The sequence below is a fragment of the Martes martes genome (assembly GCF_963455335.1).
Source record: "Martes martes genome assembly, chromosome: 17".
In the NCBI taxonomy this organism is placed as follows: domain Eukaryota; kingdom Metazoa; phylum Chordata; class Mammalia; order Carnivora; family Mustelidae; genus Martes; species Martes martes.
Genome location: NC_137905.1, coordinates 47,277,028 through 47,347,212, shown reverse-complemented (window position 1 = coordinate 47,347,212; position 70,185 = coordinate 47,277,028). Strand labels below are relative to the sequence as shown.

At 50.8% G+C, this 70,185-nt stretch overlaps 3 protein-coding genes across 5 annotated transcripts; 2 read left to right on the top strand and 1 right to left on the bottom strand.

The window, feature by feature from the left end:
* Nucleotides 1–43,176: 43,176 nt before the first annotated feature.
* LYPD4 (LY6/PLAUR domain containing 4) lies at nt 43,177–44,818 on the bottom strand (the record flags this gene model as incomplete). 2 transcript variants are annotated; one of them, XM_080829100.1, is made up of 4 exons in its annotated part: nt 43,177–43,379; nt 43,611–43,930; nt 44,404–44,557; nt 44,752–44,818. In XM_080829100.1, the coding sequence occupies 4 exons, from the start codon at nt 44,816–44,818 to the stop codon at nt 43,177–43,179; spliced, it is 744 nt and encodes a 247-aa protein (XP_080685226.1). The 2 variants fall into 2 exon arrangements, with proteins under 2 accessions (XP_080685226.1, XP_080685227.1); XM_080829101.1 differs by lacking the exon at nt 44,404–44,557 and having other exon boundaries at nt 43,611–43,937; nt 44,713–44,818.
* On the top strand, nt 43,841–54,060 carry DMRTC2 (DMRT like family C2; the record flags this gene model as incomplete). Of its 2 annotated transcripts, XM_080829096.1 has the most annotated exons (9): nt 43,841–43,866; nt 50,408–50,638; nt 50,725–50,882; nt 51,170–51,246; nt 51,505–51,688; nt 51,834–51,960; nt 52,687–52,747; nt 52,904–53,078; nt 53,948–54,060. In XM_080829096.1, the coding sequence occupies 9 exons, from the start codon at nt 43,841–43,843 to the stop codon at nt 54,058–54,060; spliced, it is 1,152 nt and encodes a 383-aa protein (XP_080685222.1). The 2 variants fall into 2 exon arrangements, with proteins under 2 accessions (XP_080685222.1, XP_080685223.1); XM_080829097.1 differs by lacking the exon at nt 43,841–43,866 and having other exon boundaries at nt 50,427–50,638; nt 51,508–51,688.
* Nucleotides 54,061–58,145: 4,085 nt separating this feature from the next.
* On the top strand, nt 58,146–66,863 carry RPS19 (ribosomal protein S19). Its single transcript, XM_080827740.1, has 6 exons — nt 58,146–58,581; nt 59,057–59,127; nt 59,409–59,509; nt 65,152–65,335; nt 65,850–65,904; nt 66,801–66,863. The coding sequence occupies exons 2-6, from the start codon at nt 59,057–59,059 to the stop codon at nt 66,825–66,827; spliced, it is 438 nt and encodes a 145-aa protein (XP_080683866.1). The 5' UTR covers nt 58,146–58,581; the 3' UTR covers nt 66,828–66,863.
* Nucleotides 66,864–70,185: the final 3,322 nt, after the last annotated feature.

The window sequence follows — 70,185 nt, the reverse complement described above, 5'->3', positions numbered from 1 at the left end:
CACCTTCCTACACTCTGCATCTGTGGCTTTTGAAGTTTCTTACATCTCTGAATTTGTACACATTTAAAATTTCATGTGTACTTCAAAATAATGTACTTAGAATGGAGAGAAACACCGTGATAACCTCACTCTATGGGGATGGTTTCTGCAGAAGAGTCTCAATGCAATTAACAGTAAATGTTTTCCTGCTGTTTAAGAACCTATTGAAGGGTACCTGGGTGGCTCAGTGGGTTAAAGCAAATGGAACACCACACCGAGATGCCACTTCACAATCAGCGGACTGGCTAAAATATTAAGAGGACTTTCCAAACTAAGTGTCGAGGATGGGGGGCAACTGGAAATCTCCCACATTGCTAGGAGAAAATAAACTTACAGCTACTTTGGAAAACTGTAGCGTGTTCTTCCAGACATTAAAGGTGTGCCTCCTCAGCGATCCCGTCACTGCACTCGTGGGTGGGACTCTATCCCAGAGAAATGAAAGCTCCAGCCACTTCAAAGACTCGTGCACAAAAGTTGCTGGCGGGTGTGCTTGTAATAGCCCAGAGTTGGAAACCACAAATGAGGGAATAAATTAAAGCACAACTTTCTGAATCCTTCCAATGTAAGGATAAAAAAGAAAAGGGATACAAAAGGGATAAACTAAGATATAAAAGGGGGGAAAATGAGGATACTTGCAATAAAATGCAGTTGTGGGGGTTTTTTAATATAATTTTTTATTTTTTGTTAACATATAATGTATTATTAGCCCCAGGGGTACAGGTCTGTGAATCGCCAGGTTTACACACTTCACAGCACTCACCATAGCACATACCTTCCCCAATGTCCATAACCCAACCACCCTCTCCCTACCCCCCTCCCCACGGCCACCCTCAGTTTGTTTTGTGAGATTAAGAGTCTCTTATGGTTTGTCTCCCTCCCGATCGCATCTTGATTCATTAATCTTTTCCTACCCTCCAAACCTCCCACGTTGCCTCTCAACTCCTTCATATCAGGGAGATCATATGATAATTGTCTTTCTCTGATTGCCTTATTTTGCTAAACATAATACCCTCTAGTTCCATCCACATGGTCGCAAATGGCAAGATTTCATTTCTTTCGATGGCTGCATAGTATTCCATTGTAGATATACACCACATCTTCTTTATCCATTCAGCTGTTGATGGACATCTAGGTCCTTTCCATAGTTTGGCTATTGTGGACATTGCTGCTACAACATTCGGGTGCACGTGCCCCTTTGGATCACTACATTTGTATCTTTAGGGTAAATACCCAGTAGTGCAATTGCTGGGTCGTAGGGTGGCTCTATTTTCAACTTTTTGAGGAAGCTCCATGCTGTTTTCCAGAGTGGTTGCACCAGCTTGCATTCAGTTGTGGGTTATTTTAAAAACCACACTGAGTATAAAAGTTGACCCCGGCCCCAAATCGTAGTCTACGGTTCAAATTTTCAAACTTCTAAAAAATGCACGCTAATCAAGAATAGCAAAAGCAAATGTAAGGTTTCATGGAAACATGGGGAAGGAGCGTCAGAGGGGGCGGAATGAAGAATAAAGAAGATGTGAGGAGACTTTGAGAGGAAGGGAATACTCAGAATCTTCATGTAGGAATGACTTCTCCGCATGCCCGTGGAAAAATGTATTCAATTCTACACTTTCAATATGTTGAACTTCTGTATGTCAACTACAATTCAATAAAGGGGTTAAAAATTCTATGTCCATATATGAAACATTACTTAATGTACAAATTTTTAAAAATAATTGGATAGGGGCTCCTACATGGCTCAGCTGTTAAGCGTCTGCCTTCAGCTCAGGTCATGATCCCAGGGTCCTGGGATCGAGCCCGAATCGGGCTCCCTGCTCAGCAGGAAGCCTGCTTCTCCCTCTCCCACTCCCCCTGCTGTGTTCCCTCTCTCGCTGTGTCTCTCTCTGTCTAATAAACAAATAAAATATTTAAAAAATAATAATAATCTGACAGCAGGACTTCTTCTTCCACATTTCCTGCACAGGCCACCAGAGGGCGGTAGAGCTGCGCCGCAGCCTGGAGCCTTCCTCAGCCCAGCCACAGCCCAGCAGGCTCTGAGCCTCCCCGGCCTCACTCACTCACAGTCCTCCTGGCTCCTCGGGCTCCCCGCACTGGACCCCGCCAGCCCCTCAGCCAGCCAGGCATCTGCCCGCTGAGACTGGTCCCTCTGTGGACAGCTCGTCCCTCCACACTCTGTCTTTCAAGGGGCGAAGGGGCGAAGGTCCACTCATGCTTCCAGTCTCAGCCAAAAGGTCACTTTCTCAGGAGTGCTCCATGGGACCCCCATCAGCTAAGACCCCCTGACATGCTCCAGACGCACCAGATACTTTCCCTTCCTGGCCTTTCTCTTGATTATAATTGACTCCTCAATGCCATGACTTTCTAGTGCCGCTGGCCCTGGTATAGGGTAAACCCCACGAGTCCAGGGCCCACATCTATCCTGTTCTCTGTGGAGTTCCCCAGATCCAGCCCAGGGCCTGACACATCACAGATGCCCAGTAAATACTCATTGAGGGCATGAGGGAGAGCACACAATGTCCCCCCATGTGAACCTGGGGTCAGAGCCTCTTCCCTGCAGACTGAGGCCACTGGCATCAGTATGGGAGGAGGCCAGCACCTGCCCAAAGCTGCCCCTGTAAGCTGTCGGGCCTTTACTCCTCCTAGATTCAGGAGGGAGGACAGGGGCCTCCTGCAGTTAGAGGTCGGACCCCCATTCATTCCCACAACACGGACACCCCCTCCCATCTGGCTCTTGTGAATGACTTCTCCCCTTGGAAGACCTGGGTGGGCAGCCTGTGTCCTTCCTCTTCTCTCAGAGATCTGACCTCGCACAAATTCTGGATCACAAACCCAGGGGAGTTCAGAGCCCCACCCTGACCTCCAAAGACATCAGGAGGCGACTCCTCATCCTAAGGGCCCCTGGTCTGTGCGGACACCTGCTATGTCTCCCCGAAGATGTCTCAGTAGCCCAAGGTGTCCTGGGGAACGAGGGGGAAATTCCCAGGTAGGTGAGACAGGAGAACCCAGCATCTGCTTGTGTTTCCCCAGGGCTGAGTCTCTGGGTAGGGCCACCCCAGCTCCTGGTTCCTGTGGGGAGACCCAGAGCAGAGGAGAGACAGGGACACAGATGGCTCCCCTCCCTGTTGTGATGGGGAGACAGGACATTGTGGGATCCAGCCCCCAGGCTGGCCCCTTTCCCAAAGGCTCAAGAGACCCCCTACGAGGTCATTCCTTGAAATCATGAGGACAGAAAGCTCCTGCTGAGGGAGCAAATCCCTCTGGGTGGAGAATTCTCCTAACATAAGACCAGGAATCTTCTAGACTGTACCTGTCTTCTCCCAGGGCTCATGCAGCCCTAGGATGGAGTCAGGCAGTTTAGGACCCACAGGGACCAGGACCCAGTCCCTCACCTCTGCCCAGGGCTCAGGGACCCTCATCCTTTGGAGCCTGGTCACCATCCCAGATGCTTCCCCCAGACTCGCCTCCAGGGGACGACATAGGGACACGCTGGCAACACAGAGGACATTAAACACTGAAGCTGGCTTTGGCTGAGGAGGGTCTCTGACCCTGGAAGCAAAGTCCGGGCTGGTGACACCCAGGGATGGACCGGGGGTCCCTCCCATGTCATCACCCGGCCTGCCCCTTTCTCACCCCCAGAGTCATCTCTGGGACCTTGCTGCCAGGAGTCAGTCCAACCTCCCCAGAGCCCGTGAGAGCACTGGGGAGACCGGTGCCCAGCTGGCCTTCCCTGTCACAAACAGAAATCATCCCCGGGATCTGGGGACCCTGGGGCTCTGTGTGTGGTGCCCACAGACTCAAGGCCAGGACACAACAGGGGAGTGGGGAGAAGGGCCATCCTCTAAGGGAACCTGGTCCCCCTAGTCTTGCTATTCAGAGTGTGCTCCCCGGGCCAGGACGGTCAGCATCACCTGGGAGCTTGGTAGAGGCAGACGCTGGGGTCCACTCCACACCCGCTGAGTCAGACTCTGCATTTTCACAGGATCTGCAAAGCCTCCGGGGCACAGGAGGGGCAGAGGCGGCCCCACCCCCACATCATGGGGTCTCAGCCTGGCTGGGCATCTGCTGAAGCAGCATTTCTAGGTGTCCCCTGGGCATTCACAGTCTTGATCCGGTTCCACAGGTGGTTCCAGCGCACAGTGGGGCTGACATCCCAGGGACAGGAGTTCCTGAGGCAGCCCCCAGGCTCCTGCTCCGAAGGGGAAAGCCACAAGGGGAGGAGAGAGGGCTGTGGGGGCACTGACCCTGTACCTTAACCCCAAGCTGTGTGGGTCACTAGACCCCAATGCCACAAGCTTGTGCTTGTCCCAACAAGGGCATTTGCGCGCTTTCCCATATGCTGGGAAATCACAGCTGAAGAGGGAGAGGCCTCAGCCGTTCCCAGGGAACCGAAATGTAGACAGAAATGAAAGGGGTCGGGGCCAAGAAAGTCAGGAGGGAGGGGAGGAGGATGGAAGGGAGGAAGGGCGGGGACCTGTCAGAGACCCCGCCCCCGGCCCACGTGACTCCGCCCAGTGCTCCTCTGCTCAGGGGCCCCTCAGAGCCCAAGGAGGAAGGGCCGCCAAGGTGACAAGTCAGGACAGCAGTGCTCCTCCTGAGCGTTTCTAGAGCAGAAGCTCTTCTCACAGAGGGAAGGACAGAGCGGGCAGCAGGCACCATGGAGCCCTCCTCGGCCCCTCCCCGAGGAAGACTGGTCCCCTGGCAGGACCTCCTGCTGGCAGGTGAGAGGGACAGTTCCCTGGGAGGAAGTGGGAAGATGGGAGAAAAAGGAAGGCTGGGGTCTCACAGGGAAAACAGGGCTCTGAGAGGGGACAGAGAAGCAGGGCAGGACTGGGGGAGCCGCTCAGCGACAGGACTGTCTCATGACCTAGGAGTGGTGAGTCAAGGGCTGTTTCCCAAGTTACTCATCACTGAGGACTGAATTGGGAAAACTGACGATAACACCAACTAGGGACCCTAATCATTGCCCCTTCCGACCAACCTGAGATCTTGACAAGGGCCAGACTTGGAGGGCCCTGGGGACACTTTCATTCAGGCCCAGTATTTGCCAGCTGCCCTACCACTGGGGTACAGCACAGATCAGACGAGTCCCTGCCCTCCCCGTGCTCACTTCTGTGGGGACGAAGACAGACACCCAGAGACGTCTAGAATGTGAGGTCAGGCATGACAAGCATCATGAAGGGAACAGAACAGGGAAAGGTCAGGACGTGGAGACAGAGGGTCGTCAGAGGAGGCGGTCAGGGCAGGCGTCTCCCGAGGACCCCTGAGCATGAGCAGGTATCTGAGGACAGTGAGGGAGTGAGCGACAGACATGGGAGGAAGTTGTTCCAAACAGAGGGAGTAAGTTCAGAGGTGAAGCAGTGTGGCCATGCCACTGACCTTGACCAGCAGAGACACACACAGGCACACAGATACCCGTGCACACTCACACACATACAACCCAAGCCTGGGCGATGAGGACCTACTCCGTCTGCATAGCCCCAGCTTTCCCTCCAACACCTAGGTCCGGACACTGATCCGTCGGCTCCCTTCCCTCCTAGTCTCGCTCTTAACCTTCTGGAACCCGCCCACCACTGCCCAAGTCACTGTGGAGTCCGTGCCGCCCAGTGCTATCGAAGGGAAGGACGTCCGTCTGCAAGTCCATAATCTGCCTGGGGATACTGCAAGCCTAGACTGGTTCAAAGGGACCACAAGAGAGGAGAACCGTCGTATTGTATCATATATAGTAGATACACAACAAACTCTCCCAGGACCTGCACACAGCGGCAGAGAGACAGTGTACCCCAATGGATCCCTGCTGTTCCGGAACATCACCGTGAGGGACACAGGAGACTACACCCTACATATCATAAGTAGAAATTTTGAAGTGGCACGTGTAACTGGACAGCTCCGCGTATTCCGTGAGTAATTCCCTCTCACCTCTGGTGCTGGGTGGGGTGAATTCTTCTTCACACAGGGTGACAGGCCGGGACTGGGCCTCCATCCCTCTCTGCATTACGTCCCGTGTTGGGGGAGGGTTCCAGCATTTAGTGCAGGACACACAGTGGAGACGAACTTCCTAAGATTGGAATTCCTTTCCTGGAATCCAGACCCTGGGATCATCTGAGAAGGAACCTGCAGGGGCCAGTCAGGGCCAAGCTTGGGGGGTTCCCTGATATTCTCACCAGAGCTCAGCCCAGACCACTATCTCAGGGCTCCTGACTTAGTGACCCTGGGGCATCTGTGCCAGGATGGGGTTGGGGCTCCTGGACAGAGCTGACTGGGAGCAACAATTTCCCTGCTGCCCGAGGTGGTCACCAGCCAGTGTTCAGTCTCAAGAGCCACATCTGGGGAGGGGCCGAACCTGGTCCTTCACCTGAGATTCAGCATGGACAGCACAGACCTAAAAAGTCCCCAGTTCATTAGCCATCTGCTCTGGGGGGCTTGAGGGAGGAACAGGGAGGAACAGAGCAAAGAGAGGCTCCAGGCCACCCCTCATCCTCTAAGAATCAGGCCCAGAAAACCTCTTGCGGAGCAAAGTAGTAACAGCTGCCCCTTGATTGGCCAGTCGCTATAGCCCAAATTTGGGTCAGGTATTTGGGGTAATTTAAATGTTTTATTAATTACTTAATTAATTAATTTATTTATTTGACAGACAGAGATCACAAGTAGGCAGAGAGGAAGGCAGAGAGAGAGGGGGAAGCAGGCTCCCCGCTGAGCAGAGAGCCTGATGCGGGGCTCAATCCCAGGACCTCGAGATCATGACCCGAGCCGAAGGCAGAGGCTCAACCCACTGAGCCACCGAGGCGCCCCTATTTGGGGTCATTTAAAAGATAATTCACAAGCCTAGCAAGTACAGGTCATTTATCATTATTCCTGGTGCATTAAGAGGAAACCAAGGCACAGGGAGACACAGTCACTGAATCAGGGTCACACAGACTGAGGAGCAGCAGATCAGAGTGACAAAGGTTCTATGTGCAGACACAGCCCCGTCCTCTCCTCCTTCAGAGGGAGGGATGCTGGTGTGGGTGATGAGAGCAAACAGAGGCTCCCTCCGTGTTTGTGTTTGGTCTGGAACCCAACACCCTTTGTCAGCAAGCAGAGGCAGAATGAGCTGGCCGCCCCTCAGATGCCTGAGCCTCACCTCCCTGTGCTGGACTTGGGATCTGATTGTTTCCTGGTGTGTTCCTGGCCCTCCGACTGGGGTGTCCAGGGAAAGGATTGGCCTTCTGCTCCCCACTCTGCCCCTGAAACCAGCCCAGGGTCCACATGTAGGAAACTCAGTTGCTTTTGTTTGGGAAGGAAGGAGGGAAGGGTGTGGGTGTCTCTCCCGACGAGGGCAGGGAGCCTCTTGGCCAGACCTCCTAGGATCCTGTACTCAGGGCGCCTCTCTGAAGAAATGATGGGTCGTTCCTTTACTCACCACCCCTGCCTCCTGCTCATTCCCTCGATCTCTGCTGGTCATTGGTCTCGGCTCTTGCTCATGATACCGAGGTTGCTGGCCACATGAGCTAGAGGTTCCTGGTGCTGATACCACAGTGATGTCTGGGTGGAGCAGACACATGACGAAGGACCAGAGGGAACCTGAGGGTCACAGGGCAAGGGACAGCCCTCTCCTTACAGATCATCACCTGAACAGAGACACTCATCCTTCTGCAGACAGCAGGGCCATCCTCTGGGGCCCCTTCACAGAGCTCACCGGGGCCCTCGGACTGGCTGGCATCTCAGAGGAAGGACTGTGGCTCCATGCCCCAGGGGCCCATTCTCATCAGCCACCTCCTGTGTTTCCCCACAGAGCCCTTGGCCCAGCCCACTCTCCGTGCCAGCAACACGGCAGTCAAAGAAGACGACTCTGTGGTCCTGACCTGCTCCACAAATAACACTGGGGTCTCTATCGGGTGGCTCTTCAATGGCCAGAGTCTAAAGCTCACGGAGAGGATGACACTGTCCCAGGACAACAGCACCCTCACCATCCGCCCTGTCAGGAAGGAGGATGCCGGGAATTACCAGTGTGAGGTCTCCAACCCAGGCGATTCCAGGAAAAGTGACCCTGTCAGGCTGGGTGTGAGCTGTGAGTGACCCTCGAACTCCCCCTCTTCCTCCCTGTATATTTCATGGCAGGCGGTGTGAAATGGGTGGAGGCCTGCGGGAGGTGGGAGCCTCCTTCAGGGCCTCTAGGGCAATGTGGATAAAATTCCCCAGAAATCGATGAATCTTGTTAGCATCTTGGTTCTGATTTGTACCAGTTGTTGGAACTGGGGCAAGACGTTCAACCTCCTGAACCTCATTTTCCTCTTCTCTAAAACTGGAAAGAGCAGCTGGATCCCAGGGAAGTTGTGAGAGTAGTTAGTATGAGTTCATGAGATGAAATCCTGAGACACGGTCACACTCAGATTCGGGACTCAGTCGAATTTAGCAACTATTGTCCTTTGGTTATTAACATTTTTGTTGCCAGCTGTAATGTCTCGGGGAACTGGGATTGAGTGTTGTCTGATGACCTTCCAGCTCTCTGACCTTCACTGATTTACTGATTACAGTACTCACTTCAAACACTCAGTTGTTCACTAGTGAAGCCCTTTACACACTGAGTTACTCATTGTGCACAGTGGGCGTGACACTTGGCCCCTCATGGGCAGGGAAGCAGCAGATGGGATCAACATAAATATTTCCCTCGTGCCTGGCACAGAGCAGACCTCGAAAGCAGTCAGCTGATGTTATTCTCCTTAATCAGTGTTGAGTGGACAGGTAAGGGCCTCCCTCTAAGACCATCAGTGAGGATGGAACAGAAGACACGGGGAAGAGGCATGACATGAGAGGAAAATGAACAGGATTCTGGCCTTGGCCCCCATGGGTGGGGACAAAATGTGAAAATTAAAGCAAGTCCAGAGTTCACTGTGAGGAACAGAAATGATGCAGCAGCCAAGGGGATGGGGACACTGGTGACAACACACATGCCACCCAGACCTCAGTGGCCTTTCCTTCCTCCCGAAGCATGCCCTTCCCACATGGCCACTCCTGGTTTCCCCATATTTGACTTCGGACTCATATCCCTCCTTTTTTCTTTTTATTTCAGATGGAGGAAACACCGCATGCCTCCCTGTGGGGTCCATCATTGTCACTGCAATCGGGGTCCTGGTCGGACTGGCACTATAGTTCCCTCCTGGAGTGTCTCCTGCTCCACACAGTTTTCTCAGAGTTCCACAGAATTTTCAAGACAGATCATCTCAAAATCATACAAATTCATCCATAGAATAGAGAGGGACTATTGCTCCAACTCATTCTGAGGTTAGAAGAACCTTTAAATTGAAACAGGAACAACAACAAAAGTACAAAAAGATGAAAATATCAGGACAATCATACTCATGAACAGAGAGGCAAAAATACTAACAAGGTATTCTCAAACCAAATCCAACTGTATATAGAATAAGGGGCACCTGGGTGGCTCAGTGGGTTAAAGCCTCTGCCTTCGGCTCAGGTCGTGATCTCAGGGTCCTGGGATCGAGCCCCGCACCGGGCTCTCTGCTCAGCAGGGAGCCTGCTTCCTCCTCTCTCTCTCTCTGCCTGCCTCTCTGCCTACTTGTGATCTCTGTCTGCCAAATAAATAAATAAAATCTTTAAAAAAAAAAAAAAAAGACAGTACACTGTGACTGAATTCCAGTTGTCCCAGCAAAGCAATGGTGATTCAACATTAGAAAGTTATAAATGGGGGCACCTGGGTGACTCAGTGGGTTAGGCAGCTGGCCCTTGATTGTGGCTCAGGTCATGATCTCAGGGTCCTGGGACTGATCCCCATGTCGGCCCTGTGCTCAGCAGGGAGTCTGCTTGAGGATTTCTCTCCCTCTCCCACTGCCCCTCGCCTCTCTCAAATAAATAAATAAATCTTTAACAAAAAGACATTTATAAATGGAAGAGAACAACAACTTCTAGGGTGCCAGCAATGTTCTGTTGCCTGATCTAGCTGCTAGGTACATGGGTGTGTTCAATTTTTGAAGATTCAGTAAGCAAAACTGTTCATACTGTAACAGTCCTCTTACCCCCTCATTTTTTTCCATGATACAGACTCTGCGAAAAGACCAGAGCAGACCTGTTGTCTTGTAGAACACCCACATTCTGACTTTGTTTCCTTATGGTGTCATTTCAGTTACTTCTCCAAACCCTGTATTTCCTACAAATTGGAAAATGAATCTCAAAGCTTAAATAGATTTCAGGTTATATTTCTTGAGGGAAGAATCCTTCCTGCACTTTATATGCATCATATCAAGAGGAACATCCTAGTTAGTTGTCTAGATCTCATGCCAGTGTAACTATTTTAGTGACATAAAAGTGAATCAGTGGGCAAGTTTTTTAGGTTTTTATTTCAGTTCCAGTTAGCTGGGACACCTGGGCGGCTCAGTCGGTTGCCAGTCTGCTTACTGGTCCGTTGGGTCGTGATCTCAGGGACACGGGATTGAGCCCCTCGAGGGGCTTTGCTTAAGGGGGAATCTGCTGGAGATCCTCTCCCTCTGGCCCCCCCCTTCCCTTGCTCTCAAAAAAATAAATCTTTTTTTTTTTAAAGATTTTATTTATTTATTTGACAGACAGATCACAAGTAGGCAGAGAGGCAGGCAGAGAGAGAGAAGGGAGGAAGCAGGCTCCCTGCTGAGCAGAGAGCCCCATGCGGGGCTTGATCCCAGGACCCTGGGATCATGACCTGAGCCGAAGGCAGAGGCTTTAACCCACTGAGCCACCCAGGTGCCCCAAAAAAATAAATCTTTAAAATTTAAAAAATGAAACAGGGGTGCTGAGTGGCTCATTCAGTTAAGTGTCTACTTTGGTTCAGGTCATGATCCCAGGATCCTGAGATCCAGCCTCCTGTCGAGCTCCGCAGGGAGTCTGCTTCTCCCTCTGCCTCTCTCCACCCCCTGCTTGTCCTCCCTCTCCCTTTCTCTCTCAAATCAACAATAAAATCCTTAAAAATAAAATAAAATAAATTCCAGTTAGTTGACATACAGTGTACTGTTAGTTTTAGGTGTGTTGGGTCCCCCAGAAAATGGATACCCCAATAATGGGTCCGTGACTAAAGGAGCGAGACTGACACAAAGCAAAAGTCAAGCAAAGTTTTATTTAGTGCCAAGCATCAGGAATCAAACCGACCATCAAACAGACTGGCCAGGGCCTCCCCTTACAGAGAGGATGACCCCTCCCTGCTTTCCAGACTAACTTCTATAGAGCAAAGGCCATGTGGTTGGGCCTGGCCACACACAGGTGGCCAAGGAAATTGTAACACAGAGAGAAAGCTGTACAGTCATGCTACGTGACCAACTGAATTGCAATTTACCCTAGTAGACATTTGATTTAGCCTATCACACCTTGGTTAGGGTTGGTGCCAAAAGGCTCCCAAAGAGCGGGGGTGGGGGGGGCCCATACTCCTTGGTAACTAGGAGACAGTTTGCGCCCTCACTTATTGAATACCTCCACGTGGCCTGACACACCCTTGTACTTGGACTTTGTTACCTGGGACTGGTTTTGGGGGTGGGAGGCAAAGTCAATTTAAGTTTTACAACATAATGGCAGTTCAACCGGGGTAAGGCTGCTCTGGCTGAATAGGTCCTTACATTCTCCCCTTTTCTTTGGAGATTAGTCAAATCTTTGACTTTTCAGCCAGTTCTATGTCCCTTTTAACGGCTGCCAGACTGTTTTAATGACTCCAGTGTGATTTACCCAAAAACAGCATTTCTCTCTTAGAGCTACGCAGAGCCCCCTCTTTTTAGAAATAGTACATCAAGCCCTAATTGTCTATTTCCCACCTATATTTTAACTATAGGAGCAACAATGAACTCAATGAACTTAGAGTTTGAGTCTTAGCTTCGGTCCATGATCGGCGGGGTCCACTGGCAGCGGGATCCACCTCTGGGGGGCGTCCTCATCCTTGGCTCGTTTGACTTTCACCGCCGTGGGGGTGGTCGGGATGACAGTAAATGGTCCCTTCCAGCGAGGCTCCAAGCCTCCCACTTGGCGGCAGCGCATCCAAACCAAAACCCTGGATTGGCAAGGATGTGGCTCCTTCCAAGACAGACTGCAATGCGTGCAGTGACTGGAGTACAGACTGATCAGTCATTTCTGCTAGGACAACCTCTTGTAGCCAAGGGCAGAGCAGGGGGGTGTCTCTTGAACATTATCTCAAATGGGGTCACCTTGTTTAAGCAGGGTGTACATCACGCCCTAAGGAGGCCGAAAGGAAGGAGATCCACCCATCCATCGCCAGCCTCCAGAATTAGCTCTGCCAAGGTCTCTTTGAGAGTCTGGTTCATTCTCTCTCCTTGCCCAGAGCTCTGGGGCCGGTAGGCACAATGTAGTTTCCAATTAGTGCCCATGGCCTTGGCCAATGCCTGTTAGACTGAACTCACAAATGCAGGGCCGTTGTCTGACCCAATCACGAGAGGTAACCCAAACCTCTAGTAGCTTTTTAGCTACCACTCCTGCCATCTCATGTTTGGCAGAAAAAAAAGCCTCTACCCAGCCTACCATCGGTATAGATGTTCTCGGTCTTACCCTTGGCCATCTGTAGTGCCTTGGTGAGTGCGACGAGCTCCGCTTTTTGCGCTGAAGTTCCGTGTGGCAGGGCTGTCATCCAGAGTTCCTGCTTAGGAGAAACCACCCCAGCCCCCACATACCTCTTTCCATCGACCATGTAGCTACTCCCGTCTGTGAACAGAGTCATATCTCCGCATCTGGGAGGGGAGGGTCTCTAAGATCCGGCCTCATTCCTGTGACCTGGGTTAGGACCTCCCCGCAGTCATGTGGGTGGTCAGTACTCACTGGCAGCAACGTGGCTGGATTTAGCACCGCCAGTGCCGGAAAGTCACTTTTGGTTCCTTGAGGAGGAGGGCCTGATACCCCATCACTCAGGCGTTTGTCATCCACTGGTCTGGTGGAGTCCGGAGAAGGCCCTCGATAGTGTGGGTGGTGGTCAGATGAGATTTTGAGGGGCGCCTAGGTGGCTCAGTGGGTTAAGCCTCTGCCTTCAGCTCAGGTCACGATCTCAGGGTCCTGGGATCGAGCCCCGCATCGGGCTCTCTGCTCAGCAGGGAGCCTGCTTCCCTCCCTCTCTCTGCTTGCCTCTCTGCCTACTTGTGACCTCTCTGTCAAATAAATAAAATCTTTAAAAAAAAAAAAAAAAAGAGATTTTGACCCAAAGTCAGTTTGCTTGCATCCTTGACCAATTATGGTCAGCAATTATGCGGAGGCAAGGGGGGGAGCCCAGCCACTCCTGGAACTAATTTTTTGTTAAGATAGGTTACTGGCCTTTGCCAAGGCCCCAGAGTCTGAGTCAAACCTCCCTTAGTATAGGCTACTGGCCTTTGCCAAGGCCCCAGAGTCTGAGTCAAACCTCCCTTAGTCAGTTCGTAGAGAGATTGCGCCATCTCCGTGAACTGCTGTATCCACAGCCTACAGTAGTCCACCGTCCCAAGAAACTCCCTCTTGGAGATCAAAGCCTAAATAAGTGGCATGGCTCTGACAAAGCTGTGCTTTCATTGCTGACACCTGATACCCTTTTCCTGCAGAGTCTGTTAAGACAGGTCTCTGTGGAGGCCAAGAAAAATAAGGCTGTACCCACCTCGAGTCTAACCCTGACACAAGTACAGCCATCTTGGCAAAGCAAAAGCTGGCACCTTGCACCCCCTCTCCACCGGCTGCCCTCCCCTCGGTAGTATGTGTGACATTCCTCAGCCACCCCTGGCTGCCCTAAAAGAAGAACAAATAGTTAACTTGCAGAGATCACAATCCTGCAAGACAGGAGTCTCCCTTGGTTTACCAATGTCCTAGTGATTTACAACAAGGAAGCTATCTTCTCAATAGCACGATTTCCAGAGGCAAATAACTCAGTTCCTCAAGCCCTAAATGAAGTTAAATTTCTTCTAAACCCAAATCTCACTAACAAGGACACTTGATAGGAGAAATGTGAAACTTTATCTCTAAAACCTCTAAGAGAGTGTCAGCAATCATTCCCAAGTGCATGACCCACTGATATACATCTAAAGGGTCTCACAAGAAGATTTTTATTATTGGTAATGAATAACCTTTTCCCCAGACAACAGCGAGCCCCTCAAGGTCCTGGAGACCTTGCTTCCAAAATTCCTTAAGAGACTTACATCATCCATAACCCCCTCTGTCCTCACCCACCGCTGAGTCCACCCCTACTCTGCCTTTCAAAACTCTGACTGTAATCTGGTTCAGGGTCCAAGTCCCTACTCTGCTGCGTCGGGTATACTTGGGCCCAAGCTTAAGCTTGCCAAATAAACCCTAATGTGATTGCATTGGTACTTGGCTCCTTGGTTCTCTCTCGGATGTGAAAACTCGGGCACATTTGGAGGTTCCACCAAGATCTGGGAGACTCCCAGGACCCCAACCTGGACGGTCTTGCACTGGCTGGTAAGTGCACTCGTCATCTATTTGCACGCATACTTTGAGAGCTCCAATCTGCATTTTTTTTTTTTTTTTAGGAATTCCAACTCGTATTTGGGTACACATTGGCTCAAGCGGACTCGTGGCGGGCCGTCCCCTGCCGTTTCAGGGGGAGTGAGAGTCCCCCTAAGCAGTCACCAGGGGGTTCGTGGTCCCTCGCCATTTCAGGGGGTTTGAGTCCCCCTAAGCGGTCACCAGGGGGTTCGTGGTCCCCCAAGGCAGCCAGGGGGTTGGAGTCCCCCTAGGCCGTCAGGCGTCTTGTTTTTGTGGTCAGTTGTGCTGTTTGTTAAATGTATGGGAATTTTGTCTGTTGTTCTGTTTATTAAGTTTATGGGGATTTTTGGACAAGATCCTCATCTGTAAGGAGAGCCAGCTGCCGTTGCGGTCAGATTCTCCCTAAACTTCCTTTCAGTTTTGTCTTCGTGGCCGTGCCGGATCATTTGTCTGTGTGAGTGTGTTCTTGTCAATTGTTGTAAGTGTATGTGCCTTGTTGTAGACTGAAGGCGTGATGGGACAGACACATACTACCCCTCTGTCCCTGATGATTGACCACTTCTCGGACATCAGGGAAAGAGCTCATAACCTGAGTGCAGACATACGAAAGGGAAAGTTTCGGACTTTCTGCATGTCTGACCCAGAAACTTGATGCCCTCTCTCTGTTCCTGCTCTTATATAAAGTTGTCTCTCTTGGGCACAGGACGGTCACCTAAGTCACCAGGATGGCTGCCAATCTTAAGACTCCCGTGTGGTTTCCTCCTGACTGATCTAACGTGATCCCCTCCACATCCCTGGTCTAGCCACTTCTGGTTGCGGGACCTCCACAGGGAGCCGGCCGAAACCAGGACCCAATTGAATTAAAATGCAACCGGGAACCATTTCCTAGGGAAGTTGGCTGTAAGGACCACATGTGTTGGAATGTCGCATAGACCATGATGGATTTCAGTCTTTACTGTTTCTTGTCAGTGTCTTCTACTAACTACTTAAAGCTGTACCTTCATTGCTCAAACCTAGGCCTTCATTGCTCTATACCAGGACCCCGATCTAAGGGCCTTTTGCAGAATAAGCCTTCTAGTAAACCCAGGTTGCTGGGCCATCCCTAGCAAAGGGGACTCTGACTTTATCTCCCTATGTTCCTCCTGATAGATGTGGGGGCTTCTCCCTCACTCATTTCCCATGTTAATGACTATAACTGGAGCCAACTGTGGTTGGTCTAACTCGAGACAGAGACTTTAAGGAATATTCCCAAGCAGCTGCTGAAACTACCTTTGTTTCGGGGACATTCCTTGCCCTCTCTGGCCCGATGTGGACTGCCTACCCCCTCCCCCTTGCTGGCGGGAAAGCATGGTGTCTGCTCCTCTGTTGAAGCTGATGAGCTCTAAACCGGGAATCCTTTCTCTGCCTCCTGGCAGCACTTTGTTTCTTCTGTCTCCCCCTTCTCGTGTTTCTGCACCAACGTGTGTGCAGCCTGCATGTCTAGCCTCTAGACCATGCACCACGGCTCCTTCTCTCCTCACTGTCAAGGAGCAAGAAGAGCATGTCCTGGACCTAACACACCCCCCACTCCAGATCCTCCCACCCGTGTCTCAGGTAAACATTCAAAGTGGAGTGGGCCCAGGTGGGACATAAATCAGTATTTGAACTAAGTTAAGTTTATTGGTTTAATTAAGATAGACATGTCTTTTAAGCTATTAGCAGTAAATGTGAAACTTCAGTCAAGGTTCGCTTAAGATCAAATAAGCTCATTATTTATGTTAAAATCTGTTAAAATCTGTGTTAAAATCTGTTAAAATCTGTTAGCAAAGAGATGACTAAACTGATGGTTACTTATCGGTCTCAAAGTGTTAACGGGTAATTGCTGAGATAGCTTTCAAAGTCTTTGGTAACCTGAAAGTTTAAAGTTTTGCTTGGATGACAAATGGAATTAAATTTGTTGCACATCTAGATCTTTCAAATAAGATAAAATGCTAAGTCATTGATTACTGAACATAGGTTTGTGCTTTTGACTTCTTACAGCAAAGAAACTAAGAATATTTAAATCTGTTGGTAAACATGGTTTGTTCTTAACAAATTCATAAATTGGCATCTCAAGAATTCTGTTATAACCATTCACAATTGGTTAATAGCTGTTAATTGGTTAATAACTAAAGGTGTTTCTAAAAGTACAAAATTCTGCTAACTCTAAGACTGATGGAAATAAGGGAAACAACTCTGTGGAAAAGTAGATGATATGTAAGAAAGATTTAAGGAATGGAAATGCATTTTGTTAAAGATAAAAGGTAATTTTGTCCTAAATGAGATGGTTGTTTGGAAGGAAATGACTTGGGACAAAACCTGATTGCAAAGGAAAGTTGTAGAAGGTTTGTGAAGGGAAATCTTCAGAAAAGGAATTTTAGGTCTGGTCATGACGGACTAAGATTGAAATGAATGGGTTTTAAAGGTACATTGGTATAAGACTGAAATTCTCTCTGTTCAAAAGGACAAACTTTTCTTAGATTAATTGATCTGCTGTTAAGAAAATGTAAATGGTTTTCTCTTTGCCTGCCCAGAAACCCAGTTTCTATGTTTTGTTTTATCAGGTGTTTAACATCCCTAATTATATTTAGGCATGTGCTTTAAAACTTTGTAAGACTTTTAGCAAATGTTGACAAGATTTAAGTTGTGAATCTCTCTAACTCAGGCTTTTCCTTGGTATGCTAAGTTACTCATGAAGTACTGCTGAACCAATGATAAACCTTGGGTTACATTTGGGAAAATGTTATAACTACTAGAGATTCTATGCATTTCCTAAAGTTTTAATGTTTTGAGAGATCATCACTTGATATTGTAATTATGGAAATGTTATGTGTCACAGAAATAACCTGATTTCCTTGCCAGCTAAATTGTAAATTCTCATCTCACCAGCTCATTACCATATCTATTCTGAGTTTTTGTCATTTGTAATTGTTTAATTCTCTTGTAAGATGAATTCCGCCTTAAAGGATTTTCATATGGGAAGAATTTCAGGACAAATACAGGTCTTTGATATGTTAAAATCCTGGAAACTGAAATGGGTCTTAATGTTTTGTCTTGTTTTAGACACTGCTGCTTCTCTAATGTTGGCTCTTCCAGACTAAGGAAGCTTTTTTTCTTAAAATGTCTGTGACTTACAGAAAGGTAAAATTACTTATTTGCAAACAAATCAAGGCATTCAACTTTTCTCTCTCTCTGAACCCTCTGAAACCAAAAGGTCTCAGTAAGTATTCTTTCTTCCGTGGCAATCAGTCATTTGCATAAATTCATTAAGAATCTGTTCTCCTTGTAACAGGACACTACTGGAAACATGGGTTACTTTAGCAAGGCTTTGACTGGGATGTCATATTTGAAAGGACTCAGATATGACCAGACAGTTTAAAGGAACGAAAGTTGACTTTATGAAACCTGGAGCCGTAAAGCCCTTTGGAACTGTTGGCCTGATACCTTGCTTACAGAGTTCCCAGCAGCCTCGCCAGGTGAGTAAAAAATGTCACTCCCTGGCAAGGGCAGGACCTCAGGAAGAAGAATTTGCCCAAGTCGACAGGTATAGCAGGCATGTCTGATGGATGGCAACCACGTGGCTTGGCTTCTGGCCCGGAGAGGCTACTAAAAGTTCAACCTAGAGATTCCTTATAAGAAGTTCCAGCAAAGCAGATTCTAAAAGATCTATACGATCACACTCACTGTTCTTGCTGAGCTTATGTAAATAATTAGGCCAAGTTTGTTACAACTGGACTTGTTTTTCAAGTGAATTAGTCCTGATTTGGCTATCTCTGGAGACGAGGGTTATTTTAGAGGGAAAAATTATGTTTTAATAACATGACTTTATGGGTGTTAAATTCTAAATTTGATTGTTATTAAATGTTTGTTTACCTAAAACTAAACAGCTTAAGGCAAACGTCAGAGAAGTTGCACGATAACGCGTGTAAACGATCTTGCCTTTGCCAGTCAGTCAGCCCTAGACAAACAGCCTTACTGAGTGCCCCAGCATTGGCCATCCCAGACGTTCCCAAGCCCTTCCACTTGTATGCAGATGCAAAGGCAGGGGTGACTGAAAGAGTTTTGGCTCAGACTCTGAGGCCTTGGCAAAGGCCAATAACCTATCTTAGTAAGAAACTAGATCCAGTAGCGGCTGGGTTCCCCCTTGCCTCTGCATAATTGCTGCCATGGCCCTCCTGGTCAAGGATGCAGGTATGTTTACAGAAATGGACTAAATTAGACTATAAAGGGGATTGGGCTAAGACTAGAACGGGAAAGTTAATTCTCCCTCGAAGCCTAGAAGAAATTAGTAAGCCAAATACATTCATTTGGGGACACGCAAGCTTAAAGAGCTTATGGGCAAGCAGTTCCAGATTTCTAAATTAGGGCGTATGGCTCAAGATGTGGTTGATAGATGTGCTCAATGTCAGGTGGTAAATGCGGGAGGAACTAGAATGGGAAGAGGGAAAAGAAAGAGGTAAGGAACCAGGAATTTATTGGGAAATAGATTTTACAGAGATAAAACTGGGAAAATATGGGCACAAGTATATGTTAGTTTTCGTAGATACCTTTTCAGGCTGGGTAAAGGCTTTTTCTGCTCAACATGAGACGGCAGGAGTGGTAACCAAAAAGCTACTAGAGGTTTGGGTACCCTCTTGCGATCGGGTCAGACAATGGCCCTGCATTTGTGAGTTCAGTCTCACAGGCATTGGCCAAAGCCATAAGCACTAATTGGAAACTGCATTGTGCCTACCGGCCCCAGAGCTCGGGGCAAATAGAAAGAATGAATCAGACCCTTGAAGAGACCTTGACAAAGTTAATTCTGGAGACTGGTGGTGGGTGGGTAGATCTCCTTCCCTTCGCCCTCCTCAGGGCATGATGTACACCCTACTTAAATAAAGCGACCCCATTTAAAATAATGTTTGGGAGACCCCCCGCTTCTCTGCCCTCGATTACAAGAGGTTGCTCTAGCAGAAATGACTGATCAGTCCATACTCCAGTCACTGCAGGCATTACAGTCTGTCCAGCCCACACAGGGATCCTAACTGCGCACACAGAGACGGAGACAGAGCTGGAACCACTTCCTTAGCAACCCGGGGACTCGGTTTATGCACTGCTGCCACGTGGAAACTTGGAGCCTCACTGGCAGATTCTTTCAAATCCTCCAGTTTTCTGAAGTTTCCTCCTTATCTCTGGGGCTGACTGATTGGCAAAGGCAAGACCGTCTACACGAGTTATCGTGCAACTTCTCTGACGTTTACCTCAAGTTACCTAGCTTAGGTAAACAAATATTTAAAGACAACCAAATCTAGAATTTAACATCCATAAAGGTGTGTTATTCAAACTAATTTTTCTCTCTAAGATAACTCTCATTTCCAGAGATAGCCAAATCAGGACTAATTCACTTGAAAAAAAGTCCAGTTTTAACAAACTTGGCCTAATTATTTACATAAGCTCAGCAAGAACAGTGAGTGTGATCGTATAGATCTTTTAGAATCTGCTTTGCTGGAACTTCTTATAAGGAATCTCTAGGTTGAACTTTTAGTAGCCTCTCCGGGCCAGAAGCCAAGCCACGTAGTTGCCATCAGACATGCCTGTAATACCTGTCGACTTGGGCTAATTCTTCTTCCTGAGGTCCTGCCCTTGCCAGGGAGTGACATTCTTTACTCACCTGGTGAGGCTGCTGGGAACTCTGTAAGCAAGGTATCAGGCCAATAGTTCCAAAGGGCTTTACGGCTCCAGGTTTTATAAAGTCAACCTTAGTTCCTTTAAGCTGTCTGGTTGTATCTGAGTCTTTTCAAATATGACATCCCAGTCAAAGCCTTGCTAAAGTAACCCATGTTTCCAGTAGTGTCCTGTCACAAGGAGAACAGATTCTTATAGAACGTATGCAAATGACTGATAGCCAAGAAAGAAGGAATACTCACTGAGACCTTTTGGTTTCAGAGGGTTCAGATAGAGAGAAAAGCTGAATGCCTTGATTCGTTTACAAATGAGCACTTTTACATCTCTATAAGTTACAGATAACTTAAGAAAAAGTTTCCCTAGTCTAGAGGAGCAAACATTACAGAACCAGTCATGTTTAAAATAAGACAAAACATTAAGGGACACATTACAATTTCCTTCAGTTCATCTAGTCCCATGTTACTAATTCTGGTTGAGTCCGAATGTAGCCCTTACTTCTGTAAATTCTTACCCACTTCAGTTCCCAGGATTTTAACATATCAAAGACCTATATTTGACCTGAACGTCTCCCATATGAATTTCCTTTAGGGCGGTTACCCAAATGTAACGCAAGGTTTATCCTTGGTTTAGCAGTACTCCCTGAGTAACTTAGCATATCTAGGAAAAGCCTTATGAGTCAAAAGACCTCATTTACAACTCTGGGCAGGTAAAGAGAAAACCATTTACATTTCTTTAACAAATCAATTAACCTAAGAAAACTTTACCCTTTTAAACAGAGAGAAAACCAGCTTTTCTATACCAGTGTCTTCCCCCCACCCCAATATACTGAGTTTTCTGGGTTTCCCTCCCATCGTAAATGATGTCACAGACAGAGGGAGGAGGATCTTTCAGATGCTGTCCTGCCTGCGACCCTCGCGGGAACTTAGGAGCGTCTTAGCTAAGGTCTGCCCGTATAGACCCCGGACCCGGCTACTCCGTGGAGTAGATGACCGTTATGCCATATGACGCCCCGTGAGACTCGGGGTGCAGCCCACTCAGACTCCGTAGCCGAAGCGGTGAAGCCATACAGACACATTCACACAGTCAGGCACTCTTCAGATTCCAACAGGTTGGACACCCTCCCCTTTGGGTATCCCTGGCTAATGGGAGGCGATCAGTCTCCCCTTCCATTCTTTATGAATGGATCTAGCTCAGACAGTGGTCCCGGGGCTGTTACAACAGAATTCAGTTAAGCACAAAAGATGTTTACCAACAGATTTCAAAAGCACAAACTTAGTTCCAGCAACTAGCGACCAGCGCTCTGGCATTTTATCCCATTTGGTTTAAAGTTTCAGGTTAGCAAAGACTTTGAGAGCTACGTTAACAATTACCCATTAAAATTTTGACACAGACAATTAACAATCAGTTGAGTCATCTCTTTGCTAAGAGATTAACAGATTTTAACAAATAACACGAGCTTATGTGACCTGAAGTAAAAACTCTGAAGTCTCACATTTACTACTGATAACTCAAAAGACATGTTAATCCTAATGAACCCAACAAACTTAACTTAGTTCAAATATTGATTTACATTCCACCCGGGCCCACTCTGCTTTGAATGTTTACCTGAGACCCGCGTGGGAAGATCCGGAGTGGGGGGTGTTGGGTCCAGGGGGCTCTCTTCTTGTTTCCCGACAGTGAAGAACAGAACAAAGTTCCACCAGAAGGCAGAGAAAGGGTTCCTAGTTCTAGAGCTCATCAGCTCCAAGACAGGAGCAGACGCCCTGCTTTCCCGCCAGCGAGGGGGAGGGGCTAGGCAGTCCCTGTCGGGCCAGAGAAGGCAAGGAATGTCCCCTAAACAAAGGTAGTTTTGGCAGCTGCCTGGGAATATTCCTTAAAGTCTCTGTCCCGAGTTAGACCAACCCCAGTTGGCTCCAGTTATAGCCCTAAACACACGAAACGAGTGAGGGAGAATCCCCACATCTATTAGGAGGAACGGAGAGACGAAAGTCAGAGTCCCCTTACTCTGCTTGCCCCATTCCTTCAAACACAACAAACACCACAACAGACTACAAAGAGACAAGACAAAGACAACTGCAAACCCAGCGGCCCTTACCCGGAGCCGGCCATGGGTGGGGGTTTTTTCGGCCCCTACAGACGCTCGCCAGCAGGGATTTCTCAGTCCCCTAGAGACACTCGCCAAGACAAACCATAGAACAGAACCAGACCCAGCGGCCCTCACCCAAAGGCTGCCGCTGGTGGGGGTTTTCCCGGCCCCCTACATATGGGGGTTACGCGGCCCCCTACAGACCCAGATGACCGCCTAGGGGGCGCTCGGACCCCTAGACGATCTACCAGAAGAGGGATGGGGCATCCCCGCATCCACTCCAGCCCTGGGGAGCATGGCTGCGTCCAGCTTCACCCCGGTGGGCCATACCTGGAGCTCCGCAACCAGACAGACAGATTCAGACCCAGAAATTCCGATGCTGGCTCAGTTCTCGTCGTTTCATCCGGGACGAGCCCCCAATGTTGGGTCTCCCCAAAAATGGGTACCCCAATAATGGGTCCGTGATTAAAGGAGCGAGACTGATACAAAGCAAAAGTCAAGCAAAGTTTTATTTAGTGCCAAGCATCAGGAATCAAACCGGTCAAAAAGACCGGTCGGGGCCGCCCTTTACAGAGAGGACGACCCTTCCCTGCTTTCCAGACTAACTTCTATAGAGCAAAGGCCATGTGGTTGGGCCTGGCCACACACAGGTGGCCAATGAAATTGTAACACAGACAGAAAGCTGCACAGTCATGCTACGTGACCAATTGAATTACAACTTACCCTAGTAGACATTTGATTTAGCCTATCGCACCTTGGTTAGGGTTGGTGCCAAAAGGTTCCCAAAGGCGGGGGGGGGGGGGCATACTCCTTGGTAACTAGGAGACAGTATGCGCCCTCACTGATTGAATAACTCCACTTGGCCTGACCCACCCTTGTACTTGGACTTTGTTCCCTGGGACTGGTTTCTGGGACTTGTTTTTAAGTAACTTCCGCAGTGGGGGGAGGTCAAAGTCAATTTAAGTTTTACAACAAAATGGCAGTTCAACCGGGGTGGGGCTGCTCTGGCTGAATAGGCCCTTACATTGGGGAATACAGAAAATATTCCCATTTCCAATGGTGTCAGAAACAACGAAATGCTTTGCTCTGGCGGGGCCCTGAGGGGTGGAAGCAGGCCCCTGGGGAGGCAGGGAATAGTCCAGTCTGTTGTGACAGAGGCAAGAAGAGAAGCAAAGACAAAGACACCAGGGATTCAGGGTCTACTCGTGCGAAGCAAGACAAGGGTCCCTATTTTCCACCACCAAGAAAGCAGAGTCTGTGGTTTTGGATCACTGCCCAAAGATGCACTTGCTGGTATCTTGGCATTTGGCTTTGGAAAGGCTTCATACGTAGGAGAATGGCAGAGGAAATTCCATTCCTTGGACGATCTGCTCTTTTTGGGTCCAGGGAATCGCAGCAACTGCTGCTTATGTGTCAACAAGGCAAAATAAAGGATCCACTAAATGAAAGGGACATTCACAGCCTTCACCTTCCTACACTCTGCATCTGTGGCTTTTGAAGTTTCTTACATCTCTGAATTTGTACACATTTAAAATTTCACGTGTACTTTAAAAGAATATACTTAGAGCGGAGAGAAACAGTGTGATAACCTCACTCTATGGGGATGGTTTCTGAGGAAGAGTCTCAATGCAATTGAACAGTAAATGTTTTCCTGCTGTTTAAGAACCTATTGAAGGGTGCCTGGGTGGCTCAGTGGGTTAAAGCAAACGGCTGAACACCACACCGAGATGCCACTTCACATACAGCGGACTGGCTAAAATATTAAGAGGACTTTCCAAACTAAGTGTTGAGGACGGGGGGCAACTGGAAATCTCCCACATTGCTAGGAGAAAATAAACTTACAGCTACTTTGTGCTGCTTCCGGTCGGAAACGGAAGAATTAGGCACAAACAAGTCAGCTGCAAGAGACTGGGAGCAGGGGACAACAGTCGAAAAGACGGCTGCCCCGAGCAACTCCAGAGTCCCACTTTTATTAGATAGAAACAATAGCCAACAGGAGAACCGATGAAGGTCAAACATCAGTCACAGGTCTCGTGGACAAGCAAGAAGGAGGATAAAGTTTATAGTTAACCAAGCACATTCAAAGGACTCATCTAACAACAGGCACTTCTGGGAAGATAGAGGAGCTATAATGGAAAAGGGAATTAGGCGGTATTTCGTCCCACCCTGAGCTGACCGGGCGTTCCCGGGTGCTCGGCTTCCCTGAAGCAGGCGGCGTTCCGCCCTGAGCGAGCCAGGCATTCCCAGCTGCCCAGCTTCACGGTCGTATACCGTCCTTCCCCGCAAAGACCTGTTGCCAGTTTATGTTTTTCTTTAGGCCATATCCAAATGTGCTTGGTAACTAGAAAAATCCTCCAGGGGCTATAGTTTAAGTAACACATTGTTCCGAGGGGCAGTAGCAACTTTGGAAAACTGTAGCGTGTTCTTCCAGACATTAAAGGTGTGCCTCCTCAGCGATCCCGTCACTGCACTCATGGGTGGGACTCTATCCCAGAGAAATGAAAGCTCCAGCCACTTCAAAGACTCGTGCACAAAAGTTGCTGGCGGGTGTGCTTGTAATAGCCCAGAGTTGGAAACCATAAATGAGGGAATAAATGAAAGCACAACTTTCTGAATCCTTCCAATGTAGGGATAAAAAAGAAAAGGGATACAAAAGGGATAAACTAAGATATAAAAGGGGGGAAAATGAGGATACTTGCAATAAAATGCAGTTGTGGGGGTTTTTTAATATAATTTTTTATTTTTTGTTAACATATAATGTATTACTAGCCCCAGGGGTACAGGTCTGTGAATCGCCAGGTTACACACTTCACAGCACTCACCATAGTGATGAAGTTCTAGAACCTGGGTGAGGTTCGGTGGGCTGCGGTCCGGAGCCGATGACCAAGAAAGAATTCTTGAGACATCTTTGGTGCAAAATGGTGGTTTATTAAAGCACGGGGACAGGACCCGTGGGCAGGAAGAGCTGCTGCCCCGGGTTGTGAGGGATGGCAGGTTATGTACCCTGCGGTTGGGGGAAGGTGAGGGCAAGGGAGGTTTGAACGGAGCTTTCATATGCTAATGGAGCGGAGCTTTCATATGCTAAAGGAGGCCTCCAAGGCGCAGGGATACCAGAGGCTTGATCAATGTTGTCTTTTGGCGAGCCATTAACATCAAGAGGGTTGGGAGATTCCTGGTGAAATGTCATAATCCTGCTATCAAGCGTCTTTGTTAGTGAGATTTAGGTACAGAAAAACTTAACTTCCTTCTACCCCAGCCTCCTTCTGTTTTGTTTATGGAGGGGAGGGTGATATTAAGGCTTGAGGAACTGAGTCATTTGCCTCTGGAAATTGTGCTATTGATAATGTAACTTCTTTGTTTATAGATCTCTAGGACATTTGTAAACCAAGGGAGACTCCTGTCTTGCAGGATTGTGAGTTAACTATTTGTTTTGGCAGTCAGGGGTACCTGAGGAATGCCACATACATCACCGAGGGGAGCGAACGGAGAGGGGGTGCAAGGTGCCAGCTTTTGCTTTGTCCTCAGCCAGCCTCCCGCTCCCTCATCAATAGCACATACCTTCCCCAATGTCCATAACCCAACCACCCTCTCCCTACCCCCCCTCTCCCCCGGCCACCCTCAGTTTGTTTTGTGAGATTAAGAGTCTCTTATGGTTTGTCTCCCTCCCGATCCCATCTTGATTCATTAATCTTTTCCTACCTCCCAAACCTCCCACGTTGCCTCTCAACTCCCTCATATCAGGGAGATCATATGATACTTGTCTTTCTCTGATTGCCTTATTTTGCTAAACATAATACCCTCTAGTTCCATCCACATGGTCGCAAATGGCAAGATTTCATTTCTTTCGATGGCTGCATAGTATTCCATTGTAGATATACACCACATCTTCTTTATCCATTCAGCTGTTGATGGACATCTAGGTCCTTTCCATAGTTTGGCTATTGTGGACATTGCTGCTACAACATTCGGGTGCACGTGCCCCTTTGGATCACTACATTTGTATCTTTAGGGTAAATACCCAGTAGTGCAATTGCTGGGTCGTAGGGTGGCTCTATTTTCAACTTTTTGAGGAAGCTCCATGCTGTTTTCCAGAGTGGTTGCACCAGCTTGCATTCAGTTGTGGGTTATTTTAAAAACCACACTGAGTATAAAAGTTGACCCCGGCCCCAAATCGTAGTCTACGGTTCAAATTTTCAAACTTCTAAAAAATGCACGCTAATCGAGAATAGCAAAAGCAAATGTAAGGTTTCATGGGAACATGGGGAAGGAGCGTCAGAGGGGGCGGAATGAAGAATAAAGAGGATGTGAGGAGACTTTGAGAGGAAGGGAGTTACTCTGAATCTTCATGTAGGAATGACTTCTCCGCATGCCCGTGGAAAAATGTATTCAATTCTACACTTTCAATATGTTGAACTTCCCTATGTCAACTACAATTCAATAAAGGGGTTAAAAATTCTATGTCCATATATGAAACATTACTTAATGTACAAATTTTTAAAAATCACTGGATAGGGGCGCCTACATGGCTCAGCTGTTAAGCGTCTGCCTTCAGCTCAGGTCATGATCCCAGGGTCCTGGGATCGAACCCGAATCGGGCTCTCTGCTCAGCGGGAAGTCTGCTTCTCCCTCTCCCATTCCCCCTGCTGTGTTCCCTCTCTCGCTGTGTCTCTCTCTGTCTAATAAACAAATAAAATATTTAAAAAATAATAATAATCTGATAGCAGGACTTCTTCTTCCACATTTCCTGCACAGGCCACCAGAGCACGGTAGAGCTGCGCCGCAGCCTACAGCCTTCCTCAGCCCGCCCACAGCCCAGCAGGGTCTGACCCTTCCCAGCCTCACTAACTCACAGTCCTCCTGGCTCCCCAGGCTCCCCGCACTGGACTCTGTCAGCACCTCTGGCCAGCCAGGCATCTGCCCGCTGAGACTGGTCCCTCTGTGGACAGCTCGTCCCTCCACACTCTGTCTTTCAAGGGGCGAAGGGGCGAAGGTCCACTCATGCTTCCAGCCTCAGCCAAAAGGTCACTTTCTCAGGAGTGCTCCATGGGACCCCCATCAGCTAAGACCCCCTGACATGCTCCAGACGCACCAGATACTTTCCCTTCCTGGCCTTTCTCTTGATTATAATTGACTCCTCAGTGCCATGACTTTCTAGTGCCGCTGGCCCTGGTATAGGGTAAACCCCACGAGTCCAGGGCACACATCTGTCCTGTTCTCTGTGGAGTTCCGCGGATCCAGCCCAGGGCCTGAAACGTCACAGATGCCCAGTAAACACTCGTTGAAGGCATGAGGGAAAGCACACGATGTCCCCCCATGTGAACCTGGGGTCAGAGCCTCTTCCCTGCAGACTGAGGCCACTGGCATCAGCATGGGAGGAGGCCAGCACCTGCCCAAAGCTGCTCCTGTAAGCTGTTGGGCCTTTACCTCTCCTAGATTCAGGAGGGAGGACAGGGGCCTCCTACAGTTAGAGGTCGGACCCCCATTCATTCCCACAACATGGACACCCCCTCCCATCTGGCTCTTGTGAATGACTTCTCCCCTTGGAAGGCCTGGGTGGGCAGCCTGTGTCCTTCCTCTTCTCTCAGAGATCTGACCTCGCACAAATTCTGGATCACAAACCCAGGGGAGTTCAGAGTCCCACCCTGACCTCCAAAGACATCAGGAGGCAACCCTTCATCCTGAGGGCCCTTGGTCTGTGGGGACACCTGCTATGTCTCCCTGAAGATATGTCCTGGGGAGCGAGAGGGAACTTCCCAGGCAGGCGAGACAGGAGAACCCAGCATCTGCCTGTGTTTCCCCAGGGCTGAGTCTCTGGGTAGGGCCACCCCAGCTCCTGGTTCCTGTGGGGAGACCTAGAGCAGAGGAGAGACAGGGACACAGATGGCTTCCCTCCCTGTTGTGATGGGGAGACAGGACATTGTAGTGGTCAGCCCCTCAGGCCAGTGCTTTTTCCCCGAAGGCTCAAGAGACCCCTACTAGGTCATTCTCAAAATCTTGAGGACAGCTCCTACTGAGGGAGCAAATCCCTCTGGGTGGACAATTCTCACACAAGACCAGGAATCTTCTAGACTGTGCCTGTCTTCTCCCTGGACTCATGCTGCCCTGGGATGCAATCAGGCAGTCTAGGACCCACAGGGACCAGGACCCAGTCCCTTACCTCTGCCCAGGGCTCAGGGACCCTCATCCTTTGGAGCCGGGTCACCATACCTGGTGCTGCCCCGAGACTCGCCTCTAGGGGGCGACATAGGGACACGCTGGCAACACACAGGACATTAAACACCGAAGCTGGCTTTGGCTGAGGAGGGGGAGGAGAGCCTGGTTTCCATCCCTTTCTCCCACAGACCCTTCTGGACCCTTCCCACATGCCTGTTCTGTCCTGCCCACTCCTTCTAGGACCCTAGCAGCGCCCTGATCTGTCAGGGGTCCCTGTGCAGCTCCCCATGCCCTGCCTGGCACCACCCATGGGGGAAGCAGGGTGACCACAGGAAGGTCCCCCATCAGAGGACACAGACTGCCCAGGACACTCAGGAGCACACGGACTGTCTCCGGGCCACAGTTCAGCCAATGGATTGAAGAGGGAGGGTCTCCTCGAAACATTTCCAGGAGCCGAAGACGCCTGACCTCCCACCATCTCCTCTCTTCCCAGGACACGCAGGAAACCCCCTTCCCACCTGGGAATGGAGCTCCTGAGACACCTGGTCCTGGGTCTATGTCCCTGGAAGCAGAGGCCGGGCTGGGGACACCCAGGGACGGACCGTGGGTCCCTCACCTGTCATCACCCGGCCCGCCCCTTTCTCACCCCCAGAGTCATATCTGGGACCTTGCTGCCAGGAGTCAGTCCAACCTCCCCAGAGCCTGTGAGAGCACTGGGGAGACCGGTGCCCAGCTGGCCTTCCCTGTCACAAACGGAAATCATCCCCGGGATCTGGGGACCCTGGGGCTCTGTGTGTGGTGCCCACAGACTCAAGGCCAGGACACAGCAGGGGAGTGGGGAGAAGGGCCATCCTCTAAGGGAACCGGGTCCCCTCAGTCTTGCTATTCAGAGTGTGCTCCCCGGGCCCGGACGGTCAGCATTACCTGGGAGCTTGGTAGAGGCAGACGCTGGGGTCCACTCCACACCCGCTGAGTCAGACTCTGCATTTTCACAGGATCTGCAAAGCCTCCGGGGCACAGGAGGGGCAGAGGCGGCCCCACCCCCACATCATGGGATCTCAGCCTGGCTGGGCATCTGCTGAAGCAGCATTTCTAGGTGTCCCCTGGGCATTCACAGTCTTGATCCAGTTCCACAGGTGGTTCCAGCGCACAGTGGGGGTGACATCCCAGGGACAGGAGTTCCTGAGGCAGCCCCCAGGCTCCTGCTCCGAAGGGGAAAGCCACAAGGGGAGGAGAGAGGGCTGTGGGGGCGCTGTCCCTGTACCTTGGCCCTGAGCTCTGTGGGTCTCCAGACCCCAACGCGACAGGCTTGTGCTTGTCCAAAAAAGGGGGTGTGCGCTCTCCCATATGCTGGGAAATCACAGCTGAAGAGGAAGAGGCCTCAGCCCTTGTCAGGGAATCAAAATGTAGACAGAAATGAAAGGGGAAGAAGGGGACAAGGAAGTGAGGAAGGAGGTAAGGGGTGGAGGAGGGAGGGGTGGAGAAAGGAGGGGCCCTGACAGATACCCCGCCCCACACTCCTGCCTCAGAGGCCACTTAAGACAGAGCCAACACGTTGGGACAACTGCTTCTCCTGAGCATTTCTGGAGCAGAAGCTCTTCTCACGGAGGGAGGGACAGAGCGGGCAGCAGGCACCATGGAGCCCCCTTCGGCCCCTCCCCGAGGAAGACTGGTCCCCTGGCAGGACCTCCTGCTGGCAGGTGAGAGGGACAATTCCCTGGGAGGGAGTGGGAAGATGGGAGAAAAAGGAAGGCTGGGGTCTCACAGGGAAAACAGGGCTCTGAGAGGGGACAGAGGAGCAGGGCAGGACTGGGGGAGCCGCTCAGCGACAGGACTGTCTCATGATCTGGAGGTGGTGAGCCAAGGGCTGTTCCCCAAGTTACTCATCACTGAGGACTGAATTGGGAAAACTGACGATAACACCAACCAGGGACTCTAATCATTGCCCCTTCCGACCAACCTGAGATCTTGACAAGCGCCAGACTTGGAGGGCCCTGGGGACACTTTCATTCAGGCCCAGTATTTGCCACCTGCCCCACCACTGGGGTACAGCACAGATCAGATGAGTCCCTGCCCTCCCCGAGCTCACTACTGTGCGGACGAAGACAGACACCCAGAGACGTCTAGAATGTGAGGTCAGGCATGACAAGCATCATGAAGGGAACAGAACAGGGAAAGGTCAGGACGTGGAGACAGAGGGTCGTCAGAGGAGGCGGTCAGGGCAGGCCTCTCCCGAGGACCCCCCGAGTGTGAGCAGGTGTCTGAGGGCAGTGAGGGAGTGAGCGACAGACATGGGAGGAAGTTGTTCCAAACAGAGGAAGTAAGTTCAGAGGTGAAGCAGTGCGGTCATGCCGCTGACCTTGACCAGCAGAGACACACACAGACACACAGATACCCATGCACGCTCACACACACTCCCTTCCCTCCTAGTCTCGCTCTTAACCTTCTGGAACCAGCCCACCACTGCCCAAGTCACTGTGGAGTCTGTGCCGCCCAGTGCTGCCGAAGGGAAGGACGTCCTTCTGCGAGCCCACAATCTGCCTGGGGGTACTGCACGCCTAGACTGGTTCAAAGGGGCCACCGCAGAGGTCAACAGTCGTATTGTATCATATATAGTAGATGCACAAGAAACTATCCCAGGACCTGCACACAGCGGCAGAGAGACAGTGTACCCCAATGGATCCCTGCTGTTCCGGAACATCACCATGAGGGACACAGGAGACTACACTCTACATATCATAAGTAGAAATTTTGAAGTGGCACGTGTAACTGGACAGCTCCGTGTATTCCGTGAGTAATTCCCTCTCACCTCTGGTGCTGGGTGGGGTGAATTCTACTTCACCCACTGGATGACAGGCCGGGGCTGGGCCTCCATCCCCCTCTGCATTATGTCCCGTGTTGGGGGGGAGGGTTCCAGCATTTAGTGCAGGACACACAGTGGAGACGAACTTCCTAAGATTGGAATTCCTTTCCTGGAATCCAGACTCTGGGATCATCTGAGAAAGACCCTGCAGGGTCAGTCAGGACCAACCTGAGGGGTTGCCTGGGATCCTCACCAGAGCTCAGCCCAGACCACTGTCTCAGGGCTCCTGATTTAGTGACCCTGGGGCATCTGTGCCAGGATGGGGTTGGGGCCCCTGGGCAGAGCTGACTGTGAACAACCATTTCTGGCTGCCCGAGGTGGTCACCAGCCAGTGTTCAGTCTCAAGAGCCACATCTGGGGAGGGGCCGAGCCTGGTCCTTCACCTGAGACTCAGCATGGACAGCACAGACCTAAAAAGTCCCCAGTTCATTAGCCAGCAGCTCTGGGGGACTTGGGGAACACCAGAGGAAGGGCAGCACCCCCAGGTAGGAACAGAGCAGAGATGCTCCTGGCCGTCCTCCTCCACCAAGAAACAGGCCCAGGGAACCTTCTCTTGTGGAACAAAGTAGTAACAGCTGCCCCTTGATTCGCCAGCTGCTATAGCCCAAATTTGGGTCAGGTATTTGGGGTTGTTTAAAGGATAATTCACAGGCCTCGCAAGTAGAGGTCATTTATCATTCTTCCTGGTGCATTAAGGGGAAACCGAGGCACAGTCACGGAATCAGGGTCACACAGACTGAGGAGTGGCAGATTGGAGTGACCCAGGTTCTGTGTGCAGACACAGCCCCGTCCTCTCCTCCATCAGAGGGAGGGATGCTGGTGTGGGCGGTGAGAGCAAACAGAGGCTCCCTCCGTGTTTGCTCTGGAACCCAACGTCCTGCATCAGCAAGCAGAGGCAGAACGAGGGGGCCGCCCCTCAGAAGCCCAGGTCTCAGCTCCCTGTGCTGGACTTGAGATCTGATTGTTTCCTGGTGTGTTCCTGGCCCTCCCACTGGGGTGTCAGGGAAAGGACTGGCCTTCTGCTCCCCACTCTGCCCCTGAAACCAGCCCAGGGTCCACATGTAGGAAACTCAGTTGCTTTTGTTTGGGAAGGAAGGAGGGAAGGGTGTGGGTGTCTCTCCCGCTGGAGGGCAGGGAGCCTCTTGGCCAGACCTCCTGGGATCCTGCACCCAGGGCGCCTCTCTGAAGAGATGATGGGTCGTTCATTCCCTCAGCACCCCTGCCTCCTGCTCATCCCCTCGCTCTCTGCTGGTCATTGGTCTCGGCTCTTGCTCATGATACCGAGTTTGCTGGCCACTTGAGCTAAAGATTCCTGGTGCTGATGCCACTGTGATGTCTGGGTGGAGCAGACACATGACTAAGGGCCAGAGGGAACCTGAGAGTCAGAGGGGCAGGGACAGCCCTCTCCTTACAGATCATCACCTGAACAGAGACACTCATCCTTCTGCAGACAACAGAGCCATCCTCTGGGGCACCTTTACAGAGCTCACCAGGGCCCTCGGACTGGCTGGCATCTCAGAGGAAGGACTGTGGCTCCATGCCCCAGGGGCCCATTCTCATCAGCCACCTCCTGTGTTTCCCCACAGAGCCCTTGGCCCAGCCCACTCTCCGTGCCAGCAACACCACACTCACAGAAGACGACTCTGTGGTCCTGACCTGCTCCACAAATAACCCTGGGTTCTCCATTCACTGGTTCTTCAATGGCCAGAGTCTAAAGCTCACGGAGAGGATGACGCTGTCCCAGGACAACAGCACCCTCACCATCCGCCCTGTCAGGAAGGAGGATGCCGGGAATTACCAGTGTGAGGTCTCCAACCCAGGCGATTCCAGGAAAAGTGACCCTGTCAGGCTGGCTGTGAGCTGTGAGTGACCCTCAAACTCTCCCCTTTCCTCCCTGTATATTTCATGGCAGGCGGTGTGAAATGGGTGGAGGCCTGCGGGAGGTGGGAGCCTCCTTCAGGGCCTCTAGGGCAATGTGGATAAAATTCCCCAGAAATCGATGAATCTTGTTAGCATCTTGGTTCTGATTTGTACCAGTTGTTGGAACTGGGGCAAGACGTTCAACCTCCTGAACCTCATTTCCCTCTTCTCTAAAACTGGAAAGAGCAGCTGGATCCCAGGGAAGTTGTGAGAGTAGTTAGTATGAGTTCATGAGATGAAATCCTGAGACAGGGTCACACTCAGATTCGGGGCTCAGTCAAATTTAGCAACTATTGTCCTTTGGTTATTAACATTTTTGTTGCCAGCTGTAATGTCTCGGGGAACTGGGATTGGGTGTTGTCTGATCACGTTCCAGCTCTCTGACCTTCACTGATTTACTGATTACAGTACTCACTTCAAACACTCAGTTGTTCACTAGTGAAGCCCTTTACACACTGAGTTGCTCATTGTGCACAGTGGGCGTGACACCTGGCCCCTCATGGGCAGGGAAGCAGCAGATGGGATCAACATAAATATTTCCCTCGTGCCTGGCACAGAGCAGACCTCGAAAGCAGTCAGCTGATGTTATTCTCCTTAATCAGTGTTGAGTGGACAGGTAAGGGCCTCCCTCTAAGACCATCAATGATGACAGAAGACACAGGGAAGAGGCATAACATGAGAAGAAAATGAACACCCTGGGGTGGGGGGGAAATGTGGAGATTAGACAAAGTCCAGGGTTTCACTGTGAGGAACAGAAATGATGCAGTGGCTGAGGGGATGAGGGCACTGTGGTGACAACACTCTCACGCACCAGCGAGACCTCAATGCCCTTTCTTTCTCCCTTACCAGGCCCTTCCTGGTTTCCCCAAATTTGACTTGGGACTCATTCCCCTCTGTTTCTTCTTCTTCAGATGAAGGAAGCACCACAGGCCTCCCTGTGGGGTCCATCATTGGCTTTGTGGCCGGGGTCCTTGTTGGACTGGCACTGGCAGCTACCCTAGGCTGTCTCCTGCTCTGCACAAGGACTGGAAGGTACGATGACATTTCCCACACACTGATCCTGTCCCGCAGCTGTCCCCAGCCAGGAGGGAGACCCTGTCCCGACGTAGAATTCTGGACGGGCTCTTCCAGGCTCCCAGCTGCCCCCTGGATTTTCCTTCCCATTCCATCTGGCTCCTTCCTCGCCAGCTGCTGACCAGGGTGCTTCCCTCACAGCTTCCTTGAGTATAAATTAGGGACAATTAGGGAACCGCCCCTCAGGCAAATCTACAGCAGTGATGACAGGACTAAATGCTCAGTAAAGGGCACCTCCTGTGGTTTATTTCAGTCCCCATGCTCTGTGAGGGGGATTCACAGCCTCAGGATCTGAGGGTGCTCCTGGGCAGGGTCACGCAATGGAGAGGGGAAGAGCCTGACAGGCCAGGTGTGTCACCCCCAAATGGCAGATGCAGGAACCATAGCCCCTGATGTGTGAGACCAGAGAACCTGGGCTCACCCAGGGCTAGTCCTGGGATGTTCTTTATGCTGCTTTTCCAGGCAGATGGAGATAGTGGGCGGGCCTGTGGGGGCAAGAGTGTGGCCATAGCAGGGACACCACATTCAGCACATCCACCACATGCTGGAGATCCAGCATACCCAGGGCTCCCCAAGTGTCCTGCACAAGGAGCTACAGCCTTGACCATACCACTCAGTCAGACCCTCATCTTTGATTCCTTTCCTGGGTTCTCCGTTCCTTTTCAGGACACTTTCTCCTAGTCACCCATCACGCTGCAGGTCTTACCCTCTGGGCTTCAAAGGCCTTTCCTTATGCTCTCTTCTGGGCCCTTCCTCTGCTAAACAGCGCTGGTGGAGAGAGGGGTTCTCTAACCCCTACCTGGAGTCAGGATCCTGCTTGTCCCCTGCTCTGACACCAAACCTGTGACCTCACCCTGCAGCCCTCACACTTAAGCCTGATCTTTCCTAGGGCCAGTGGCTGGTGTGATCTCAGAGAGCTCTGCTGCCCAGCATCCACCCCCCGTGAGTATCTCTCCCACCTGGGTGTTCTGGGCGCCCCAAGATCCTGCCCCAGTGTCCTCTCCTGCTACTCAGCCGCCTGGAGCCTCTGACCCTTTCTCTGGGGTTTTAACCCAGGGGACCTCAACTGGCTATATTCCCTGACCTGTGGAATCTAGATCATAGGTCAACACCTTACCTGCACTGGGCCCTAAAATGGCCAGTGGGTCTTTCCCTGGGAGATGCTCCTGCTTCCCCGTTGTCTGAGAGCTGTGGACCTGTCGCCTCCTGGGAGGGTGAGCCCAAGCTTTTTCACAGCCCTGGGGCTAACTCCTGTCTCTGTTCCCAGGGCACATTCCAGCCAGCAGCAACAAATCACAGGTAAGCCTGCCCCTTCCACCTCTCTTTCCAGTGGGGTCCAGGCTGTGCAGGGCCAAGGCAGGGCATCCAACCAATTCAGCAACAAGGAGCAGACCCTGCTTCTCCCAGATTAACCAGGACAAGGCAAACCCTGTTCCGGCCAGGCATGACCTTCTTCAGGGACAGGACCACCTCCCCCACCATGTCCTGAGTTGTCCCTGCTCCCTTGAGCTGGCCAATGGGAACAGTGGAGTCCAGCCAGGGGCAGGGTGGGCACTGGGGGCATCAGCCAGGGATCCTGGACTAACAGGAATGGGGCAGAGGGTGCAGTGGGCAGTGGTCTGGGACTGGGGCGTGGGTCAGCAGGCTTGGAGAAGGCTGCTCAGGAGACAGAACTGGTCACTCCCATGGAGAAATGACCCTCCCTCTCTGTCTACCAACACCCATTCTCTCCTGTTTAGGACGCCCTGCCCGGCCCCACGACAGCCATTCCTGTCTACCAGGTGAGTGTGCAAAGTGAATGTTCTGGTCCCCGAAACCCACGGGGGCTGAGGATCTGCCCCAGCCTGCCCCTGGCTGTGCTTTGAGGTTCAGGAAACAGCAGAGCAGAGAGGAACAGGGAATAGTGGGAAGAAAGAGGGGTTTGGGGTACACACCTACCACACAGCTAGGCTCCCAGAGAGCAGCCCAGGTTGACCTAGAAGCTGAAAGTCACCCAGTTGTGTTCTATGAAGGTGACAGGAGCTCAGAGGCCTCTTCTTCTTTTACAGGAATTACGACACCCAGATACAAACACATACTGCCAGATCAACTACAAAGCAGAAATGACTTCTTAGTTTCCCCAGGGCCTGGGGGCCGCTGAGACCCAGGACTCTAGGTGGGGTCAGGAGCCACAGCCTGTGCCAGAGAACCAGCTCTAGGCCCTGAGGATATTCAGGAACATCGAGGGTTGGGTCCTTCCTGATTTCTGGAGACTCCTACAGGCTTCCCTGAACCCAGGAAAAAGGTCCCCATCTCCCAGGAAGTGGGGGTTCTCAGGGAAAGTGTCCTGACCGCTGACCCACTGAGGATGATCTGAGAAGATCTGGATGAAGAGGACTCATCCCCTCCTTGGTCCTTTTTTTTGTGAATGGTAATTTCTCTTAAAGAGAAATTAAAGAGAAAGGTGTCCTGGTGTGGGACACCTTCACAATCTTTTGGTGTCTTGAGTTCTCCTCCACCAGCCCTGGTGGCCCTGAGTAGTGGTCTTCACCAATAAACTTGCCTGTCCCCAAATCCAGGATCCAGGGCACTGATACCTGTCCAAAGGTTTCTCCTCTGTGTCCAAGGCCAGCTTTCAGGATGTCCTTACCCCCCCAGGGTGACTTAGAGACAGGCTGTCAAAGTAACCCCAGTGGGGAAGACCCAGAATTCCTGCCCTGAGCATGGCCCTCCCAGGCATTGCCCGTGACCTCTAGCCCAGTACTTCTCATCAGTGTCCACTTTTCTCCCTGAACTGGATCTGATTGAAACATACCTCCTCCCCACAAATAAGCATCCAGGTCAGAGGAAGGGGGCTTTCCTCTCCTGTCACCAAGGTTCCCATGGTGATGGGACAAAATGTCTCATCCACCTGGCCCATGGGCATCCTCCCACCTGTGCCTCCCCTATAGCTCCTCCACACACCTGGCCCAGCAGATCTTGGTCCTTCCCTGAGGCCCCATGTTGGGAGTTGTTCCCATGTGGGTTCGTTTGCATCAGGGCGCCCACATTCATACAAACAAAAGTGGTCTGAGCGCCACAGTACTGCACCCACATTCACAAGTGTGTCTGCCATTGCCCGAGTTGTTGTCAGTCATGAAATGAGAGGTATGAAGAACAACCTGCAAAGTATCACATCATTATTCAGCTCTAAAACCCTCCTCATCCCAAACGCACACTTTGTGGGATTAGACAAGGTGACTCCACTTGTTAGTTTTCTTTTGCTGTCATGTCAAAATGTTGCAAGCTTCGTGGTGTAAAGCAGCAAAAATCAAGGTGCGACCTAGATATGTCTTCTGAAGGCTCCAGGAGAGTGTGTTTCCTTGCTTTTCCAAGCTTTTGGTGGCCACATGCTTCCCATGGCTGTGGCCCCTTCCTCCACCTCCAAAGCCAACAGAGCAACATGAAGTCTCTCTGTGTCCTGTTTCCATCCATCACATCTTCTCTGGCTTTGCCTCCTCTGCCCTCTGTCACTTATAAGAAAGAACGCTTGTGATTATTTTGGCCAACCCGGATATACCACCATAATCTTGCATCCCATGATTCTTAACTGTAAGTCCCTTTATCATTGACAGATTCACAGATTCTGGGTCTGAGGATAGAAACATCTCTGGGGGGCCCTTTTTCCATCTACCACAGCCCTCAAGTCCGTGTTCATCACCTTCCTTCACTACCAACTGCTGGGGGCAGCCTGGACTTGGTCCTTTGAACGTGGAGCCACTTCCTGCAGTGATGTCCACAGCACCCTCACTGCCCTGAGCGATGGAGACAGAGGCCAGTGCACACTCCCTGCAGCCCTCTCCACCTCTTGTTAGTAATGCTCCTTGTTAAGAATGGAAAGAATATGGACAGAACCAGATTAAGGCTCCTGAGCCCTGGGAATAGCTCGGTTTCATCAGCACCATGGACAGTGTCCCTGCCAAGCTCCTCCCAGGACTTGAGCTGGGAGACCATGAGGGACTGCTGGAGAGGCTGCCCATATGTGTTCTACAGAAGGACGCGAGGCCGAATGCTATTACAGGGACTATCCGATTCTGCTCTATCGTAAACCCTTTGCACATGTCCAGCTGTTACTTGTTGGCACATCCATTTCAGCTCCCTGCTTGGCTGATTGCTGCCCCCAGAGGGTGGCCTCTGGGAGGCTGGGAGTCAGCTCCAGCCTCCGGGGGGAACCTCCTAGCCCCTCAGGGCCAGGCCCCTCTTTTGTCTACAATAAGGAAGGAATGTTTCATGGGCGACTTCGGACCCTTGGTGCATGACCTTGGAAATACACCCATCAGCCAGCCTGGAGCATCCCTGAGTACAGAGTCCTGTTTCCCAAGCCCCAGCTGAGCACCACCCCCCCACCAGGCAGCAGGGCTGAGCAGAACCCTGGGCTGTTCTCCCAGCTGCCCCTAGCTGAGCCCTGTGTCTGATTTCAGGGTCCTTTACCATCTGCTTGCCCTTCTCAGCAGAGCAAACATTCCACCCTGGGGACAAAAGGGGCCTGAAGATCTCCCAGGGTAAAATCCAACGTCTGAGAATTTCTACATCTCCCTGCAACCCCTCAGAGGAAGAGAAAAGACTAGAGCTCTCACAGCCACCCCCATCTTCCTCTTTCCCATCCACATCCCACCCACACAACCAACTCTAATGCTACAGACCCAGCCCCGCCCTTCCGTGGGGCTCAGGTCCGTTGTATCCACTCACAGTGGCCAACATGAGGGTCACCTGGGTGCTCTTTACTATTTCTTTCATTCTGCTTTTAGTTGGGTTCACTTTGCTCTTATTATTTTCTTGCTCTTACTAGTTCTTGTGGTAGGAACTCTGATTGCTGATTTGAGATATTTCCTCTCTTACAAGCATTTCATGCTACAAATTCCTCTCTCAGCACAGCATAAGTTGCATCCTACAAGTGGTGGAGATATTTTTAGTGTATTTAATATAATTCTGTGTATTTTTTAAATATCCTTTGAGACTTCCTTGTTGACCCATAGATTACTTACAAACATGTAGCTTGCTTTACAATTGTTCAAAGATTTTTCTGTTGTTTTTCTATTGCTGATTTCTAGTTTGATTCCTATTTTCAGAGAACTGACTCTGCTTTCAATTATTGTATGTTTGGTTATGGGCACCTGTCTGGCTTGGGGGTGGAGCCTATGACTCTTGATCTCGGGGCCATGAGTTCTAGCCCCATGTTGGGGGTAGAGTTGACTTCAAAACAATGTAAATTTGGTTAGCTTTTAGCTATAACACCAAACATAAGCCACAGAGAAGGATGAATTAATTAGACATCTTTTCCCTTGGCTATTCCTTAATAGTAGGTCAGCTGGCAACAAATTCTCATATTTTTCCTTCATCACAATATTTCCTTAGTTCCCCTTTCCTCCTGAAGATCATTTTGCCAGATCAGGATTTGTAGTCAGCTTGAAAACCCTGCCACTTCCCTCTGGCTTCCATGGTGTCGGGCACAAAACCTACCATCACTTAAATCAGTGTTCCTTAATATGCAATGGGTTGTTTCTCTGGCTGTTTTTCAAGGTTTTTTTCTCTCTCTTGTCTTTAGTTTCCAGAATTTTGCATGTGTCTTACTGTGATTGCTTATCATGCTCGGGGTTCCCTCAGCTTCTGGGACCGTTATTTCTTCAGGTACCTTTTCCAGTCCATACTTTTTTCCTACTTCTGGTATCCAGTGGTGTCAATATTAGAATCTTCCTTTTTTTTTAAGATTTATTTATTTATTTGAGAAAGAGAGGGAGAGAGAGCTCACTTGCAATTGGGGAGAGGGGCAGAGGGAGAGGGAGGGGCGGAATCCTCAAGCTGACTCCCTGCTGAGCACCAAGAGACCACAAGTCAAGGAGTATGGGCTGACTCCCGAAACTGGAGAAGGCAAGAAAATTGATCCAACCCCAGACCTCCAGAAAGGAATGTGGCCCCTCCAATATCTTTATTATAGCCCAGTAAAGTCCATGGTGGACTTCTGACCTCCGGAACTGTAAGAGAGTAAGTATCCGTTGCTTAAAGCCACCATCTTCGTGGTAATTTGTTACAGCAGTAACAGGAAACTAATAGAGACTGCGTATTGGATAATATTGCTGTGTGAATATCAAATGGGGGGAGCCTGGTAATCATAGGGAGGATATATAGGAGAAAATTCTTGTTCTGATGGAATACAGATGGAAGTAGTTAGGGTGAAGTAGTATGATACCTATAACTTTCAATTGGTTTATTAAAAAATCATACGTAGGGCACCTGGGTGGTTCAGTCGTTTAAGTATTTGCCTTCAGCCCAGGTCATGATCCCGGATCCTGGGATCGAGTCCTGAATCAGGTTCTTTGCTCAACAGGGAGTCTGCTTCTCCCTCTGCCTTTGTGCCTCCCCCCAATTCATGTGTTCTCTTTCTCTTAAATAAATAAAATCTTATAAAAAATCATATATAGGGGCGCCTGGGTGGCTCAGGGGGTTAAAGCCTCTGCCTTCAGCTCAGGTCATGATCCCAGGGTCCTGGGATCGAGTCCCGCATCGGGCTCTCTGCTCAAGAGGGAGCCTGCTTCCCCCTCTCTCTCTACCTCTCTGCCTACTTGTGATCTCTTCCTCTGTCAAATAAAGAAATAAAATCTTTTAAAAAATCATATATATATATACACACACACATATATATATAATGAAAATGATTTGTGTGCATACACATGCATGCAATTAGCTCTATACAGATAGAATACAAATGTGGCATGGTAAATAGGCATGAGAGGTATCTGGGAGTCCCCCTCATAGTCTTGCAAGTTTTCTCTAAGTTTGATTTTTTTAACTGGGGGGTGGGGCCTTACATTTTTGAAGTACACACAAAAGTGTTTACAAACAATACTATATGATTTGTAACATATAATCCAGTGGGTGGAGGAGTAGAAGGGAGGTAGACACAGCAAAGTTCATCATGAGTTGATACTTTGGGGCTGGAGATGGGTGCATGGGGGTTCCTGATACCATTCTCACTAGTATAGTGAACTACAGTCCACTTGTATATGTTTGTATACAAACTCTCTTTATATTTCTTTGAAATTTTCCATATGAAAAGATTTTAAGGAAAGAGAGAAAAAAATTCCAATCGAGAAGTTTTATCAGAGTGCCACAGAACTTTCAATTCAGATCATCTCAACATCATAGAAATTCATCCATGGAATGGAGAGGGAATATCCCCCTAACTTATTCCAAGGCTAGTGTAACCTTTAAACTGAAATGGGAACAACAACAGAAGTACAGAAAAAGGAAAATGCCAGGCCAATCATACTCATAAATAAAGATGCAAAAATGCTAAACAAGATACTCTCAAACCAAATCCGATAGTATACAGAATAAAAACAGTAGACCATGACTAACTTACATTTGTCCCAGGAAAGCAAAGGTCATGGAACATTAGAAATTTATAAATGGGGGGCACCTGGGTGCCTCAGTCAGGTAAGCATCTGACTCTTGATTGTGGCTCAGGTCATGATCCCAGGGTCCTGGGATCGAGCCCCACATCTGGCTCTCCTTCTCCCTCTGCCTACCACTCCCCCTCTTTGTGTAATCTCTCTCACTCTCATATAAATAAAAAAATTTTTAAAAATTATAAATGGGGAGCACCTGGGTGGCTGTTAGCTAAGCGGCGGGCTCTTGATTTCAGTTGCGATCATGATCTCAGGATCCTGGGATTGAGCCCTGCATTGGGCTCCCCTCTCAGCAGGGAGTCTGTTTGTCTCTCTCCCTCTGCCCCTCCCCCTGTCCTGCTTCCTCTCTCTCCCTCTCTCTCCCTCTCTCTAACAAATAAAATCTTTAAAAAATTAAAAATTTGGGGCGTCTAGGTGGCTCAGTGGGTTAAGCCTCTGCCTTCGGCTCGGGTCATGATCTCAGGGTCCTGGGATCGAGCCCCGCATCAGGCTCTCTGCTCAGCGGGGAGCCTGCTTCCCCCTCTCTCTCTGCCTGCCTCTCTGCCTACTTGTGATTTCTGTCTATCAAATAAATAAATAAAATATTTTAAAAATTAAAAATTAAAAATAAAAACCACCCAGATGATACCCAGTTCTAATTCATAAGGCCTTTCTTTTTTTTTTTTTATTTTAAGATTTTATTTATTTGGGGCACCTGGGTGGCTCAGTGGGTTAAGCCTCTGCCTTCCGGCTCAGGTCATGATTCCAGGGTCCTGGGATAGAGCCCCACATCGGGCTCTCTGCTCAGCGGGGAGCCTGCTTCCCCTCCCTCTCTCTGACTGCCTCTCTGCCTACTTGTGATCTCTGTCTGTCAAATAAATAAACATTTTTTTAAAAAGATTTTACTTATTTGACAGAAAGAGAGTGAGCACAAGTAGGGGAAGCAGCAGACAGAGGGAAAGGGGAAGGCCCAATGCAGGGCTCGATCCCAGGACCCTGGGATCATGACTTGAGCTGAGGGCAGACGCTTAACCGACTGAGCCACCCAGACGCCCCAGGCCTTTCATTTTAATGGGGAGGAAATTGAGGCCCAAGATAGGGGAGAGATTTGGCCAGGATCTCTTGAGTCAGGGGATGAATGGGCTAGAGCTCAGGTCACCACAGGAAGGGGAAAAATGAAATATTTGGGGGAGGGGTACCTGGCAGGCTCATGAAGGAACATTCGACTCCTGTTCTCAGGGTCATGAGTTCATACCCCACACTAGGTGTAGAGATTACTTAAAAAAAAAACTTTAATTTTGGGGGTCCTCCTGGCTGCTGGGCATGACTGTCACTTTGCCAGTGACCCTCCTCCGCAACGCCTGCTCACTTCACCATGCACACTGCCCACTGCCTGCCCCTCTGCCCCCTTCCGGGGTATGTTTTGCTCCCCTCATACCTCCATGCCCCCACAACCCTCACAGACCATGGGACAAGACAGAAAGGCAACTCTGTGACTTTATTGGGTTACAGGAAGGGGTTTGTGCAGTCCAGCTAGATTGTCAGTCCCTGAAGGCCAGCAGAAGACCTGAAAGGAGGCTCCACGCAGGACTCCAACGGGAGGGCTCTGCGCCAGCAATCTGGGCCTTCTGTAAGATGTTGAGGACCTCGGTCACTCTGATGTTCCCAATATGGTGATAATTTTCTAAAAGTTTGTGGTATCCACGAGCACAGCCCAAGAGGAGAAAGGTCGTATTGAGTAAGCCTGTAAGGCAGACAGAGACGAATCAGGGACACTTCCAAGATGCAAGGGTCCTGCCCCTGCTTCCAGATGCCCCTCCTAACCCAGGACACCAGCTCTCCCACCAGAAACTTGGGGAACAGCCACCTTAGTCCTTGGAATTCATGTGCCTGGCCCGGGAAGCCCCAGTCCCCTCTTGGATCCCACCAGCCTCTTGCAGAGTGGGAAGGCACTAAAGCAAGTTTCTTTTCTCACCTGCCTGAAATTTTAAGGTGGAACTGTAACACTGAGAGGCGTCATAGGGGCAGGAATCAGTGGTGACAAAATTTGGGAGGCAATCCTTGGAGTGCTCGCCCACACAGGTCGGGCAACTATGGGGAGAAAATGCTGTAGACTTAGGAGCTCTGGCCTTGAGTTTCACAAAAGGATCCAAGTTGGTGAGGTTATTGCAGAGATATGTCCGGCACACGCGGCTGTAGGAGGCAATGGACAATCCAGGCGGCGAAACAAGGTAGGAGACTTGCTGGGGGTAAGATGAGGCTGGGCTGCAGCCCTTAAAACCCACAACTCCCCTTCTGGTCCCTGAGGAGCAGATTAGAGAGCTCTGATCAGTGCTGTTGGCCACACCCAGAGCCAACCCTCCCACCCTGCACCCTGCTCCCCCAGCTCGCTCTGCCCCATCACCAACTTTGCCATGAGGTCCACTCGCTGCAGCTGCACAGGGCTCGGATCCTGGGTCTGGGGTCTCTGTCTGTCTCTCCTCACCAACCCCTCCCCACAGGACCCTCTCTCCCCTGTGTCCCTTTCTTTTATTCTCTCCCAGATCGCCCCCCATCCACCTGGGATCACCTCCTTTCTGCCTTCCTATCCAGCCCACACCACACCCAGCCAGGTCCTGCCCTCCCCTGCCAGTGTCTTGACATTATTTTCAAAGATAAAATGGAGAAACTGTTTGAAGCTCGAGTCCAGAGTCCTTGCGTGCTGGGAATGGAGCTGGGGGTCAGAAGAGCCACCAAAAAAAAAAAAAAAAGTAATGTATCAAAGTCACTTTCCTTCGCCTGTCTCGATGAACACCAGCGTCTCCTCACAGCCCTCACTCAGCTTACACACCATGCTCCTCATCAGAAGCCACTTCCAGTCATGAAGAGAAACAGCTCTGAAGAGTGAGGATGTTGCTTCATAGCATAAAAGAGCCGCGGTCCCTAAAGGGAGAATGCCCTTCCAGTCACGGGCCCCTCACATTGCCTTCTCAGCCCCCCAGTTGCCAGCCAAGAACTTGGCCTCCACGGATCCTGAACCCTGAGGAACCCAGATACCCAGCCCTCCTTCCTCTAGTTATGTGAATCCAGCCTCCCACCCTCTGGGGTCCCAAAGCGTCCAGCCCCACAGGACATACGAGGCACAGTGGAGATGGCCCCTAGGAGGCAGAAAAGATGCACAGGGCTGAAGTGCTGGGGTCCCATGGTCCTGGGTTGGGGTCCTGGATGCTAGAGGTCAATCCAGAACCAAGATCAATCCAGATATCAAGCTCTGTTCTCGTCAGTCTCTGAATTCTCTGTTCACCTGCCTCTGGGTCACTGTTTCTAGAGCAGAAAGTTGATTGTCAGGTTTTGTGACATAGGCTCCCTGTGACCTTCAGGGACACAAGACTTCCCGTCTCCATAGTGTCCCCTCCAGCCTGCCCTGAACCCACCACATTAGCTTCTTGTCATGACCCTCACACTCCTGCTTAGGTCCTCCCATTGGACATGGTGCTGAACAGAGCTGACTTCCTCAAAGGATCCGTGTTACACAGGCTGTTCTCCAGCCAGAGACAATGAGATCAGAATAACAAGGGGGTGTGTAGGGAAGTTAACTGAAATATTACTAAATAACTCTTGGTTCAGAAAAGGATATTGAAAAGTATTTAGAAGTGAATAATAATGAACATAGTACATTTCTCTGTCTCTCTGTCTCTCTCTCTCTCACACACACACACACAAACTGCAAGTAAAATCTGGTGAAAACTAATTAAAGTCTATATTCTAGTTAAGAGTTTTATGCCAATGTCAAGTTCATGCTTGTATACTGCAGTAGTAGAAGATATCCCTGAGGGGAAGTGGAAGGAAGTATTTATGGCTTTACGACTTTTGCAACTTCTTGTGAGTCAATAACTATTTCAAAACCAAGTTTTTTTTAACTACAAGTCAAAATGTGGGACACAACTAAAGCAGTGCTTACAAGGAAATTTATGCTTTCAATACATTTGTCAGGAAACAGGAGTGTTGAAAAACATGGTCACGGATTAACTCAAGAAGTTGTACAAGGTGCAGCAAAACACCTGCCCCTTCCAATAAAGGACAGAAATTAAGATAATGACAGAAATCAATGAATTAGAACAACAAAAGTTATTACAGAAAACTTAACATTCATTCTTTGACAAAATCAATGAGATAATTCTCCAGCAAATCTAATCAAGAGAAAAAGAGAAGATGCAAATAAAATACCAAATTAAAAATCAGAAGTAACAGACAGTGGCTGTTTAAAAAAAAGAAAAAAACAAGCATACTTAAGAACTCTACATTTATAAATTTGAAAACCCAAATGAAGTAGGGGAGCCTGACTGGCTCAGTTGGTGCATCACGCAACTCCTGGGGTTGTTATTTTGAGTCCCACGTTGAGTATAGAGATGATGTAAAAAAATAAAATCTTGGGGCGCCTGGGTGGCTCAGTGGGTTAAGCCTCTGCCTTCGGCTCAGGTCATGATCTCAGGGTCCTTGGATCGAGCCCCGCATCGGGCTCTCTGCTCAGCAGGGAGCCTGCGTCCCCCTTTCTCTCTGCCTGCCTCTCTGTCTACTTGTGATCTTTGTCTATCAAATAAATAAATAAAATCTTTAAAAAAAAATAAAATAAAATCTTTAGAAAACCTGGATGAAGTGGATACATTTCTAAAATAATGTGAAATGCCAAGATTGGCATAATGCCTTAAAGCAATTAGAATGCCCAAGGGCCTCTGGAAAACTGACAAGAAAAAGAGAGTAACCCCAGTAGGAAAATGGGCCAAGCATATGAAGAGGCAATTCTCAGAAGAGCAAATCAGAAAGGCTAAAAAACATGTGGAGAGACACTCAGGCTTAACAATAATCAGAGAAAGGCAGTCTATCAAACTGTCCATCTCTCAGACTAGCAATGGACCAGAAAGCTGGACAAAGAAATGTGTTGGCAGCAATGTGGGGATACAGATACAGGGACCCTTGTGTACTGCTGCTCATGGGGTTGTTGGGAGGGGCACAGGACCCTCTTCTGGACCCTGAGGAACAGCTGAAAGTTCTGATCAATGTTTCAGGCCCAAAGCAGCATTGCAGGGAGGAATCTGGCAAGACTAAGTCAAATCAGGTTTACAAATTCCCATTTCTAGTATGTCCTAGGTACACATAATAGAGATTTCCACCTTCATCTACAAAGCAATGTATACCAGGATGCAGCATTATTATGGAGATGGTGAGTTGAAGGCAATGTGGGCATTCCTGGCTGAGACTCAGTTAACACACAACATGCAGGGGACACACTATGGAATATCATGCAATTAAAAAATACTGATTAGACATACGCATAACATGTACATGGCTGGATCAGAAAAATACAGTGCTGATTATTTTAAATAAAAACACTATATTACTTACATAAGTAAGTACTCAGAGCACAGGGTTGCCTGGGTGGCTCAGTCAGTGAAGCGTCTGGCTCTTGATTTCAGCTCAGGTTCTAATCTCAGGGTCATGAGACCGAGCCCCACCTCAAGCTCTGTGTATAGTGTGCAGTCTACTTAAGACTCTCTCTCCTGCTTCCTCTGCACCTCCCCCTCTCTTTCTCTAAGTAAATAAAATCTTTTTTTAAAGTAATAAAATAAAACTACACGTGCAGGGGTGTCTGGCTGACTCAGTAGGAAGAGCATGTGACTCGATCTCAGGGTCATGCGTTTGAGCCCCATGCTGGGTGTACTTAAATGAATGAATGAATGAGTAAGTAATAAACAAACTTTTTTTAAAACATGTGCACACAAGACACCGCACATCTTACAAGAGCACAAGAACCAAAAGACAGGCGTTAGCCACTAGAAGTGAGCGCCTACAGAAGGGTTAGGGAATGCCAAGTGGGAAATGACGATTACTAGAAATACTAACTAAAACAATGTAGGTCGTACAAAAGTTCACAGGCTTTGGACTCAAAGGTGGAGCAAGGTTAGAATCTTTATCCTTCCACTTACTGGATGTGCAATCTTGTGTAAGCTGTTGAACTCATTTATAAAATGGACTAATAATATATCTCATGAGGATGCTGTTGAAAATTAGTAAGCTTATTAATATAAAGTATCAGGCAAGTGCTAAACTCTCCATAAATGTTGGCTCTCCAGTCCCTCTCCGTCTTTCCACTATCTAAAGGATCAAGGTCAACCTCATTAGTAGCCAGTCAGGCCTCCCATACCCACATCCCCCACTGCTAGATTGGCCCCAAACAACCTGTCCAACTTTGTCTAGTACTGCTCGCCTGCACAGCAGTCCAGCTAGAGGTCACTTCTGCCACTCTTTTCTGTCCAGAATGCCTGGCACATGGGCTCTGTAATTCAGGAGTCTGTAGCAAACAAAGGGGCTGAGACCCGCAGAAAAGATGGAACACAGGACAGGGAAATGAAGGCTGACAAAGGATCACATAAAGAGATTGGGCCAATCAGAGAAGACGGCACACACCGGCCTGCAATGCAAAACGAAAGGATCCCGAAGTCTGAGCACAAATGGAGACACAAACAGAAAAGAGCGGAATGAAATTCTCAGGGGGAAAGGAGGAAGAGGTGGTCAGAGGGGATGCTACACCTGCAAAAGAGAAACCATGCAGAGGAGGAGGAGCAAACTGGTGGCCTGGAACCTTGCAGGGAGTCAGAGGACCAGCAGCCAGAGCACAATAGGAGAGGCAGGAAAATGAGGCCTGGGACACAAAGACGTGGCACCCAGGGGGAAAAGGAGACCGAGGCGGGAGGCACAGGGAAAGGGGGACAACAGGAGCGGGTGGGAGGAAAACCGTGAGACACACGGAGAAGGCAGGTGAGGATGACAGAGTGGAGCCCAGATCCAACTGACGAATTGAGGTGAAACCGGGGAGGGAGATGAACGCAGAGAGTGGAAAGGGACGAAGGGACAGAAATACTACAGCCGCGTCTCGGAAAGAGAGTGAAGTAGGGAGGGGGGTGGACAGGGCCAGGCTATTCGGAAAATAGGAACGTGGAGGAAGGGGGTCCGAAAATCAGCAGGATGGACAGAAGGACAGGAACTCTCAAGAGAACGGGAAAACCGAAGTTAGGAAAATCAGAACCTAAACGGACCGGAAGAGAGACATGGAAAGGGACGCAACCCAAGGTGGGATAAGGGAAGGAAACGGGAAAATCAGAGGAGAGGAAACGCATTAAAGGAGAAGGGCAGATCTGGAGTTGGGGCACAGGGAGAGAAGTGAGAGAAACACGAGCGTCCACACAGCGAAGAACCGCCCCAGCGAAGTCGAAGCCCGGAGCGCAAGAGGCAAAACCGCGCGGTGCAGGCTACAGGGCGAGACTGCGCGTGCGCAGTCAGGTCCAGGTCAACGCCTGGGAGGTCGGACCCGGCAGCCGTTTCTGGGGGGGGGGGGGGGGCAGGGCCAATCTTATCCTGGGAGCAGTACTCGACGCCCCATTGGCCACTTCTCCCAAAGGGGAGCAACAATCTGGAAAGGCAAGCCACAGGGGGAGGGGCAAGGGGGGGGGAATAAGACTCAACTCGACGCGCTATTGGCTGGCCTGACAGTCTGGCGCGAGGCGAAGCGGGCTGGAGGTAAGGGGAGGGCCCGTCAGTGAGGATCTTGAAGAGCATTGGTCGCTTGCCTTGACGGCGGGACATGACGCTTGAAGCTCATTGGTCCTTGTGAGAAGGGGCGGGAAAACAGGCTCGAGCGCGGCCGTTCCTCACGGCACTTCCTCACCGCGTCCTTTCGCGTCCTCCTGACTGAGTCTGACTTTGCTCGCTCGAGGCTGTGGTAACCGCGGGCCGAGGACGCGAACACGACCCCGCCCCTCCCTGTCCCTTCTCCCCCTCTCTGTGGCGCTGGACCCCCTCCCCCGCGTCCCCCTCGCGCTCCTCGCGCCCCTCTGCTCCCCTCCCCCACGCCGCGGGCCCCGGGCGCGCTCCTGGACCCTGGAGCGAGGCGAGGCCGCAGGCCCCACAGCTGAAAGGGGGTGCACGCGAGTAACAGCCGCGCGAGGCGGTGGTGCGCCGCGGGGAGGTGGGCCGGGCGATGCATGAGATCGGTTGCTGGGAATGGGTAAAAGCCCCCAAAGCGCTGGGCGCGGCGACCACCGGGTTTGCGTCAGAGTTTGGAGGGCATGTGGGTGCAGGACGGGAATCCGTGCCGTTAGGAGGGGGCCTGGCATCTGGAAGGGGCTCAGTTGGTTGAGTGAATGAAAATAATTCTTGAAAGTAGGGCGAGGAATCCGTGAGAATAAAGTAACCGCGGGGGTGGGGGGCGGGGAGGCGGCAAGAGAGCGTTCTGATTTAAAAGGGGAGCAAGGGGAACGTTGACTTGCTGGAGGTACATGACGCTGAGAATTGAACGGGGGCATCAACGTAGTTGTCGGAATTGGATCAGTGCAGGAGGGAGGGATGGGAGTCGCTGAAGACGACGGCAGGAAGAACTCTCAGAACAGGGCGTTGGGGGAAAGGGGGTGTAGAACCCCGGGGGGGGGGGCGGCGTGAATGCAGGGGTATGAGTGTGGGGCTTGTGCAGGAGGAAGCACAGGCCAGCAGCTGAGAAGGGAAGGGGGAGAGGGGCGCCGGGGAAGAAGGCGAGCCTTCTGGGAAGGAGGAAGTCCGAGGAAGGCAGTGGGGTGAAGGGGGGAGAAAGCAGGCGGGTTGGGGGGTGCGAGGAGCGAGGGTGAAGTCTGAGTCCGCAGATGGGTGCTGTGGAAACCCCTTCAGGTGTGGCCTCGCAGGGGTAGGAGGGCTGGTCAGGAGAGGGCTCATGTGGCCACCCTGACCTCCCACTCCTGCCCCCAGATCCATGGAAGCCAAGGAAATGCCCGCTGTTGTCCACCACTGTGCCTCTGACTCTGCCCCAGGGGGTGAGACCAGAGCCCCCCCAGGCACGGAGCTTATCCCCAGGAGAGCTGTCAGTCGCTCTCCCACCTGTGCCCGCTGCCGAAACCATGGCGTCACTGCCCACCTGAAGGGCCACAAGCGCCTGTGCCTCTTTCAGGCTTGCGAGTGTCATAAATGTGTCCTCATCTTGTGAGTATGAATGAGATCCAGGGAAGGGAGGAGGAAGGGCCACATCTAAAGCGAGGCTGACTTTTAACCTGCAACCCCTGTTTTAGGGAGCGCCGGAGGGTCATGGCTGCCCAGGTGGCCTTGCGTAGGCAACAGGAGGCACAGCTAAAGAGGCATCTGGCTCAGGGACTGATGAGGAGAGGCACAGCTCCTCCCAAAGCTCCTAGCCATGTCAAGAAGGGAGCCACTCGACCCGGGGTCCCCGGTGAGTGTCTGGCCAGGGATGGGTCCGGTATTGGAGTGGAGAAAGCATAAGTAGGAAAAAGAGTCCCAGACCCTCCATTGGAATTGGTATGTGACCTCAGGCAAAGTGTTTCTACTCTCTGGGCAGCCTCAGTCTCTCCAACTTTAAAATGCAGTCAAGTCCTGGGAGGATGTAGTGAGATCCCTGGGTAGAAAAAGGCCACAGGGAAGTAAGAACTCAGTTTGCAGTTGGAGTGGGGTGGAGGTAAGGAGAAAGGGTTCATCAGAGCTCTCCCTGCTCCCTCACAGCTGAAAAGGAAAACATAGCACCCCAGCCTCAGACGCCCCATGGGGCAGTCCCACTGGCACTGACACCCCCTGGGAAGGTAAGGAGAACCTGGGCCCTGGAGGAGCAACTCCTATACTAGCCCTTGCCCAGACCCTTCCTTCTGTGCCCTCAACACTTGGGTTCTAGAGCTAGCCCTGATTTGCAAATCACTTCTCTTCTATGGGTAAAAAATGAGAGGGTGGTATTTTCAGACCTCCCAAGTCTAAAGTTTTGAGGTCCTGACCCCACCCTAGAACATACTCATTCCTTTCCCAGCCTCGTATCTGACTCCAACTTGTGTTCTCTGCCCTTGCAGGATAACTCCCGGGGGCCTCTGCTGCTCAGTCGTCCCCCAGAAGCCTTGCCTTTGTCCTGGACTCCAGTGCCTCCAGGTACTTGGGCTCCTGGACACTGGCTGCCTCCAGGACTTCCCATGCCACCTCCAGTGGTATGCCGCTTGCTATGCCAAGAACCTACTGTCCCTCTGCATCCCTTTCCTGGTAAGATTAATTCAACATTCATTCAACAAATATTTGAATACTGCTGTACCAGAAAGAGAAGAGGAAGAAGATGCAGAGTAGGAAGGAAGATGGAAGTCATGACCTTTAACCCCTGTACACCCCTGCATTCTCTTACCCTCATTAGGCTTTGACCCTGGCACTTCCCTCCGGCTGCCCACTCATGGGCCTTTCCCAACCTGCCCAGGATCTCGCCCGATACTGACGACTCCCCTTTCTGGAGAATCCCAAGGGCCCTCTGCCCTGCCCCGCGCGTGAGTAGGGAGGGAAGGATATTTGTCTATAATGTGCCTAATAATGTCCTGGACACCACAGTAGATGATATAGAACACAAGGTCTCAGACTAATGTGTGAGGACAGGCACTCCTTCCTCTGCCATTGCCTGACTGAGAACTTTTGTACGAGTATCTTTACCTCTCTGAAGCTGGTTTTCTGTCAGTAAGATGGAGACACAATTACCTTCTTTTTGCTTTGTCATGAGAATTAGTGATAATGTATGGAATACACCCTAGCAGAAGCCCTGGACTTTTAATAGCAGTAGCTATTAAATCCTCTTAAACAGATAAAAGGGAATCAAACTGCCTGCTGAAAGGGTGGGGTGGGGTGGGGCATGATGGTGAGAGCCTCAGAGGCCTACAGTAGAGGCCAGAGGCCATTAGAGAAAGTTTCTTAAAGGTGCTCCTCAAGTTCCATGGGGATTGGGGAACTAGAGGAAGGAAACTAGAACCTGGTAGGGCAGGAACAGCTATCCCTGTCCCTCTCGCTGTTTATATGTTTTTTAAAAATTGACGCCATTGCCACAGTAGCTCTGGGGGAAAGAAGCTGGCAGGGATTTTCATTTTATAGCAAACAAAGCAGGCCGAGACAGGGGAAGGGACTTGCCCAAGTCCACAAAGCCTATTGGCCCAGCAGGCACCCAGACTTCCATGTGTACATGTCCATCCATGTGTTTAACCCCCTTGTTATCTTCTTGCTTCTAGATGCTCGACTCTGATACTCCAGCCCTGTGGCACCCCAGACCCTCTTCTGCTGCAGCCACAGGTCCTGGGAAAGAAGTGGGATCCAGGACCCTGGGAGGAAATTGAGCCTGGGGAAAGGAAGATAAGGGATAGTGAAGTAACCAGGGGCTGAGAGAGTACTTGGAGAGTGGGCAGAGTGGGGGTTCCCACTCTGTTTCTTTTCTTTTTTTTTTTGCAGGGCCCTGGAGCTTCTCGCCTGGCCTGGACTTCTGCCCCCTCAGAGCGGCAGCTGCAGCGGGAGGCAGCTGAGGCTCTTGTGGGTCTGAAAGACTCTTCCCAGGCTCCCCGCCTGACCTCTTCTGTTCCTCCCAATCCTCCTTGGATCTCCCTGCTCCACCCCTGTGGCCCACCAGGTAACCTGTTCCCTGAAAGAAGATGGGATAGGAATGGTTGGGAAATGGAGGTACCACGGTAAGTAGGGACTAACCAGGGTCAGCTTGTTGAACATCTTCAGACTCAGGCTCCAGGCTTCTCAACCTGACTCCTGGAATTGCAGTTGAGAGTTGTTTGGTGAACCAGTTTTACTAACTTTGTGCTTAAAAGCAAATGTCCCATGCCCTGATGTCAAGGAAAAGGGGCTCTGAGAAAAGCAGGGACTTGCCCAAAGGCATATGGCAAGACCGGCTGAGCCCGATCTCCTGACTCCAGCCTCAGGCTCCCTGCAGCTGCCTGCTGCAGATCCGATAACTGCCTTCAAGGACTTTCCATTCTACTTGGCAAAACAGGATGCCTCCACAAAGCTCAGTGACAAACCTGGAAAGAACTAAAGGAATCTTGAGGAATGAAACCTATGGGGACAGAGAGGGAAGGCTGAGGATTCTTCTGTGCAAGATGGTGGCTTGGGTATGGTGTGTGGGTGAGGAAACCTGCCTGGAAAACTGCTGGAACAGAAGGCGATGAGGCTGGAGAGACTTCCGATCCCGGAGGTCTGGATGCCAGTCTTAGGAGTCCAGACCAGCAACTGTGCATGAAAGGGAGCCAGGGAATATTTCTGAGCTAGGCAGGGACATAGAGACCCTGAGCTTTAGAAGACAAGTATGGTGGCTCTGATGGAGGGATTGAAAGAGACAAGACTGGAGGTTGGAAAATCAGTGAGGGGGAAGCGTTTGCTATAATCCAGGTGAACAAGGATGAGGCCTGGATTGGATGGGGTAAAAAGAAGGGGTTGCTGGGAAAGGAAATGGATATGACCCAGTCCTACCCCCTTCTTTCCTGCTTATAGCTCCTGCTGGAGGAAGAGGATTCCAGCCTGTTGGACCCTCTCTCCGACCCAGCCCAGCCCCCTCTGTGGCTCTGCATATTGGGCGTCTGGGCTCTATCTCCCTCCTAAGCTAGAAGCCCAGAGACGGAAGCCTTGCTGGGCAAGAGGCAACAGCCTGCGGGCACTGCATATTTGGTGTTTTGCGTCTGGATTTATGCATGGAATTTAATGTAGTACAAGCTTCCAGCTTTTCTTTTTTTTTTTCTTTACTTTTTTTTTTCTTTTTTTAAAGCTTTCAGGTGCTTCATTAGCTTTTGGTTCCTTTTGTAGTGTGGGCATTTCCTTGACTGAAAGTGGTATTCTCTTACTCACTGGGTCCTGGGACATTTTTAAATCCCCAACAAAGTGAGAGATGTGCAGTTTAAGCTAACCAGTATCTAAATAGGTTTTTGCATGAGTTCACTTTCCAGAATATTTATTTAACATATGATTCTGTACGTACCTGTGCACTCATGTCTGTCTCCATACATGCAAAAACAGGAGAGTATTTTCATTTTGTGTCTACCTTTGGGTGAGTAACTGAGAAATAAACCTTTGTTGTTTTAAGCCACTGAGATTTGGGGATTATTTGTTGCCGCACCGTCACCTAGTCTATCGTGACACAAAGGACTTGTTCAACTCACTTTTCAGTAACTACCACAAATAAATACAAACTTGGATTTCTTATAGCTATATAAGAAAGATTGGTAGAGGAAGATAGTGGGAGATTCACTGATTCAACAATGAAGTGCCTGCTCAGTGCCAGGCATAGACTGTTTCCAGCTGTCAGAGGGCTACACACTGAAATGCATACCGAGCCAAGCAAATCATATAAATGAGTAAAGAAAACTGGACGAGCCCTAGAAAACTGAGAATGCATGCCCTGCCTAAGGGGACAGCCTCCTTTACCTTAGTGGATTGTCGCCAGGCAGGACAGTGGCTATTGCCACAACTTCTGATTCTTCAGGAGAAGCTGAAAAACGGAATTTCTTTGTAGAACATCTTAATTTTCAAATGGTAGCTCAGTTTTCTTCTTTTTCAAACAATGTTTACATTTTAGAGCAGTTTTTCACAGAAAAATTGAGCACACTGTAAGTGTTCTCATGGTCTCCTTACCCCCACACAAGCACAGCCTCCCCCACTATCAACATTCCCCACTAAAGTGGTACATTTTTTAAAGTTGATCAGCTTACATTGATGTGTCATCGCCACCCAAAGTCCATAGTTTACATTAGGGTTCACTCTTATTTGTACAGTTTATGGATTTGGACAAATATATAATGACATGTATCCACCATTATAGTACCACAGAGAATAGTTCTGTTTTGTAAGATTTTATTTATTTATTTTAGAGAGAGCACAAGCGGGGGAAAAGCAGGCTCCCCACTGAGCAAGGAGCCCAATGTGGGACTTGATCCCAGGACCCTGGGATCATGACCTGAGCCAAAGGTGGACGCTTAACAAACTGAGCCATCCAGGCACCCATATTGCACAAGATAGTGTCACTGTCCTAAGATTTCTCTGTGCTCCACCTACTATTCATCCTTACCCGCACTAACCCCTGGCCACCAATGACCTTTTTACTGTTTCCATAATTTTGCTTTTTTCCCCAGAATGTCATACAGTTGGAATCCTACAGTATATCTTTTCAGATTGCCTTCTTTCACATAGTAATATGCATCTAAGTTTGCTGTATGTCTTTCCATGTCCCGATAGTTCCTTTCTTATTAGCACTGAATAGCATTCTATTATCTAAATGTACCACAACTTCTAATCATTTTTAAATTCTCTATCTGTAGAATTACTGAAAAAGGTTGGAGAGTTATCAGTTGTGGATTCAAATCCCAGCTCGAGGTCAAGCAACTTGACTCTCTAAAACTCAGTTGCCTGGTTTGTAACCACCTTATAGAGTTGTTAAGATTACAAATCTGTAAAAATTAACACCAAGGATGTACTACTGAGAAACCATGTTATCTGAAATCATAGACTGTCAGAAAGTTTGCTCTTCAAAATCATAGTAATAGTGAGAAGGGGACATCTCACTCTTGCCTGAAGGATCATTTTAACATAGAGAAGCAGGTATGATTTCCAACACAGGTACAGACCTTCAGAGGAGGGATTTCTGAAGATAACATTGCACATTTATCTTAACTCTATAATTTCTGAAGAAACAGGACCTTGTGCCTGCTTCTCTGCCCAGGCATGATGCTGACTCCATTATATAGGATCTGCTTTGCCTTGAGTCCATTAAAGCTCTGCTTAGTATATAAATTTTATATAACATTCATTCTTCCCCAAAACCTGTATTATCCCCGTGTCTTCTTTTGTTTGGTGAGGCACACTACACAGTTCCTCTGGACAGCTCTTTTTTAAAAAAGAAATACTTAGGGGGTGCCTGGGTGGCTCAGTGGGTTAAAGCCTCTGCCTTCGGCTCGGGTCATGATCCCAGGTCCTGGGATCGAGCCCCACATCGGGCTCTCTGCTCAGCAGGGAGCCTGCTTCCTCCTCTCTCTCTCTCTGCCTGCCTCTCTGCCTACTTGTGATCTCTGTCTGTCAAATAAATAAGTAAAATCTTTTTTTAAAAAAAGAAATACTTAGTAAATTGACCCAAGTGAATTAAGCTTAAATGATTCAGCACTGATATTAGAAATGTACATCAAGGGGCGCCTGGGTGGCTCAGTGGGTTAAAGCCTCTGCCTTCCATTCAGGTCATGATCCCGGGGTCCTGGGATCGAGCCCTGCATCAGGCTCCCCGCTCAGCGGGAAGCCTGCTTCTCCCTCTCCCACTCCCCCTGTTGGATTCCCTCTCTCGCTGTATCTCTCTCTGTCAAATAAAATCTTTAAAATGTATATCAGAAATGTATAAAAGGTGAATATAAGTTATCCAAGTATATGGACATTTATACTTACACAGGCATACAACTTACATAGTCAAACACACATATGTTGATTCTGGGGGGAAAATCTGAGACACTTAAACTATTCTAAGTGTGAAATAGGTTTCAAAAACATTCTGCATGAAACTAAATACATGATGTTATCATGCTTAGAAGCATAGTTTATGTTCTAGACCGAATGTTTGTGTCACCCCCCAAAATTCCTATACTGAAACCTAATTTCCACTTGTAATGGCATTTGGAGGCAGTGCCTTGGGAGAGATTAGTGCCCTAATAAAATATTCCCCAAAGAGCTCCCTCACTCACCTCTCTGCCATGTGAGGACATAGCAAAAAGATGGCTATGAACGGGGAGGCTGGCCCTCACCAGACACTAGATCTGCTGGTACTTTGATTTTGGACTTTCCCAGCCTCCAGAACTATGAGAAATAAATTTCTGTTGTTTATAAGCCACTATCTATGGTATTTTGTTATAGCAGCTTGAACCAACTAAAATAGTTGGTTTTACTTTTTTAACAGATACTGGCATAACATATTGGTTTATTAATAACCAAGGCGTTTTGCATACACAGTATCTCACTGTGGAAAACATATTATTTGATCGTAGTTTAATTTAAACTCTGTCTTTTCAGCATAATAGCCACACACATTTAAATGTCTCCTTTTCTGCAGCAAGTTAACAATTTTATTGGACAGTGAGTGAGTCCCTTCAGTGTTTGGTTGTTGGACCTGACAAGGATTACACTAGACTACGCATATAACACTACATAACGTTTATCTGTGCCTGGCACAGAGTAGGCACACAAAAAATATTTGCTGATAGAATTAATTTGATACACCATGTACAGGAGTAGTAATTTAAAACGGGCAAACAAACGGGATTTCAGTGTATCTATTTAAATTGTATTTTCTTTCTCTTCACGGATAAACTGAAGCGTTCAAAGGGCAAGTGGGCAGACTGAACCCGGACAGGTCAGTGAGGTGGATAGACTCCCAGCGGGATAGATTCCCAAAGCGTTGAGCGAACACATTCCGGCACTAGGCAGAGCTGCCCTAACTTCTCCGCAGGTCCCGCCTCCGCCTCTTTGTCCCTGCCCCGGTCTCCTCCCTGCCTGCGGTGCCTCCTTCCCACTGCGGTCGCCTGGGCCGTGATGAAGCAGTTTCCGCCCTAACAGGGGTGGTCCGGCTCCGCCTGCTCTCGCGAGAACTGGTGGTCGCACACATTTCCTCTTCGTGTCTCCGCAGGATTCCCCGTCACAGTTCCGCCCTTACTACCTCCACTTCCGGCCCGAAAAGCCACTTCCACCCAGAAAGGGGGTGGTGATCGGGTCACTCTCCCCTGTCCATTCAAATGCCGCACAACTTCCGCCACCCCCGTGTCCTCCGCCGCTGTTCCTTCCGCCACAATCGACGCAAACGAAACTACACACCCCCAGTTCAGGACGGGAGCTCTGTTTCTTTCCGACAGGGGAAAGGGCTGGGAGGAAGCACGCCTCCAACCCCTCGTCCTCGGCTTCTCCCTTCGCGAGCCCGCCTCCTCCCCACGCACCCGCCCATCTCCGCCGAGACGAAGCCGGATTCGCCCTGAGAGAGGCGGGGCTGCTCCTCTGGCTCCGCTCTCGCGAGCGCTCGGACCTCTCGCGAGGCCCGGCGCCCGACTTGTGCGCCCGGGAAACCCCGTTGCTCCCTTTCCCCTGGCTGGCAGCGCGGAGGCCGCACGGTAAGGCGGGCGCTCCGGTTCGGGCTGGGCGCGGGGCGTCAGGGCTGGACTCCCCAACCGGGAGCGCGTGCCCGAGGGCCCCGGGGCGACTGTGTGTGGCCGCCCCGCCCCTTGGAGCCGCAGCCACGTGCGAGCGGCAGGCCCGAACATGCCCGGTCGGCGCGGTCCGGAAAACGAGACCGGACCAGGTGGGCGGCGTGGATGCGGGGGCCGTCCTCGGATCAGGGGCTAGGGTCTAATAGCGTTTCCACAGCGGCTCCAGGCCGTGCTCTTGGCGCCCCTCAGAGATCTTGAGTGGCGGTGAACTCGAGCACCCACAGGCGCAGGGGCCTTTAGCCTTTAGGGCCCAGTCCCGACGCGTGGGCCTTGGGAAGTAACAGGAGTGCGGCGGTTTCGGTCGCGTGGGGCGAGGTCCCGGCCCCTGTCATTCGTCCGCACGGGTCCTGAGCTCATGTGCTTGCTCTTTCTCCCTCAGATGCCTGGAGTTACTGTAAAAGACGTGAACCAGCAGGAGTTCGTCAGAGCTCTGGCAGCTTTCCTCAAAAAGTGAGTGTGGGGACCGGGGCTTCACCGCGGATGGAGGCTGTGGTCTTCGCCTGGCTCCTCGGTGGGCGTTGTTTTTCTTTTGGGGAGGGGTGGTGTGAGGTCTCCTGTGGAGTTCTCTTGTCTGTATGAGGCCGCGTTTGGCTTGTAGTGGGGTTTCAGATGCTTTGTATTCTGGGACACATGGGCCTCCTATTAACCTGCCGTTGTGCTGAGCAAAGGGGATTTGGGGGGTGGAGTTTGTGCGGGCTCCTGAATCGTGCCTTTCTCACTGTTGGTCCCAGGTCTGGGAAGCTGAAAGTCCCTGAATGGGTGGACACCGTCAAGCTGGCCAAGCATAAAGAGCTTGCTCCCTACGATGAGAACTGGTTCTACACACGAGCTGGTGAGGAACTCGGGCCTCTGGCTGGGGAGTGGGGGCTTGGGTGACCTCTAGCACACACCATACCTTCCCGTTATCTCTGGATCCAAGATTGCAAGAGAGGTGAAACTCTTCAAGTCATAGCTGGCCTGCAGTGTGAGGAGAAACCTCGGACTGCCTGTGCATGGCCCGTGTGACACTCGATAGCTTCACATTCTGAGTCTCTTTCTTTGTAAGAGGTTTATGTGAGGACCTGTGGCTTCTTCTGAGCCTCCAGAAAAAAAGAGTCAAATGAGTGTTCATATTTAAAGGGGGCATGTTTAGAGGGAGGTATTTATCTTTCTGTGTTAATGGGAACTAGACTCAGGTTCGTCTGCACCGCTTGACTGTGTGACCTCCATCTGCCTGTGCCTCTTGCGGTCCTCTCTAAAATGGGGCTAACGATTGTACCGTTGCAGGATTGTAGTGGGAATCAAATGAACTTAACGGCTGTAAAAATGCTATAAAGTGTATTTGTGGCTGACTTCAAGTCAGCTGTCTAGTTTTTATTCAGATCATTAGGCCAGCTTTCTCCTTGTCTCTCTAGTAAGTTTTTCTTGAGAGGTGGAGGTCTGGCCTTATCACTGTGTGCTGTAAATCTTGGTAGGGCCCAAGGACCCAAAGAAGGTCTTATGGTCACTCTGGTAACCATGCCAGCCCCCCCCCCTTTTATTAAGTCTTCCAGTGATGACAACTTGGAATGAATGACTTAAATGTAGCACCTGATAGCACAGTGCTAATTTGCACCTGTCCTTGACATTTCGGGTTTCTCCAAGCTGTCATCCCACGAAGGCCTAATTTAGGAATTATAGGGGGTGCTCAGTGCAAGACTGTTTGAGGTGGCAGCCTCTGCACAGGCCTTCACTAAGGGCCCTCGGCCTCTGCAACCTTCAGCCTTCCTCTGTGGTATAGGGGCTCCATCCTGGCCAAAGCTTGTCTCCAGATAGGAAGTAGGTGGGAAGCAAGGTTTGGAAATTGAGAAGACTTCAGGATGACCTTGAGAAGAGTTGGCCTCGGTACAGGTTGCCTTGGCACTTCGGAACACGGACAGTTTCGTAGATTTGTGATGGACTCATGCATGGAATGTTGTGAGATCCACTCTAATTCAGGCTCTAGACTGGACATAGGGGCCAATATGACTCAGCCACAGCCTCAGACCACTGAGGATGAAACAGTCAACTCAGGGGTAGGGTGGGTGGCATATGCATGTGGTGGGCATTGCTGCTGTGCTTTTAGAAAATGGGGCTGGTGGAGGGAAGCTGACATGACTTCCCGGGGCACATCAGTGATGGAGCCTGAATGAGACCACCACCCTATCCATCCATCTTGGGAAGCAAGGCTGCCTGGCCTTCAATGATCTTTGGCAATGCCCCAAGAATCAGTTGGTCAAGGTGGCTTTGGGTCTAAAATGAGAAATTCTAGCCTTTTTGGTATGGTCAGGAAGATAGATGTATTTTGTTTAATCTGCCTAATCCAGAACCTACCAGGTAGTACTGGTGGTTTCTGTTTTGTGGTTGTTGTCAGGAAGGTCAAGTAACATGTCAGCTAGCGATGCCGCAAATCTACCCCACCCACGCCATCACTTGAGGGGGTGGGTCTCCAGTTCTCCTCCCTTGGCTGCATTTCATGGTTTATGTTTTTGTAGTTCGGGAAAGCTTAGTGGGAAACTAGTTAAAGACACTGGTCAGTGCACACAGATGAGTCTTACTGTGGCTGTGGTCTCTTTCTGCCCAGTCTGCTTCTTTTCTGACAACTCACATGAAGTGTGCGTCCTCTACCTGCTCTCCTGGCCTCCTTTCCTCAAGATTCCCAAATGCCTTTTTTTTTTTTTTTAAAGAAGGAATTTTTTAAAAAAATATTTTATTTATTTATTTGTCAGAGGGAGAGAGAGCGAGTGAGCACAGGCAGACAGAGTGGCAGGCAGAGGCAGAGGGAGAAGCAGGCTCCCCGCCGAGCAAGGAGCCCGATGTGGGACTCGATCCCAGGATGCTGGGATCATGACCCGAGCCGAAGGCAGCCGCTTAACCAACTGAGCCACCCAGGCGTCCCCCCAAATGCCTTTTTAAGAATTTTTTTATTCATTTGAGAGAGCGTGGGCACCAGCAGGGTGAGGGGCAGGCAGAGGGAGGGCGAGATGCAGGCTCCTTGCCAAGCAGGGGGAGCCTGATGCGAGGCTCCATCCCAGGTCCCCAGGGTCATGACCAGAGCCAAAGGCAGGTACCTAACCAACTGAGCCACCCGGTTGCCCCCCAAACTCCTTTTTTAACGTTGCCTAGCTGCCTTAGTGCCAGAGTGTGGTGGTTCTAGACCCCGGTTTGTTGCGTGTGTACCTTTTTGTTGGGACACTGCCACGCCTATTTTATATTCACACCAGAGGCAGAGTTGCAGTTGTGACAGACCACATGACCTACTAAACCGAAAATTGTGACTTTGAGCCCTCGCAGGGTAAGTTTGCCAGCTGGAGTGCTCCCACCTCGTTAGGGTTAGCTCATACTCTGGACAAGTCCTAGGAGATACTTCATTACCAAAGAGGAAACTGAGGTATAGACAGGCAGGGTGACCCTGGGAGAGTCCTGGGAGGCTAACTCCAAAACCAGGGTCTGTGCTGTATGTGCTTTATTCCTTCTCTGGATCATGGGGCCTTGGCTCGTCCCCTTGGGGGTGTGGAACCAGAGCACAGTGGGGCAGTGGTCTGTCCTGGAGGCTGAGCTCTGGCAGGAGGTGGTGTGGGGATTGACATCTGGAGGCATGTGGGAGTCATCGTGGAGCGACCAGGTTCTGATCTCAGGGTGGGGGGGCGGATAAAACAGGGCAGATGGCAGAACCCACCTGAGGGTGCTCTGAAAGAGGGACAGAGCTACAGGAGTGAGAAGTACCGAGGCACAGTGGTGTGGGGTGAAGGGTGAGGTAGGGCTGGAAAGAACCTGTGTCAGGAGCTGCTCTAAGAGCGCCAAGGAAAGGCCACCATTGGGCTTTGTAAAGGGGGTGTTTCAGTATGGCCTTGGGCAAGTCTCTTGACCTCTCAATTCCCAGAAGGTCCTGCTTGGGAGTGAGGTGAGAATCCATTGTCTTGTCAGCCAGCTGCTGCTGAATTGGGACGTCTGAATGTGTTTCATGGTAGGATGGAACCTGGTCCTCTCTGACTACTGCTGTGTTATGGGCAGGGTGGAGGCCTTGGAGACCATGCAGGAACAAGTTAAGGGGTGACAAGGCCGGGAAAGTAAGTCTGTCCTTAGAAGCTCAGCAGAGAAGGGTTGAGGGCAAGATGTATCTGGGAGGCCACTTTGTGACCCAGTAGGTCAGGATGCGATCACAGCTCTGAACTTAAAACCAGCTGTTGAGATGGTGAGCTATGAAGACACCTGTGCAGCTCCCGTGGTCTGCCAGGTGCTCCAGTCCCCCCTCACTCCCTTGTGACATTCCTGCACCTGGTGGCCCAGTGCACAGGGCGTGCTGCTGGTCCTTCCTTTGCAGGGGGAGGTGCAGACTGGTTATTAGGGACAGGGTTTCCCAAGAGGAGCGCAGCAGAAAGCCCTCAGAGGGACTCGAGGAGAAGCCATTTGTGCGGATACCTGGCTCACTGTGCCGCTCATAAACCGAAGGATGGCCCGGATTTGTGACATAACAGCTCTACTTCAAAGGGATTGGGACCTGGGTCTCCAGCAGGGGTGCGGAGGTGTGGGAAACGGGTATTTTGTAGAATTTGTTTATTTTGACTGTAATACTTTTCAATTCGTGAAGTTAATACTCTCCCTTATAATGGGTCAGGAAAATATTATCAGCGGGGTTGGGTGGGGGGACACCTAGGCTTGTGATGTCTGACACCACACTGCATGATTTTATGCAGCTTTAAAAAAAATTTTTTAACGGAACCCACCTCTCCTTCCTTGAAGAAACTAATAGCTGGACTTGGCTGGAGCTTATTCTCTGCCGCTCGCTCCTCGGATGAAGGAAATCTTGCCCTTTGGGTACCGTGGCCCAGACCGCCGGAATCGGGGGGCAGACTCACAGCTGCTGAGCAGCAGTGTTGGGGTTCAGACCCGGTGTTACCGCACAGCTCAGGGGTTGGCCACGCCTTTTCATACAGAGCCCAGATCGGACTGGGCAGACCTTGGTCCTGTCTTGGCCAGGCCTCTCCTGGGCATCTGTGCGCTCAGTATTCATCTCACCCACTTTGTGAGGCCGTGCTATGCTCCCCAGTCCTGGGTGCAGCCCGCGTGGGAGAGTGGGTCTCCACCCCAGTCAAGGCATGCTCTGGGACAGGCTCGGTGGGGAAGGGTGGTCACTGCTGGGCATATGAGCTGGTCTGAAAATCTGGAGTGCTCCGGTGATGTCACTGGAAGGGGGTTTTGGGCTTGGAGGTGGGGAGGGTGCTGCAGGGTAAAGAGGGAGCAAGAACCAAGGAGAAGGGGGTTTTGTTTTGTTTTGTTTTTTTAAGGAGAAGGGTTTTAAAGTGAGCAGAGGCCACAAGCAGGGAACCTGAGGAGCGGGTGTGTGGTGGCCCTGATGGGTGGGGATGGTTTCGGCTGTGCTGTGGCCCCCAGAAGCCCTCAGCTGTATCTGGAGACCATCTTACGGGGTGGAGGGGGCTGGGGAAGAACTACTCTGAGGGGGCAGGCAGGGAGGAGGAGTTCCCGTTTCACCCCACCCTGAGCTGGCAGCACTGGAGGGTCATGGCCATGGCCTGGCACCGGCTCTTGGGAGTGAGTGGTTCCTGGCCGAGTGAGTCCTGATTCCCTCTCTGAGCTGCAGGGCTAAACCTTACATGCTGGGCTTCAGGAGCCCTGGAGTGACCTAGAGGCCCTGTATCGGGCCCCAGTTCCTTCGCATTTCAGTGGCCCCCTGAGGTAGAAAGCCAGAACAGTGTCTTCCGGAGCCTGTTGGCTTTTCTGTGAAGGAGAATGACGCTAGACGCCTGGGCAGTGACAGCCACGCTCTTCTGAGGGACCGTTACTCCTGGTTCTCAGATGAGGGTGAGAGGCGAGCCAAGGCCATACCCGCAGGCCAGGTCCTGAGGCCATCTTACTTCCTCGGGGAGTAGGACGAAAAGCAGATAGCACAGGGCCCCGGTGAGAAGCAGTCCTGTTGAACAGAACAGTGAGGGGCGGGGGACTTGCCCAAGCCAGGCTAGGGATGAGAACCTGTGTCCCTGGTGGGGTGGGATACCCATTCCAGGTTGCATGGGGTGTCTGTTCTAACCCTGAGTTTTCCGGGGCAGAGGGGCTCAGGGAGCTGCACTTGGGTGGCGGCCTGGCCCTTCTACCCTGCTGCCCCTCAGGCCTGGGCACGTGGAGGTGGACATCACGACTTAAGCATTTGCCAGGCTCTACCTGCAGGACAGAGTCCCACCTCACGGCAGCACGGCTCTGGCAGGCCCTCCAGTCTCCCAGGCTGGGCGCAGGGTGCGGGGACACTTAGTGTGGGATAGCTGGGCGGTGGGGGCCTGCCACTGGGTCTTGGTGTGCGTTCTCAGTTCCCCGGGCTATACAGTGGGAAGAATTAGCAACCACACACAGAAGTGATCTGTGTGTGACCTTGAGCAAGGCCCTTCCCGCGGCCTGCCTCAGCCGTGGAGAGGGGCCTTCTCTGCTTGAGCAGCGTCCTCACATCTGCACACACGCCCCCAGCTTCCACAGCACGGCACCTGTACCTCCGGGGCGGCGCTGGGGTCGGCTCCATGACCAAGATCTACGGGGGACGCCAGAGAAACGGGGTCATGCCTAGCCACTTCAGTAGAGGCTCCAAGAGCGTGGCCCGCAGGGTCCTGCAAGCCCTGGAGGGGCTGAAAATGGTGGAAAAGGACCAAGATGGGTAAGCAGGGGTGGGGGGAATGATAAAGAGACTTGGGGTCCGATCACCTGTAATGAAGTTATCTAGAACCATCCTTCCCCCATGCGGGGAAGTGCTGGGTCTGTCCTGCACAGGCTGCAGCTGCCCCTTAGGCAGGGGATTCTGCAGAAAAGCGAACAGTGAGGGGCCTCGCCCCGACCTCGCTGGCTGACTACCCCGAGCTCCAGGAAGGTAATTTAGCGACTGTCCGCTTTCATTAGCCTGCTCGTTAACTTTTCCCAATTGATTTTTCGGGGCTTTTGATCTAATGCTTGCACAAACGACACCCCGGCAGCTCCCAGGGGGGCTCCCGCTCCTGCCCCCAGCTCGTTAGAATGCAGCTGACTGGGGCCCACGGTGGGACTTGGCTGGTGTCATGTGGGCCCATGGCCAGGTGTGCCTTCTTGGGAAGCCTGGCTCACATCCAGGAGGGGCCTGGCAGTGACAGGGCTGAGAGCCTGTGCTCACGGGGCGCTGCATGACTCTTCTCCCACAGGGGCCGCAAACTGACACCTCAGGGACAGAGAGATCTGGACAGAATCGCCGGACAGGTGAGGTCTGGGTGTGGGCCAGGGCTGGGTCCCTGAGTCACTGTGCAGGGAGCTTTAGAGCCTGAGCTTTGTTAGGTCAGTGTCCTCCCCTGGAGGGGACTGCCCGGGGTTGGGGGGGGGGGCGGCAGGAGGAAATTCTGACTGCTTTCCTGCTAGAGCTGGTTGGAAATGCTGGTGCCGGGGTGAATGGGCCCCAGGCCTGCAGTGCAGCTGCAGCTGGGCTTGTTGCTCGTGCAGGACCTGTTCCTTCACACACAGCTGCCTCTGCCCACGTCCGCCGCCTTAGGATTGGGGCTGCGCTGTTTCCTCCTATTCATGCCTGCTGAGCACCAGATGGGACGGGTGTGGAGAGGGGAGGCAGGCCAGCTCGGAACTCTGGTCTCCGTCCAGATGACTGGCTGGCTGGACACCTTGGGGCAGAGTCCGTTTGCCTGGAGGCAGTCGTGTCCCGTCCCTGTGCCCCCCCCCCCCCCAGTGCCAGCCATGGACCCATTGTTGGTTTTCTTTATGTATCATTGACTCAGGCCTCCTAGGAGTTTTGAAGGGGGCTTAGCCACTTAGTCAAGGAGCAAAAGAATAGGTGTCAGCCCCCTGGGTGTCCAGGGGCAGCCTGGAAGGAGCTGGTGAACTCTTCCAGGGCAGGGCAGAGCCTGGCACGGACATCAGTGTGGGTGACAGGGCAGTGGGCGGTGGAATCCCACTTCCTATCCTCGAGTCCCAGTTGGTGCTTCTGTAAAATGGGGAAGTGCCTGAGGGTGTAGGGATCAGACCCGGGGCACATGCTTCAGGCCACAACCCCATTTGCTTGGTGTCCCTCAAGTAGTGGGAGCTGCTCCAAAATGCCTGAACACAGACCCCACGCCTGATCCTAATTACTTTCCCATCTCTTCCCGCAGGTGGCAGCTGCCAACAAGAAGCATTAGAACAAATGCTGGGTTAATAAATTGCCTCATTCATAATCCTCGTCCGGGTCTCTCTCTCTCTCTCTGCTGGCTGTTCCCCTTCCACTGGGGGGCGCAAGGAAGGAGCCCTGAACTTCACTTCTTCCCTCGTGAAAGGGGCAGCCCAGGGGGCCCCCTGGTGGGCTATAGCATCAATAGCCACTGAAGCCTGAAGCCCAGCCTTCCTGCCCCAGCTGGGCTGGTGGTTGGGTGGGACCTGGAGGCTCTTGCCCCTCCCCCACATCCTGCCTTTGCTGTTCTCAGTAAGATGAGAAACTGAAAGGAGTGGCTGTTGAAGCGATGGCCCCACTTTGGGCCTGGGCTGCAGAGGTAGCACTCTGTCCCCTGCTGGAACAAAGCAGGAGGGGCAGGTGGCTTTTTCCCTGAAGGAGGTAGACTGGGACAGCCAACCTTCACTCCTGGTGGTTGAGTGTTCCTGGCATGCACCTTTTGGAGCTTGTCCCTCCCCAGAGTTGGGGTGGGGTGCCGCTTTCCACACCCACCACCGCCTGAGGGAAGGGGTGTGCCAGGCTCCTGCACAGAGGTTGAGCTGGGCCTTCAGGTGGCACCACCTCCGGGGTCCTGCGTGGCGATTGGCTCTTAGTGTGAATGGGGTGGGACCTTTGAAGGGCTCTAAGTGGGTGTGTGCCAGCAGACCCCAAAAAGCGGAGCCTGGAGAAGTGGCCCAATGCGACCAGACCCACCCCCTGCCTGGGGAACTCTGAGATGCTGAGCCTGAGCTGGCTTGGCCAAGGTCTCCCGATTTTCTCCAGCCCAGGTTATTGGGGTCCATTTACTTCCAGTGTGAAGTCTGGGCTTTGAACTCAGACTTGACTTCCAGCTCTGACCCTAATTCTGTGCAATCCTGAGCAATTTATTCCCCCTCTGAGCACTCCACTTGTCTGTATCACTCCTGAGGGATCTGCAGTTGCCGTATAGATTGTGCCTTGGCTCAGAGAAGCACACCAAGCACATGACCCATTGGTTACTTGGTGTTTAGGATGGAAAAAACAGAATCCCACAGCTGGCGGGGAATGAAGCTGTCATCCCTCCCAGTTCCAGCTCAGAAATCTGCTGGCGGATTTATACGGATTAAACAGCCCGCCACATGGCAAGGTACAGAATACACTTAACAGACTAGGCAACCCTGCAAAGGTGCCAAAAGCACCCACATGTGGGGCGTAAGGAAAGTCACAAGTTGGGTCATCCGCCTGTGCACCTCAGCAAAGGGGTGGCAAAGCCGGAACTTGAACTCGGGTAACCAGGCTCTAACCACTGCAACGAACTGCCCTTTGGAAGTAAGGGAAGTGGAAAAACAAGGCCCAAGGGATTATGAGCCTGGGCATGGCCTTGGGCCACTCCCTGTTCTGGGCTCATTTCCTTTTTTGTCAACTGAGGATGAAGAGGTCCTGGAGTAGGCAAGAGAACACAATGCAGCGAGGCCCAGTACCTGGTTGGCACACATGGCACCAGGCCCACGTGCTGGCTGAGACGCAGGTGGGTGTCCCCAATAGGCCAGAGGGCCTGAGCTGTCCCTCTGTGGCCACTGGGGGGCAGTCGAGGGCCTGGAAATGGACTCTCCAAAGAAGGAGAGGAATTCATAGGGCTGCCGGATCTGTGCCGGCAGGTTCTTCCTGGGGGAGAGGGGTCATAAAGAGGAACTGAAGTGTGGAAGGGCTGGTAACCTGCTACGCAGCCATGGTAACAGAAGAACACCTAGGTCCCCAGAGGGTCGGGAAGGGGGGAGGGTTCCCAAGGCCAGAGAAGGGGAACTGTGTCCTTTTCTCATGGCCGGGCAAGGGGGGCAGGAGACCCCAGATTACCAGAGAAGAAACTGAGGCCCAAGCAACCAGTCAGCTGACAGGTCCTGAGAGTCAAACACAGGAACCATGAACTCGAGGCCCATGCTCCTCTGTGTGGGTGACAGTTGCATTTTTTTTAAATTATGCTTTGAGCATGCAAAACAGTATACCTATTAGTGTGTAAGAAAGACCTGTGGACCCACTGCCCAACTTTTTTTCTTTTAAAGATCTTATTTATTTGACAGATTACAAGTAGGCAAAGAGAGAGGGAAGCAGTCTCCCTGCCGAGCAGAGAGCCCGATGCAGGGCTCTGTCCCAGGACCCTGAAATCATGACCTGAGCCGAAGGTAGAGGCTTAACCCACTGAACCATCCTGGCGCCCCTCCACTGCCCAACTTAAGAAGTAAAACAATACCTAAAGCCAAGACGGTCAAAGTCATCTGTGTACCCCTCCCAGTCCCAGCCCTCTTCCCTTCCCCCAGAGGGAATCCCCCTCAAGAATTGGGTGCCACTCACCTGCATGGGTTCACACCAACTACAGACCTACGTGTCCCTAACGGCACCTGATGTTTTGCCTTTTGAAAACAAGTCAACTGTTGCACGCTACATGGTTTTTTGTCCTTTTCACGTCATTTCTGAGATGCAGGCGTGTTGACAAGTGGAGCACTGTCTTTTTTCCCTGCTGAGTACTACTCTGCTAGCTGCCTACGTCACACTGTGCACATCCCATTCTCCTGCACACAGACTTTCTGTTTCAATTTTTGCTACCGAATATCTCCGTGAGCTAACTACCCCCACTCCGTGTCTCCTCGTGTGGGTATGTGACAGTACCCTAACTGCTCACAAACATCTCAACAATCGCCTGTGATTCCCCACCCCCACTCCTCAGACTCAGTTTCCTTCCATGTGACCTAAAATAATGCTCAGAGACACGTGGGCACACATAAGTGACTTTGAATCTCTGCTCCCCCGCTCGCAAGCTGTATTACACGGGGCAAGCAATGGCATTTCTCTGGGCCCATTTTCTTTGTAAAAAAGGGGTGGGGAGGGGTGGCCTACCTTGCCCAATCGTGGGGAGGCTGACTCTCATCAAGATCCCATCGTGACTTTAACTCCCCAGGTGCTGGGAACATCATCTCCGGTCACAACACTGGGGGATACACTTGTGCTCATCTCTCAGATTAAAAATCCCAAGGCTGGGGCACCGGACTAGCCAGGTCAGTAGACCGTGCAACACTTGGCTTGGGGTTGTGAGTTTGAGCCGCATGCTTTGTGTAGAGATGTACCTTAAAATTAAAAAAAAAAAATTTTTTTTTTAATGCCAAGGCTCAGAACCAGAAGCCACCACCTAGTCGTAGAACTCATTTATTCCTCCAGAGCATTAATACAAACCACCTTTTACTGAGCACCTACTATGGGCTGGGCCCTGTGTTCAGAACTGTGCACGGGCAACCCCTTTAGTATATGTGCTGCCGAAGCGAGCACCGCACAACCCCTTTAAATCCTGATTCCAACGCCAAGAAGTGAAGGCATAGAGG

Bases quoted from the DNA above. Each gene is read 5' to 3' on its own strand.
- RPS19 (XM_080827740.1), top strand. From the start codon at position 59,057: ATGCCTGGAGTTACTGTAAAAGACGTGAACCAGCAGGAGTTCGTCAGA. The intron at 59,510-65,151 runs GTGAGGAACTCG...ACACGCCCCCAG, and splicing joins CTGGTTCTACACACGAGCTG to CTTCCACAGCACGGCACCTG. The intron at 65,905-66,800 runs GTGAGGTCTGGG...CTCTTCCCGCAG, and splicing joins TGGACAGAATCGCCGGACAG to GTGGCAGCTGCCAACAAGAA.